The sequence below is a fragment of the Coregonus lavaretus genome (assembly GCF_964263955.1).
Source record: "Coregonus lavaretus genome assembly, chromosome: 4".
NCBI lineage: Eukaryota > Metazoa > Chordata > Actinopteri > Salmoniformes > Salmonidae > Coregonus > Coregonus lavaretus.
Window position 1 is genome coordinate 65438425 of NC_139991.1, and position 72089 is coordinate 65510513.

The following is a 72089-nucleotide window of genomic DNA, read 5'->3' on the forward strand; positions in this document are numbered from 1 at the left end:
GTTGCCTGAAAATAGGTTAGCAAAATCATTCTCCCAGTTATCTAATATACAATTTGTCTTATGTTCAAGTTCACAATTTTCCAGTGTGATTTCCATGCGAATTGTCATAACCCAAAGTCAATACTTTGTAGAGCCACCTTTTGCAGCAATTACAGCTGCAAGTCTCTTTGGGTATGTCTCTATAAGCTTGGCACATCTAGCCACTGGGATTTCAGCCCATTCTTCAAGGGAAAACTGCTCCAGCTCCTTCAAGTTGGATGGGTTCCGCTGGTGTACAGCAATCTTTAAGTCATACCACAGATTCTCAATTGGATTGAGGTCTGGGCTTTGACTAGGCCATTCCAAGATATTAAATGTTTCCCCTTAAACCACTCAAGTGTTGCTTTAGCAGTATGCTTAGGGTCATTGTCCTGCTGGAAGGTGAACCTCCGTCCCAGTCTCAAATCTCTGGAAGACTGAAACAGGTTTCCCTCAAGAATTTCCCTGTATTTAGCACCATCCATCATTCCTTCAATTCTGACCAGTTTCCCAGTCCCTGCCAATGAAAAACATCCCCTCAGCATGATGCTGCCACCACCATGCTTCACTGTGGGGATGGTGTTCTCGGGGTGATGAGAGGTGTTGGGTTTGCGCCAGACATAGCGTTTTCCTTGTTGGCCAAAAAGCTCAATTTTTCAATGAGTACCTTCATCCATATGTTTGAGGAGTCTCCCACATGCCTATGTGTTTGCTTATTTTTTTCTTTAAGCAATGGCTTTTTTCTGGCCACTCTTCCATAAAGCCCAGCTCTGTGGAGTGTACGGCTTAAAGTGGTCCTATGGACAGATACTCCAATCTCCGCTGTGGAGCTTTGCAGCTCCTTCAGGGTTATCTTTGGTCTCTTTGTTGCCTCTCTGATTAATGCCCTCCTTGCCTGGTCTGTGAGTTTTGGTGGGCGGCCCTCTCTTGGCAGGTTTGTTGTGGTGCCATATTCTTTCAATTTTTTAATAATGGATTTAATGGTGCTCCGTGGGATGTTCAAAGTTTCTGATATTATTTTATAACCCAACCCTGATCTGTACTTCTCCACAACTTTGTCCCTGACCTGTTTTGAGAGCTCCTTGGTCTTCATGGTGCAGCTTGCTTGGTGATGCCCCTTGCTTAGTGGTGTTGCAGACTCTGGGGCCTTTCAGAACAGGTGTATACATACTGAGATCATGTGACAGATCATGTGACACTTAGATTGCACACAGGTTGACTTTATTTAACTAATTATGTGACTTCTGAAGGTAATTGATTGCACCATATCTTATTTAGGGGCTTTATAGCAAAGGGGGTGAATACATATGCACGCAACACTTTTCCATTATTTATTGTTTTGAATGTTTTGAAACAAGTAATTTTTTTTCATTTCACATCACCAATTTGGACTATTTTGTGTATGTCCAAAATCAATTTAAATTACAGGTTGTAATGCAACAAAATAGGAAAAACGCCAAGGGTGATGAATACTTTTGCAAAGCACTGTACATGACAGAACTGGCCATACCACTGAGCAATATTACATTGTGTTTTCTGGCAAGCTTCCAGTTATCAATAAGGTCCATAAGAACAGTACAGCACGTCAGATGACAGAAAATAGTCAGGTAGGTTTCTAGGATTTTTGGTCTGATTTGCACTTGACTTAGAGAAGCCTACATCACCATCCTCCCCAGTGCAGTTTCCCACCATGAATTTCAGAAACAACAATGAATGAAGAGGTGGTCTACTAGGGTCTTCAATCAGGCCAATACACTCAGGAACATTACTTTCCACAAGCTCAGTTGAGGTAATCACATTCAACTCCACACGTATTCAGACAGTCACTGGATGTTACAATATAGTCGAAGACTAGTTTTCCCTTTGTTGATATTGATGTGAAATGTATAATTTTGTGATGATAATCTACCATTCAGAATGCAGCACTTGGAATCCTTTAAGAAGTCAATTAACTTTTCCCTATGCCTATTTACGTACTTATCAAAACACACTTGAATAAAACCCCATATACGGTACATCGTAACACAACTACATGTGCTAACAAAGCACCATACACACCATACACAAAAGGTACTATCTAGAATCTAAAAGGGTTCTTCGGCTGTCCCCATAGGAGAACCCTTTGAAGAACCCTTTTTGGTTCCAGGTAGAACCCTTTTGAGTTCCATGTAGAACCCTTTCTACAGAGGGCTCTACATGGAATCCAAAAGGGTTCTCCTATGAGGACAACAAAATAACCCTTTTGGAACAATTCTTTCTAAGAGTGTATCCAATCACATCATAAACAAACAATTTAGTTCTTACCTGCTTAAGGACACTTCTTCATCCATACCTTCTCACCTGCTGATCATCATAATCAATGTGACAACCTGCATCTACATACCTGCTTTTATTAATTGCTCACCTGTATCCCTACCCGATGTCTTCATCTCTCTCCTCTTTCTCTTTATAATCGTGCTGACTTCTCCTCCGTACCTGGTGGTGAGGTGACCTGAAGATCATGAGGTCAATCACTTGTCCTCTGCTCTCTTTATAGACCATGTCACCTCTTTAAATAAGCATGAGAACATCATTCAGTGGAAAGTGAACTTGGATTTAATTAGAACAGGTGAAAACAGAGAAAGCTTTGTGATTATACTGTAAGAGGAGAGACACAGTGATTGACGTTTACTTGGTTAGGATTCAGACAGGTTGGTTGTGTTGAAAAGTCTGAGTTTAAAGGGGAACATTGTGATTCTTGTGGGTTCTCGGTCGGTCTCATATGTTTTGGACTGAGATTGACTGTGTTTTATTCCTCTAAGGGCAACACTGAGCTTGATACATAGTGTATGTAGGATCTGGAAAACTTAATTACACACATTCTCAATTCAAATATGCTTTTTTCTGCACAGGATATGGTTTTGACTTATTTCGAAGGCCTACCGGGTACATCTGAATATCCATCAGTGGTTCTGACAGCTCAGCGGTTTCAGTATTATGCTAGGCCTGTGAAATACATTAGGCCTATACAGTACCAGTCAAAAGTTTGGACACACCTACTCATGCAATGCACAGGTGTGCCTTGTTAAATATTAATTTGTGGAATTTTGGAATTTCTTTCCTTCTTAATGCGTTTGAGCCAATCAGTTGTTTTGTGACAAGGTAGGGGTGGTATACAGAAGATAGCCCTATTTGGTAAAAGACCAAGTACATATTATGGCAAGAACAGCTCAAATAAGCAAATAGAAATGACAGTCCATCATTACTTTAAGACATGAAGGTCAGTCAATCCGGAAAATTTCAAGAACTATGAAAGTTTCTTAAAGTGCAGAAGCAAAAACCATCAAGCACTATGATTATTTGGATTTTTACGAATTATCTTTGAAAGACAGGGTCCTGAAAAAGGGACGTTTCTTTTTTTGCTGAGTTTATGTATATACACTACTGGTGAAAAGTTTTAGAACACCTAATAATTCAAGAGTTTTTCTTTATTTTTACTATTTTTTACATTATAGAATAATAGTGAAGACATGAAAACTCTGAAATAACAGATATGGAATCATGTAGTAATCAAGAAAGTGTTAAACAAATCTAAATCTATTTTATATTTGAGATTCTTCAAAGTAGCCACCCTTTGCCTTGATGACAGCTTTGTACACTCTTGGCATTCTCTCAACCAGCTTCATGAGGTAGTCACCTGGAATGCATTTCAATTAACAGGTGTGCCTTCTTAAAAGTTAATTTGTGGAATTTCTTTCCATGTTAATGCATTTGAGCCAATCAGTTGTGTTGTGACAAGGTAGGGGGGTATACAGAAGATAGCCCTATTTGGTAAAAGACCAAGTCCATATTATGGCAAGAACAGCCCAAATAAGCAAAGAGAAACGACAGTCCATCATTACTTTAAGGCATGAAGGTAGGTCAATCCGGAACATTTCAAGAACTTTGAACATTTCTTCAAGTGCAGTCGCAAACACCATCAAGCGCTATGATGAAACTGGCTCTTATGAGGACCGCCACAGGAATGGAAGACCCAGAATTACCTCTGCTGCAGAGGATAAGTTCATTAGAGTTAACTGCACCTCAGATTGCAGCCCAAATAAATGCTTCACAGAGTTCAAGTAACAGACATATCTCAACATCAACTGTTCAGAGGAGACTACGTGAATCAGGCGTTAATGGTCGAATTGCTGCAAAGAAACCACTACTAAAGGACATCAATAATAATAAGAGACTTGCTTGGGCCAAGGAACACGAGCAATGGACATTAGACCAGTGGAAATCTGTCCTTTGGTCTGGAGTCCAAATTTGAGATTTTTAGTTCCATCCGCCGTGTCTTTGTGAGACACAGAGTAGGTGAACGGATGATCTCTGCATGTGTGGTTCCCCCCGTGAAGCATGGAGGAGGAGGTGTGATGGTGTGGGGGTGCTTTGCTGGTGACACTGTCAGTGATTTATTTAGAATTCAAGTCACACGTAACCAGCATGGCTACCACAGCATTCTGCAGCGATACGCCATCTGGTTTTGGTTTAGTGGGACTATCATTTGTTTTTCAACAGGACAATGACCCAAAACACACCTCCAGGCTGTGTAAGCGCTATTTAACCAAGAAGAAGAGTGATGGAGTGCTGCATCAGATGACCTGGCCTCCACAATCACCCGACCTCAACCTCTCCCTCAACGTGACCAAGACAAAGGAGATGATTGTGGACTACAGGAAAAAAAAGAGGACTGAGCACGCCCCCATTCTCATCGACAGGGCTGTAGTGGAACAGGTTGAGAGCTTCAAATTCCTTGGTGTCCACATCACCAACAAACTATCATGGTCCAAACACACCAAGACAGTCGTGAAGAGGGCACGACAAAGCCTATTCCCCCTCAGAAGACTGAAAAGATTTGGCATGGGTCCTCAGATCCTCAAAAAGTTCTACAGCTGCACCATCAAGAGCATCCTGACTGGTTGCATCACCGCCTGGTATGGCAACTGCTCGGCCTCCGACCGCAAGGCACTACAGAGGGTTGTGCGTACGGCCCAGTACATCACTGGGGCCAAGCTTCCTGCCATCCAGGACCTCTATACCAGGCGGTGTCAGAGGAAGGCCCTCAAAATTGTCAAAGACTCCAGCCACCCTAGTCATAGACTGTTCTCTCTGCTACCGCACAGCAAGCGGTACCAAAGCGCCAACTCTAGGTCCAAAAGGCTTCTCAACAGCTTCTACCCCCAAGCCATGAGACTCCTGAACAGCTAATCATGGCTACCCGGACTATTTGCATCCCCACCCCATCTTTTTACGCTGCTGCTACTCTGTTAATTATTTATGCATAGTCAATTTAACTCTACCCACATGTACATATTACCTCAACTACCTCAACTAGCTGGTGCCCCCGCACATTGACTTTGCACCGGTACCCCCCTGTATATAACCTCCCCACTGTTATTTTATTTTACTTCTGCTCTTTTTTCTCAACACTTTTTTGTTGTTGTTGTTTTATTTAACTTTTTTATTAAGAAATAAATGCATTGTTGGTTAAGGGCTGTAAGTAAGCATTTCACGGTAATGTCTACACCTGTTGTATTCGGCGCATGTGGCAAATAAAAATTTATTTGATTTGATTTGAATTGAGATGGTTTGGGATTAGTTGGACCGCAGTGTGAAGGAATAGCAGGCAACAAGTGCTCAGCATATGTGGGAACTCCTTTAAGACTGTTGGAAAAGCATTCCTCATGAAGCTGGTTGAGGGAATGCCAATAGTGTGCAAAGCTGTCATCAAGGCAAAGGGTGGCTACTTTGAAGAATCTAAAATATAAAATAGATTTAGATTTGTTTAACACTTTTTTGGTTACTACATGATTCCAGATGTGTTATTTCAGAGTTTTGATGTCTTCACTATTATCCTACAATGTAGAAAAACCCTTGAATGAGTAGGTCTGTCCAAACTTTTGACTGGTACTGCAAATGGTGCACATGGTGGTGGATGCTATACTGTAGGACCGGTCTGCCTTGATATCTCATTCATGGTGTGTAGGTACAGTGGGGAGAACAAGTATTTGATACACTGCTGATTTTGCAGGTTTTCCTACTTACAAAGCATGTAGAGGTCTGTAATTTTTATCATAGGTACACTTCAACTGTGAGAGACGGAATCTAAAACAAAAATCACATTGTATGATTTTTAAGTAATTAATTTGCATTTTATTGCATGACATAAGTATTTGATACATCACAAAAGCAGAACTTAATATTTGGTACAGAAACCTTTGTTTGCAATTACAGAGATCATACGTTTCCTGTAGGTCTTGACCAGGTTTGCACACACTGCAGCAGGGATTTTGGGCCACTCCTCCATATAGACCTTCTCCAGATCCTTCAGGTTTCAGGGCTGTCGCTGGGCAATACGGACTTTCAGCTCCCTCCAAAGATTTTCTATTGGGTTCAGGTCTGGAGACTGGCTAGGCCACTCCAGGACCTTGAGATGCTTCTTACGGAGCCACTCCTTAGTTGCCCTGGCTGTGTGTTTCGGGTCGTTGTCATGCTGGAAGAACCAGCCACGACCCATCTTCAATGCTCTTACTGAGGGAAGGAGGTTGTTGGCCAAGATCTCGCGATACATGGCCCCATCCATCCTCCCCTCAATACGGTGCAGTTGTCCTGTCCCCTTTGCAGAAAAGCATCCCCAAAGAATGATGTTTCCACCTCCATGCTTCACGGTTGGGATGGTGTTCTTGGGGTGGTACTCATCCTTCTTCTTCCTCCAAACATGGCGAGTGGAGTTTAGACCAAAAAGCTCTATTTTTGTCTCATCAGACCACATGACCTTCTCCCATTCCTCCTCTGGATCATCCAGATGGTCATTGGAAAACTTCAGACGGGCCTGGACATGCGCTGGCTTGAGCAGGGGGACCTTGCGTGCGCTGCAGGATTTTAATCCATGACGACGTAGTGTGTTACTAATGGTTTTCTTTGAGACTGTGGTCCCAGCTCTCTTCAGGTCATTGACCAGGTCCTGCCGTGTAGTTCTGGGCTGATCCCTCACCTTCCTCATGATCATTGATGCCCCACGAGGTGAGATCTTGCATGGAGCACCAGACCGAGGGTGATTGACCGTCATCTTGAACTTCTTCCATTTTCTAATAATTGCGCCAACAGTTGTTGCCTTCTCACCAAGCTGCTTGCCTATTGTCCTGTAGCCCATCCCAGCCTTGTGCAGGTCTACAATTTTATCCCTGATGTCCTTACACAGCTCTCTGGTCTTGGCCATTGTGGAGAGGTTGGAGTCTGTTTGATTGAGTGTGTGGACAGGTGTCTTTTATACAGGTAACGAGTTCAAACAGGTGCAGTTAATACAGGAAATGAGTGGAGAACAGGAGGGCTTCTTAAAGAAAAACGAACAGGTCTGTGAGAGCCGGAATTCTTACTGGTTGGTAGGTGATCAAATACTTATGTCATGCAATAAAATGCAAATTAATTACTTAAAAATCATACAATGTGATTTTCTGGATTTTTGTTTTAGATTCCGTCTCTCACAGTTGAAGTGTACCTATGATAAAAATTACAGACCTCTACATGCTTTGTAAGTAGGAAAACCTGCAAAATCAGAAGTGTATCAAATACTTGTTCTCCCCACTGTATGGAGTCTATCACATCACCTATAGATTTAGGATCTTAATTTGATCACCTTGTTGCAGGATAACTTAAAAAAGGCTTCTGAATTTTGATTTGCCCTTGCAAAAACTGTATATTCATTATAATCCACATACAAATTCACATTTCCAGTTGCTGCAGGATTATTTTCCTGCTGTAGTGAACTGGTTCAAATTAAGATCCTACATCTGTAGGAGTTTCATTGATTTATCCATGTCATGTGTGTCCAACATTATTTGATAGATGATACGTGTGGGGTCCCAACATCTCATATATAATGGCATGGTCTTTCTCAGATTTCACTGCCATGACAGGTGAATATGGGTGTATTCCTATTGCACCTAATAGTTATGGTATCTGATGACTCAGTGGGATTTGACCATGATGCATAGATTCCGTATCTTAATTTGAGCCAGTTTCACACTGCAGGAAAATAATCCTGCAGCAACAGGAAATGTGAATTTTTATGTGCATTATAAATTATGGACATTTTTTGCAAGGGTTGATACTTTTTTTGTTAGGGCAAATCAAGTTTAAAATGTTAAAGTGGAAATTACAAAATGTAGAAGCCTTTTTAAACCTTGAATACACAAGTTTGCATTTCCTGCTGGGCAGGAAAATTCCTGCAAAAAACAGGATGATCAAATTAAGATCCTATATCAGTAAAAGCAACAGTAGCAGCCTTCCTTTAGTGATTCAGTGAGTGGACAGGACATAGACACCACGTCTGCTTAATTATTGAGGCACTGACAGTAGCTTTGCTTAAGGAGCTAATTGGTGCAGACAAACCAGAGGTCAACTGACCCGAAACGAGACGGTAAATTGGTAAATTCTACACCATGTGGTTGTGGACCATCCATCTGGAGCACATACAGGGTTGTGTTCATTAGGCACCAAATGGAAGAAAACTGACTGAAACACGGAAGAACTACTTGGACTTGTTGCGTGTCCTAATGATCATGGCCCGGATGTGCCCATCAACTGGAGACCAAAAATGTCACTTCAGATTACAAGATTGCATTTGCTGTCATTCATTGGGAGAAATGAAATTGTCCTGTCATGTTCAATTTCACTCACTTCAAACGGATTATAGTTTGAAAAATACTCCAAATACTACCCACTGGGCACACACTGGTTGAATTACGTTGAACCAACATGGAATAGAAGTTGAATTGATGTCTGTGCCCAGTGGGTATTCAATTGCCTATGATGCTGCGTTTCCCATTTGCAGTGTTAGTACATTCGATTTGGGCTGTATGGTGATTGGAGTAAACAGTTTGGGTTAAAATGATTGGTTGTTCTGATGAGAAAAATGCCTGACCCAAATCCATATTTCTTTGTAGATCAGATGTTTATATATAGAACAAAATGAGGAAGACAAGCAGAAAATCCAAACAAGTTTATTTACAGACAGAATATAAAGAATGATCCAGAATATAGGTTTTGTATCGCTGTTCAAGCTGTATTAATTCCATCCATTCATTTTCGGACCAATTCTTCTACCTAGTTCTTTTTTATTCTATAAAATTATGATATTTTGTGATTCTGAGTCGAACTGAAAATGTTTAATGTGCTCGTACAGATTGAATAAATGTATATTGTGCATTTTGTCTTTTACACACAATCTGTGTGACTGTGAGTTACAGGTGAAAGAAACAATCGTTCACATTTTTTAGGAGTTATGTCTTTTAAATATCATGGTCATTTGGGGCATTGCACACCATGTACAGAAGAATGGTCCTATGTTTTCAGTTCAGTCAGCAATGTTCCTCTACTCTGTCACAGTTAAACACAATACATATTAATAGAAACATACAGCATTCCAAGGCTGAGATCCACAATGCTTTCAAGGGTACAATTTTGTCACAAAGGGAAAATGACACGATGCAGTGATAATGATGATAACAAAAATCGTATTATTTCAAAACGGGGCAATAATCCTTTCCATTGTCTGTGAAAAAGTGCATCCATCACTCAATTCTCTTTTAAAATCTATTCAAGGTTTGGTGATATAAGGTTCCATCTCTCCCAGTGCACTGTGAGCTTTAGCAGAAGATGATCATTGTAAACATATTTCAGTGGTGGTTGCAGGCACACACAAAGCAATTAATAGAGTAGAATCATGCACAGCATCACATGAGTATGCAAATTGGATTATATTTTATTATAGAATATTCAGTCATTTCAACAGCAGAAGTGAACCTCTTCTTAATGAGATTACGCTGAGTCAGCAGCAGAGTTTGTTTGATACGAACGTCCGTTAGATAAGCGATGCAGGGGTGAATTGCATATCTGAGAGAGGATTTGTACAGTTATATCATAAGGCAGCGTGGTTTTAAGACATGAATGACAGCGACAAATCAGATCGCTCAACAGTGCCCAATAACTAGGGCCAGGGTGTTTTTCCCTGACTATGTGACCTGACCAGGAACACCTCCAAGCCCTAATTACAGGCTATAACATAATATAATATAATATAGGGTATAACTAGGACCCAGAGTGTTCCCAGACAGGTCCCAAGGTGAAGAAACACTCCTGGCCCTACCTATGCAGCGTGACTAGGACTGTCTGTTCTGGAGGTCAGAGATTTTACTATGGTGGTGGAGATTATAAAATATTAATCATCTCGCCTTTGACCAAAAACAGTGAGCAATTAAAACCCCACCATTTCACATCAATAATATCCAAGGATATCTTCCAGTGTTTGGCAAGTTAGTTATACAGAAGAAAGTGGACCTGTGAAAAAGGTAATCTCTGGTCAGGAGTGTTAACAGTGTTTTATATTAAATATTTACCCATGTAAAACAGGTTAATGTAGCTGGACAATGGAAAGTTGAACTGTTGGATCTTTGAAGATATATTTTGGATTCGCTACAACATCAATAGTGTTCAGGCTTTTTACACAGACATACATAAAAGCTGCCTCACCCACATAGTGTCTCAGAAAGAGAGCACATAGGTGGGTGGGAATCATAACACAGGAAGTGGCAAAGAGAAGGTACAGGAGGAGGTGAGGGACACACAGAGTGGCCCTATTTCAGTGTAAATACTTGTGCAACGTTGAGTTAAAACTTCAAATCAACACCTCTGTACAGCAGTAGTACCACCGAGCCACTAAGATTTCACAGAAATGACGTCACTAGGAAAGACCACTTTACATTAAAACAAGCAACCTACATTAACAGAATCAGAGATGCCGGCGGTCGTTGGAGTTGCTTATTCAGCAAGAGAGTAAGAAACACATTAATTAGAGAATTTATAGTGTTGGCATTAAAGCAAGCAACCTTCAATACATGGAGCTACTGTAGAGAGCCCAGATATACGGTGTGAGTTTAAAAGGTTATCTCTCGTCAACTGTAAGAAAAAACCATTGTACCTTTAAATTAAGATATGAAAAATTATGAAAAATGAGACAAAAACAGGGGTAAATGGTGACTTCCCACGATGCATTGCGGTGTGGGCGTGACTCCGGTTCACAATCACGTGCAACCTCCCGAGTGTACATGGAGGATGCCTCGCGTGTGCATGTGCAGGAAGTTAAAGATCTCGTGGGGCATGGCGTGGAACCCGGGGCGGGGCTTGACGTTGTCGTAGTAATGGTGAGTGATGAAGATGCCTGAGGGGTTCATGGGAAACGCCCAGAAGCCGTAGAGGTGGACCTCCTCGCAGAGTTCCATGGCGGCGGTGACCAGCATCAGGCCGCTGCTGAGGCGTTTGGCGCGGACACCCTGGACACCCCAGAAGCGCTGGACGTTGAGCAGGTACTGGGGATGGAAGAAGAACACGCCCCTCTGGGAGTCAAAGTCGTCTAGCATATACTTGACCCGGAAGGAGACATCAGTGTTACGCGTGTTGTAGAAGGCGGGTAGGACCACCGACGAGTTCTCATAGTTCTGAAGAACCTCGTAAAATGGCCGCCGCCACTTCTCTAGCTTCTGGAACCTGGTGGAGGAGGAGAGGAGAGGTAAGGGATTAGAGTGTTTAAAAGGAGGGACGGAAGGGGTGTGTGTGTTTGAGAGGAGCAGATGTGAGTGCTGCGGCTCTGTGCCCGAACATTATATTTTACTAAGTGCACACCCATTGTAACTGCCGCCGCTAATACATTTCAAGTCTAGATGTTCTGTCTGTGTGTGTGTGTGTGTGTCTGTGTGTCTGTGTGTGTGTGTGTGTGTGTGTGTTGCACAATGACAATGCAATGTTAATGGCAATACACTTTTTTGTTGACATAGCCTACAGTACCTCTCTGTTATAATACTTGGATTAATCGTCACCAGATCCGTTTTGGAGCCTACATCAGCTGAATACTTCTCGTTGATGGGTGGTATGTTGCATCTTTGAAGGAAGGATAATTATTCACATTATTCAATGCAGATTCTGAGAAGACCTGAGCAGACTGAAAGTAGTTCAATCCTATATCTTGCCATGTGATATCTGCAGACAAAAATAAATCAGCCCAAGTGATGCTGGGAAATAATTTTAGCACTACGGGATGAAGATGCTGTGTACCTAAACACGAAATCTGCTGAGTCAATTTCCTTCCCACATTTGCTGTTCTTGATGATTCCTCCGTTTCCAACAACAGCACATTTCTTGAACTGGGACTTGGAGTACGGCATGTCCTTTGAATGAAATGGAACCAGTGTCAGACAGAAATATAGGGTAGTTTATAACCCGGGGGGGGGGGGTTGAGTTCCGTCACTTTAGGGTGGGAGGTATTGCGTAGGATGCATGGATGACAGGTAGTCTTATAGGATGCATGGATGACAGGTAGTCTTATAGGATGCATGGATGACAGGTAGTCTTATAGGATGCATGGATGACATGTAGTCTTATAGGATGCATGGATGACAGGTAGTCTTACAGGATGCATGGATGACAGGTAGTCTTATAGGATGCATGGATGACAGGTAGTCTTATAGGATGCATGGATGACATGTAGTCTTATAGGATGCATGGATGACATGTAGTCTTATAGGATGCATGGATGACAGGTAGTTTTATAGGATGCATGGATGACAGGTAGTCTTATAGGATGCATGGATGACATGTAGTCTTATAGGATGCATGGATGACAGGTAGTCTTATAGGATGCATGGATGACAGGTAGTCTTACAGGATGCATGGATGACAGGTAGTCTTATAGGATGCATGGATGACAGGTAGTCTTACAGGATGCATGGATGACAGGTAGTCTTACAGGATGCATGGATGACAGGTAGTCTTACAGGATGCATGGATGACAGGTAGTCTTATAGGATGCATGGATGACAGGTAGTCTTATAGGATGCATGGATGACAGGTAGTCTTATAGGATGCATGGATGACAGGTAGTCTTACAGGATGCATGGATGACAGGTAGTCTTATAGGATGCATGGATGACAGGTAGTCTTATAGGATGCATGGATGACAGGTAGTCTTACAGGATGCATGGATGACAGGTAGTCTTACAGGATGCATGGATGACAGGTAGTCTTACAGGATGCATGGATGACAGGTAGTCTTACAGGATGCATGGATGACAGGTAGTCTTATAGGATGCATGGATGACAGGTAGTCTTATAGGATGCATGGATGACAGGTAGTCTTATAGGATGCATGGATGACAGGTAGTCTTACAGGATGCATGGATGACAGGTAGTCTTATAGGATGCATGGATGACAGGTAGTCTTACAGGATGCATGGATGACAGGTAGTCTTACAGGATGCATGGATGACAGGTAGTCTTACAGGATGCATGGATGACAGGTAGTCTTATAGGATGCATGGATGACATGTAGTCTTATAGGATGCATGGATGACAGGTAGTCTTATAGGATGCATGGATGACAGGTAGTCTTATAGGATGCATGGATGACATGTAGTCTTATAGGATGCATGGATGACAGGTAGTCTTATAGGATGCATGGATGACAGGTAGTCTTACAGGATGCATGGATGACAGGTAGTCTTATAGGATGCATGGATGACAGGTAGTCTTACAGGATGCATGGATGACAGGTAGTCTTACAGGATGCATGGATGACAGGTAGTCTTACAGGATGCATGGATGACAGGTAGTCTTATAGGATGCATGGATGACAGGTAGTCTTATAGGATGCATGGATGACAGGTAGTCTTATAGGATGCATGGATGACAGGTAGTCTTACAGGATGCATGGATGACAGGTAGTCTTATAGGATGCATGGATGACAGGTAGTCTTATAGGATGCATGGATGACAGGTAGTCTTATAGGATGCATGGATGACAGGTAGTCTTACAGGATGCATGGATGACAGGTAGTCTTACAGGATGCATGGATGACAGGTAGTCTTACAGGATGCATGGATGACAGGTAGTCTTATAGGATGCATGGATGACAGGTAGTCTTATAGGATGCATGGATGACAGGTAGTCTTATAGGATGCATGGATGACAGGTAGTCTTACAGGATGCATGGATGACAGGTAGTCTTATAGGATGCATGGATGACAGGTAGTCTTATAGGATGCATGGATGACAGGTAGTCTTACAGGATGCATGGATGACAGGTAGTCTTATAGGATGCATGGATGACAGGTAGTCTTATAGGATGCATGGATGACAGGTAGTCTTACAGGATGCATGGATGACAGGTAGTTTTATAGGATGCATGGATGACATGTAGTCTTATAGGATGCATGGATGACAGGTAGTCTTATAGGATGCATGGATGACAGGTAGTCTTATAGGATGCATGGATGACAGGTAGTCTTATAGGATGCATGGATGACAGGTAGTCTTACAGGATGCATGGATGACAGGTAGTCTTATAGGATGCATGGATGACAGGTAGTCTTACAGGATGCATGGATGACAGGTAGTCTTACAGGATGCATGGATGACAGGTAGTCTTACAGGATGCATGGATGACAGGTAGTCTTACAGGATGCATGGATGACAGGTAGTCTTATAGGATGCATGGATGACAGGTAGTCTTATAGGATGCATGGATGACAGGTAGTCTTATAGGATGCATGGATGACAGGTAGTCTTACAGGATGCATGGATGACAGGTAGTCTTACAGGATGCATGGATGACAGGTAGTCTTACAGGATGCATGGATGACAGGTAGTCTTATAGGATGCATGGATGACAGGTAGTCTTATAGGATGCATGGATGACAGGTAGTTTTATAGGATGCATGGATGACAGGTAGTCTTACAGGATGCATGGATGACAGGTAGTCTTATAGGATGCATGGATGACAGGTAGTCTTACAGGATGCATGGATGACAGGTAGTTTTATAGGATGCATGGATGACAGGTAGTCTTATAGGATGCATGGATGACTTGTAGTCTTATAGGATGCATGGATGACAGGTAGTTTTATAGGATGCATGGATGACAGGTAGTCTTATAGGATGCATGGATGACAGGTAGTTTTATAGGATGCATGGATGACATGTAGTTTTATAGGACGCATAGATGACATGTAGTCTTATAGGATGCATGGATGACAGGTAGTCTTACAGGATGCATGGATGACAGGTAGTCTTATAGGATGCATGGATGACATGTAGTCTTATAGGATGCATGGATGACAGGTAGTCTTACAGGATGCATGGATGACAGGTAGTCTTACAGGATGCTATACTGTATATTGTTATAGTTGGAACACTCACGTCGGGGAACATCTTGAAGACCTCAGTACTGATGGGCAGGATGCCACTGGTGTCCACCTCATACCTCAGCTTGGTGCCTGCTGGGGTGTTCCTCTTGGTGGTGAACAGGAAGGAGGGTGCATTACAGCACCGCGACAGAGACATCCTATTGGAGAGGACAAAAGAAGGCAGGAGTTACTGTCAGATCCAAACAAACTGTAGTATAACAAGGGTGCTGGAAAAACTAGCAACACTGCAGTCCTGGTCCTTGAGGAACAGAACTGTGCACCCCTGCAATAGAAAGTCTCTCTATAAGTTGGGTTAGAGTCACACAATAAAGATAACCTGATATATAGAGAGACATCTAAGCAATGTGATTGGTACTATAGGTCGTTATCAATAAAACTTCACAATAAGGTGCAGAGCGTTCGATTTGCCTGCTAGAGGGCAAGCTGACCCCCAGCTCCACTAAAATCATTGACAAATGTGTGTGCCGTTTTCAAATTAAATAAATGTTAATTATTTGGTTGTAATATTTATATTTTAATATACTTGAATTACCATGCAAAACAATTGCGCACATTTAGCTCTATCATCAGAGTTATACAGCAAGTAACTGCATGCTTTTCAGTGAACATGAATTGATCATGTAATTTCAGATATGTGAGGGACGGTAGCCTCACGATATCTCTCAATATTGGCTACCATTAATTGGATATTTGAGTGATATAAAATAAAAGTAAACTACAGTTGAAGTCGGAAGTTTACATACACCTTAGCCAAATACATTTAAACTCAGTTTTTCACAATTCTTGACATTTAATCCTAGTAAATATTCCCTGTCTTAAATCAGTTAGAATCACCACTTTATTTTAAGAATGTGAAATGTCAGAATAATAGTAGAGAGAATTATTCATTTCAGCTTTTATTTCTTTCATCACATTCCCAGTGGGTCAGAAGTTTACATACACTCAATTCGTATTTGGTAGCATTGCCTTTAAATTGTTTAACATGGGTCTAACGTTTCGGGTAGCCTTCCACAAGCTTCCCACAATAAATTGGGTGAATTTTGGCCCATTCCTCCTGACAGCTGGTGTAACTGAGTCAGGTTTGTAGGCCTCCTTGCTCGCACACGTTTTTTCAGTTCTGCCCACAACTTTTCTATAGGATTGAGGTCAGGGCTTTGTGATGACCACTCCATTACCTTGACTTTGTTGTCCTTAAGCCATTTTGCCACAACTTTGGAAGTATGCTTGGGGTTGTTGTCTATTTGGAAGACCCATTTGCGACCAAGCTTTAACTTCCTGACTGATGTCTTGAGATGTTGCTTCAATATATCCACATAATTTTCCTTCCTCATGATGCCATCTATTTTGTGAAGTGCACCAGTCCCTCCTGCAGCAAAGCACCCCCACAGCATGATGCTGCCACCCCCGTGCTTCACGGTTGGGATGGTGTTCTTCGGCTTGCAAGTCCCCCCTTTTTCCTCCAAACATAATGATGGTCATTATGGCCAAACAGTTCTATTTATGTTTCATCAGACCAGAGGACATTTCTCCAAAAAGTATGATATTGGTCCCCATGTGCAGTTACAAACCGTATTCTGGCTTTTTTATGGCGGTTTTGGAGCAGTGGTTTCATCCTTGCTGAGCGGCCTTTCAGGTTATGTCGATATAGGACTCGTTTTACTGTGGATATAGATACTTTTTTACCTGTTTCTTCCAGCATCTTCACAAGGTCCTTTGCTGTTGTTCTGGGATTGATTTGCACTTTTCACACCAAAGTACGTTCATCTCTAGTAGACAGAACGCGTCTCTTTCCTGAGCGGTATGACGGCTGCGTGGTCCCATGGTGTTTATACTTGCGTACTATTGTTTGTACAGATGAACGTGGTACCTTCAGGCGTTTGGAAATTGCTCCCAAGGATGAACCAGACTTGTGGAGGTCTACAATTTTATTTCTGAGGTCTTGGCTGATTTCTTTTGATTTTCCCATGATGTCAAGCAAAGAGGCACTGAGTTTGAAGGTAGGCCTTGAAATACAGCCACAGGTACACCTCCAATTGACTCAAATGATGTCAATTAGCCTATCAGAAGCTTCTAAAGCCATGACATAATTTTCTGGAATTTTCCAAGCTGTTTAAAGGCACAGTCAACTTAGTGTATGTAAACTTCTGACCCACTGGAATTGTGATACAGTGAATTATAAGTGAAATAATCTGTCTGTAATCAATTGTTGGAACAATTACTTGTGTCATGCACAAAGTAGATGTCCTAACCGACTTGCCAAGACTATAGTTTGTTAACAAGAAATTTGCGGAGTGGTTGAAAAACTAGTTTTAATGACTCCAACCTAAGTGTTTGTAAAATTCCGACTCCAACTGTATACCTGACAAATATGAGTGGTTTAGGTTTTTCCCATCCTTTGTGGGCTCTGAAACTTTGTACAGTTGGCTAAACATAGTGGTAATTAGACCTAATCAATGTTCCCCCCCTAAGAAATTATGCCTGTGCAGAGAAGCACGAGATTCAACTTTACTAATCTTTCTAGAGTTTTCCCCTTTAATTAACACTATCAACGTTTCACTTTACTGTGGGAATTGTGATCAAATCAACGTAATATTAGCCACTTTCAATGCAACATACTGAAACAAAATGAACTATACAAGACTTAGGATGCAAAACTAACTATGCAAAATATTTTGTTGTAGGCAGAACGCATCGGAGTAGGATTCTATTGCATTGACACGCATGACTCAGCCCGTACTCTACACAGACCGGCGTAGCATAACCAATCAGAGCTGCAGTATCCCTATATGCAAATAGACCATTGCCATATATGGATCTGTGCCATTCACTTTGAACTGGACTGTGTTTACAGCATGAGCTGTCTTGAGTAGATGCGCTTGTTTTGAGATCAGAGCGAGAGCTGCATGTAGCCATGTGTGCACATTTGTTCATATCCTTTGCTAGTTAGTGAGTTATTAGCCCAGTTATAGTTAATTTGTAGTCAGCAATGGGGGAGTGATTGCTTCCTACAAGAGCACAAAACATTACATTTCTAGACATCTTTGAAAAGCAAGTCAGGTAAAGGCCTTTTTTTTCTTCTTAAAGGGGCAATGTTGTATAAGCTAAGTAGCCAATAGTCAGAGGGTAGCATAATTTGTCTGATTTTCTGTAATAATGGTATGGGAATAATAATGCATTCTATTTTGTTAAGTGGTTTCTTGCATCAAACAACACAACAACATTTTCAATCACCTCCTTGTCTGAAGGACAAGTGGATAAACAGGTTAATGTCAAGCCCTGCAAGTTTTATTCAAAAGTCTCATGGAATGTAGGCCTACATTGAACACCATACATTGGCTTCTACTGTAGGCTGAATGATAGAACAGCTATTTACATGTTAAACTGTTATGGGATGCATTTTCTCCATTGTTTTTGATGGTAGGCCACTCTGGTAGGCATACATTATGATCAAATAGCCACAGTAGCCTACTTGATCACAGTCTGAAACTGTAACTTAAAGCGCTAAGTGTTCACAGTAAATACGCGCTGGAAGTTGCACAGAATTTTCACAACGTTCAGGTTTGCGCTCAGCAGACCTAAAATTTGCTCAGTGCCGATAAAAATGAGAGGGAACATTGGACATAATGTATTTTTTTCTCCAACCAACGTAGGTTTACTGATCATGAAAAGCATGCAGTTACTTGCTGTGTAACTCTGATGATAGAGCTAAACGTGGAATAATGGGAACTGTGTAGTTCTGACTATGCTCTTCTAGAGGTGATGATATAAAAAAACAAATAATACACTTTTTTTAACAATCCCTTGAAAACGGCACGTAGTTGTCAATGGTTTTAGCGGCGCTGGGGGTCTCCCTGCCCCAGGAACTTTAAATAAATTCCCTGGTTTTTCAGAAATCCTGATTGGAGGATTCCGGATTTCCTGTATATTACCTCCTGATTCCGGGAGACTCCAACCTTTTTATTGAAAGCTAGTTCCTAGAATTTTGCAACCCTAGTCACACTAGATAGAAATGGATGGGGTTGATACTGAGTAGGAGTAATAGATTCTGGTGGCGTTCCAAGTCTTCTGTTTTGCAGTCACGTAATGCAGATGATCAGATATCACAATGCCTAAATAAGTGTTTTGTGAACCCCAATAATATGATATAGCAATCTTCTGAGATGCGTAGCGTGACTGCAAGAAAGACGACATGAAAAACCATCTCTGTGATGCCATGAGGGTCAATTGTGCTTACTTGAAGTTGTTGGTCTCCACCATGTTCTGCTGCCACTTGCACACCTGCAGGTTCCTCCATCTCTCAAACAGCTCCGACGTCTTCACCCTGTCAGACGGCCAGGGAAACCCCACATAAAAACGAGACAAACAAGAGAAGAGTCAAGTTATCCATGTATGTTTAAGAATAAGCTAAGAATAAGCCCTATAGGAAATGGTCCTATACCAGACACTGACTGTACAAAACATTAAGAACACCTTCCTAATATTGAGTTGCACCCCCTTTTGCTCTCAGAACAGCCTCAATTCATTGGGGAATGGACTCTACAAGGTGTCGATAGCATTCCACAGGGATACTGGCCCATGTTGACTCCAATGCTTCCCACAGTTCTGTCAAGTTGGCTGGATGTCTTTTCGGTGGTGGACCATTCTTGATACACACAGGAAACTGTTGAGCGTGAAAAACCCAGCAGCATGGCAGTTCTTGACACAAACCGGTGCAACTGGAACCTACTACTACCATGCCCATTCACCCTCTGAATGGCACACATACACAATCCATGTCTCAATTGTCTCAAGGCTTAAACATCCATCTTTAACCTGTCTCCTCCCCTTCATCTACACTGATTGAAGTGGATTTAACAAGTGACATCAATAAGGGATCATAGCTTTCACCTGGAATCACCTAGTCAGTCTATGTCATGGAAAGAGCAGGTGTTCTTAATGTTTTGTGCACTCAGTGTATGTTCAGTATATGGTCACAATGAGGGGGTGGAAACTGCACAGGTAGATAAAAGAGGGGGATGTGGCTACATGGAGCTACAGAAACCACAGAGATGACACTGCAGCATGCTACGTGGCTCTGCTCTGTAATATGAATATTAAACACGCACTGAGGTGTAACATGAGAATGACACTGGAGTCTGTGGCTCTGGGTTTAGCATTGCGCCCAGGCACTCCCTCTGACTGACGCCTTGCGTCCGCCGTCTTGAGGAGAAGATGGTGATGGCCAGAGATAGGTTTCTGAATAGCTCCCCTTGAACTGACATTCCCCCTCGATGATTGTGGCATTTGATTTGCTCAGGGAGGTAAAGCACCAGCAGGGCTTGATGTAGTGTAATGAAAGCCAGTCACTGCACTGTGACTGCTAGCAGAGCCATGGGCTGTTGTCTGTCTGTCTGTCTGTCTCACTGTCTACTTCATGGTCTGGCACACTGCCCCTCAGCAAGCTCCTCTTACAGGTGTGATAACTAGCTGGAACAGCCTTAAGAACATGTAGACCTGTGTAGAACAGCCTTAAGAACATGTAGGCCTGTGTGGAACAGCCTTAAGAACATGTAGACCTGTGTGGAACAGCCTTAAGAACATGTAGGCCTGTGTGGAACAGCCTTAAGAACATGTAGGCCTGTGTGGAACAGCCTTAAGAACATGTAGACCTGTGTGGAACAGCCTTAAGAACATGTAGGCCTGTGTGGAACAGCCTTAAGAACACGTAGACCTGTGTGGAACAGCCTCAAGAACATGTAGGCCTGTGTGGAACAGCCTCAAGAACATGTAGGCCTGTGTGGAACAGCCTCAAGAACATGTAGGCCTGTGTGGTACAGCCTCAGGAACATGTAGGCCTGTGTGGAACAGCCTTCAGAACATGTAGACCTGTGTGGAACAGCCTTAAGAACATGTAGGCCTGTGTGGAACAGCCTTAAGAGCATGTAGGCCTGTGTGGAACAGCCTCAAGAACATGTAGGCCTGTGTGGAACAGCCTCAAGAACATGTAGGCCTGTGTGGAACAGCCTCAAGAACATGTAGACCTGTGTGGAACAGCCTTAAGAACATGTAGACCTGTGTAGAACAGCCTTAAGAACATGTAGGCCTGTGTGGAACAGCCTTAAGAACATGTAGACCTGTGTGGAACAGCCTTAAGAACATGTAGGCCTGTGTGGAACAGCCTTAAGAACATGTAGACCTGTGTGGAACAGCCTCAAGAACATGTAGGCCTGTGTGGAACAGCCTCAAGAACATGTAGGCCTGTGTGGAACAGCCTCAAGAACATGTAGGCCTGTGTGGTACAGCCTCAGGAACATGTAGGCCTGTGTGGAACAGCCTTAAGAACATGTAGACCTGTGTGGAACAGCCTTAAGAACATGTAGGCCTGTGTGGAACAGCCTTAAGAGCATGTAGGCCTGTGTGGAACAGCCTCAAGAACATGTAGGCCTGTGTGGAACAGCCTCAAGAACATGTAGGCCTGTGTGGAACAGCCTCAAGAACATGTAGGCCTGTGTGGTACAGCCTCAGGAACATGTAGGCCTGTGTGGAACAGCCTTAAGAACATGTAGACCTGTGTGGAACAGCCTTAAGAACATGTAGGCCTGTGTGGAACAGCCTTAAGAGCATGTAGGCCTGTGTGGAGCAGCCTCAAGAACATGTAGGCCTGTGTGGAACAGCCTCAAGAACATGTAGGCCTGTGTGGAACAGCCTCAAGAACATGTAGACATGTGTGGAACAGCCTCAAGAACATGTAGGCCTGTGTGGAACAGCCTCAAGAACATGTAGGCCTGTGTGGAACAGCCTCAAGAACATGTAGGCCTGTGTGGAACAGCCTTAAGAACATGTAGGCCTGTGTGGAACAGCCTTAAGAACATGTAGACATGTGTGGAACAGCCTTAAGAACATGTAGGCCTGTGCCAGAGTCTGTTCTAGTGGTAGCGCTGCTGCTGGTTGTACATCTCCTTGGCGACAGGGATTCAAGGCCAGTCTGGACCACTTTCCCATCTATCTTACTTGTCTGTATCTACCACTCTATCTCACCACTGCTGAATCAATAAATCATTATTTACACAAAAAAATCAAAGGACAAGGGATGGTCCTGAATGTTGGAACTGAGTGCACAGGCTTTGTTTTATCCAAGATCTAGATTAGAAACTAATTTCAAAGAGAGGACACAAACCAGCAAGACACACAGGCCCTCAAGGACCATAGCTGCGCATCACTGCATTCGTAACACAGGCGATACACTCACATGGTCAGGACTTTGACATCCATAATCTCCTGTCTGAGCTCTTTGCATGCAGTGGAGTTGTAGTCATAGGATCCATCGTATGAATCCAGATACCTGGAGGGATAGTCACAGTCAACATAACGATTACACAATAATCAACAATAATAAGGAACAGGCTGGGACACAAAACACATAGCACAGTGGGGTGAGACACTTTTAACTTTATTCCATTACAATTGGCTATACTTTAAAATACATGATTAATATTCATCTTTAATGTAAAGACATTGTTGTGAGATGAGTGGCAGGTGTGATATCATTCCTATGGGTAGGGGACCCACAATATGTATCCAGGACACTTTTTTGTCACCAACTACCAAAGTTTAACATAAAGTGATACAATTTCTCTGTTTTTTTTTCAGATTTTAAACATTCATTATTGTATTTTGACTTGACATGGGAACTTTGACTTGACATGGGGAACAACAATTAACACTGACATTCTCTTAAGAAAAAAAGAGTCATTGTAAACAACAAAAGGAGTGTGAAATACATAGTGAGAAAGGGGAAGGGGGGAGGTAGAAAATCCTAGTAAATTGTGAGAAAATATGACCAAATCCTGATGGCAGGAGCACCTAGAATGCACAACCTTTATCATGGATAAGGTGTGTCTGTGTCGTATGGCATGTACAGTATGTTGGTTAGAGTGAACTGCACAACTGTACAGTATGATAAATGACTATTGTATGATGCCAATGGAGAATATGGGGAGGCTGTCTCCCTGTATAGGGCAGACACAGAAAACTTACCCAGATGGCAAAACTGGTTGCAATGACGTCATTATGACGTCTCTTATGCCGTTATAGTCAAGTTGTTCACCGTTTTTTTCCATGTCTTTTGAACAACCAAGAAGGCCTCATTATCTGGTTGTATTAAATCTGATTATCTGACCAGATAACAACCAAAATATGACATCTTTCCCATGATGGCTTGGTCTTGTCACGAAAAGGACGTGTTTACCCGGTTGTGACAAAAACCAATTTGTTGAATAAGACGTCTCCTCCACCAGTTTACAACCAGAAAATTACATCTTTAAGACTTCATGTGCCAAATTTTGCTCGCTGGGTAGCCTGAGTTCATCAGTTCATCAGTCCCTGTGTGGACTAACCATAACATAGTCTCCTTTTTCTACAGATCTCTTTGCATGTAGAAATAAAACTGAGGAAGATCACATGAAAATCTGCTGGTCCTACATTTATACTTATTACCTAGCTGGTATGAAATGCACACCCACATTCATACACACATACATGCACATGCATAAACATAATTATCATGTACATACTGTACACAGTCATCATTCTCACTCAGATTCAAATCATTTGATAAGATTTTATACCTCATTGAACTATTAAAATATTTATCATAGATATCATATTATGAAAACCTTATTGGACAGATACAACGTTTTACATGCTCGAGAGGCTTGAAAACCTCTTAACAAGAGGTTTCATACAAGGAAATAAATAAACAAAGAAAGAAAGAAAGAAACATTATACAGAAAAATGGTATAAACAAAACAAAAAAATAAAAACATCTGTTTAATATGGTGGTAGTGATTGTGTGACATTTGAGACAAACACAATGACATCTGAAGAGAAGGAAACTAAAGGAAAGTGAAAACATGGTCGACATTTTAGCATGACAGAAAGGATTTCTGACTAACATTTTGCACCTTCTCCTCCCTTTTGAGAGCATCATCAGCCACAGAATCAAACCCAAATCTGTGCATCCCTCTCAGGCCAGGTGGAGAGCCACACGGGGGAGTCAAATCTCCCTCTGGGTGTATTTAAATAGGCTTGTAATGGAAAATGCTATTGATCAAGGGCTGCCCTCTCTGGCGCCTGAGCTGGTGGAGTCTTGCCTGCCGACTGCTCAACCTCAGGGGCACCAGGAAAGGAGGAACGCTTAGGGCTCCCAATACCTGATACTTATTGAGAAGCTGCTTTCTATTCAGAGCATCTTTAAAAGTAGATACCAAATAGGTGATGTTGAGTATCCCACTACGGTCACTCCCGACCAATGGGATTCTGTCTACTGGAGGGACAGAGAGAGTGGCTGCCCAGCGGGCAAAACTGGTTGCAATGACGTTTTGTAATCGTATTTTTTAGCAACCAGCAAAATATGTCTTTATCTGGTTGTAATTTGGCTATACGACCAGATAACAAACAAAAAATGCATTTCCAATCACCAATCAGTCTTTACCTGGTTGTAATCTGGTTATATGAAGTCCTCTCTACTATACCAGAAAACAGTTTACAACCAAAAAACACAATTATGACGTCACGTATCAAACTTTGTCCGCTAGGTGAGGGGTAGCTCAGTTGAATCCAAGATGGCAGCCATCACAATGTGCAACACCAGTGGATGAATTTGTAGAGCAAATGCTATCTCAGTGAGATAGAATGAGGTGGAGAATGTTTGTTAAAAATATGACTGACATGGTAAGCATGATTGATGTGGCTGTTGAAATAAAATGAAGTGAGGTAAAACACAAAAGGACAACATGGGTGACATGACAGAAAAATGCATTTGAACAAGTTGCTGGGACAAAATCAAAATGAGGAAGGAACAATGAAGCTGGTTGTCTGCATCCAGCCGATGATGCAGTGTATTTTGGATTGGCTTGTTATCGAGTAGATACTGACGTTACCTAGAGCAGCATGTCTCCATTAAAAATAACACTTATGTAAAACATCCTAATCATATTTCCTATTTAGACTGAGATCGGTAGCATCTTAGCTTCATTTGGTTTAGCTCTAATGATGAAACCCTAATAAGTATTGTAGCCTTGAAGAGAAGACTCTGATTGTCATTTTAGATCATCCATGCCACACTGGCTTTCTGCCATCCATGAGGGAAGGCCAGATGGAAAAGGCCCTATTAATAACCAGCGTGTTATCATGCCTAGTGACGTTAGGTCCTCAAAGCAATGAAGCCAGACACCTGCTGGGAAAAGTGTCATATTTTTGTCTTCTCTTAAGAGGAAAACAAAAGGAAAGGTAATCCAGGTAGGTAGCAGAGAGAGACGATGCAGATGTGAGAAGAGGAGATAGGGGAACAGAGAGACGTGTCCACTATGTATATGACATACACACAGAGCTGTGCAGAACGCATGAACACACAGGTTGAGGAGGAAAGGCGTTTGAGAGATGGGTGCTGAATGGGACACAGAGGTACAAGGAGGAGCTGTGGTCCAACCAGCTTCTCAGGGGGGATGGGCGTCAGGGTTCAAGGGTCACGGGGGGTGGGGGGTGGGGGGGGGGGGGGGGGGTTGGGTGGAAGGGATCAGACAACATGCAAGAGCAAATCTGCAGTGCAACCACCACTGAAAATATATGAGAGTTTAATCCTTTCAGACCAATGAAAAAGAAAGAGGCATTCTTGGGTTTTTGTAAAAGTACTTAAAATGCCTTCAGACTGGCCTACCTTTGCGAGCGTTTTTTTTTCTTCTTAATATCGGCTAGGCAGGGTGTGACTATTACGGAGCTCTGTGAATCGGGCTGAAAATTCTGACGGAAACATCTGTCAACATGCAGACAGGTAAGTTAGAGTTAAATGTCAGTGTGAATGGGTCCTGTTTCATCATCACCCCTGCAAACATCTCAACCAGGATTCCTCAGAAATGCAAAACAAGCAGAAGCAAAAGAGTTAAGTATGTGTTTGTTGCTGACTTCGTCTCTCTACTGGTTAGTTAGTACAGCAGTTTGGTTGGTTATACTGGTTATGCATTGCGAGTGGAGGCTTCTAAGGCCCTTCTAAGGCCCTGGCCACACATGCAGGGGGCTGGGACATCAGCAGGAAATGTTATGTTCTCTCTCTCTATCTCTCTTTCTTTCTTTTTCTCACAGGGGTGTTGTACAGTCAGTCAATCACGTTGGAAATGTACCTTTTCTTCCCATTTCTGGCAGGCTTCAGAGATCCATCATCCGAGAAATTAACAGGGCCGGTCCAATTTCCTGTCTCGTCTCCTTTGAGTCGGCTAAACTGTTGCGCACTAGTAAGAAAATTAGTCAGTTTATTTGGGGTTTATTGTGCGTTAAGTACCTGAGAACTAACAGTCAGCCAAACATACATACACACACACACACACACACACACAGACAGACACACACACACACACACACACACACACACACACAAACACTTCTATACACAATGCCCATGTGTGCAAGCACGCATACACACACACACACACACACTGAGAGACACACCACACCATACAGAGGGATCAGCATTTGGCTTTAGTATACCAAATCAAACCAAAAATGGTTCGAATGGTTAGAATGGTTAGAATGAACCTAGATAATGGCACCATGGTTGAAGTGTATCCCAAGTGATGACAAATCTAAAGTGTAAAAGGGACGGTGGCAGTCAGTAATACATTTGTAATAAATGAACAAAACACCCACCACATATTGATTACACAATATAAAAATGAGTTAAGGATAAAAAGAAGAGGGGTAAATAAATAAATGTACAAATGTGCCTTATAAGTGTATGTCAAATCTTACCAAAGATTAATGATAGGCTACATAGCGATTTCTTTTGTTACACAACCAAAGAGTAGTAAAAAATCTGAAAGGGACAAATAAATCCAAACTCAGATTCAGCTGAATAACAATGTGCATATGGGTCTGGCCATCTGGTGTGGTTCTTGGCGCCGATTCCTCACATCTGAGAATGGCATGCAATGCAGACGCACTAGTGTCTCAGCTATCTCTGCTGCAGAGCAGGGGGACAGAAAACACACTTGGGTTTAAAACAGTGTGTATCATTTGTTATGTTTCTTTATGACATTAAATAAAAATGCTTGACTTGGTCCATTCATTGTGGTCAAACAGGTCAAACTTAGGTTAGTTGACAAAACTCAGTTGTTGTCTCACACAGGTCAAAACCCCTAATCATTCACCATTTCAGGTCTAAAACCCCTAATCATTCACCATTTCAGGTCTAAAACCCCTAATCATTCACCATTTCAGGTCTAAAACCCCTAATCATTCACCATTTCAGGTCTAAAACCCCTAATCATTCACCATTTCAGGTCTAAAACCCCTAATCATTCACCATTTCAGATCTAAAACCCCTAATCATTCACCATTTCAGGTCTAAAACCCCTAATCATTCACCATTTCAGGGGGTTTTGCCCAATCTGCAGCACTAGTGTCCAGCATATCTTAGTTCTGTAGGTTAGCCTGTAGGGTAATTTAGCACATTATGCTCATGCACAATCTGAAAAACCACAACGCATTCTATAAATCAGAACCAAATTATTATGGTTAAGGGGTTACATAGTGAACAGACAAACTGAGAGGATACTTAGCGGTTTACAGACAACAGCGGCATATAGGCCACCGTTGAAAGGTGCATAGCTCCTGTACCCTCCCAGGCCACGACGCTGACCCCTACTGGACCGGGCAGATTCCATCTCCTCCCGGAGTAACATTGGTGGATTGAACAGATTTTGTCAAAATTGCATGAGGCAAATCCAAATATCCCACCCAAATGTCCCAACCCGTAAGATATACAAATGATTTCATTCAAAGACTAATTTTGTGTAAAAGGGACATGTTTGATTGAATTCATCATATGTGTAGTGTAATGGTATGACCCAACTCACTAAGAAAAAAACGACATATGAATCTAAATAAATCCATTTGAGCATTCATGCCATTGTGCATATAATCCTCTGTTTCTGGTCCATTAAGGCCTTGTGGACAGCACAGTGTAGCAATAATCGTACACATAAAGCCTCTCTGTAAGCACATTATGTGATAAAATGAACACTGCTTTGGGCCTAATGTCAATACTGCAGGCCCATTTGGCTTCTCAGAGAGCCAATTAACAGCCTCAATGACACTGCTCCCATGGCTGTTGCAGTCAGGTTGGAGTACACTAAAACAGGACATGGATTTTGGCTTCTGGATCTTCTATGTGATGCTCCTAAACTAAAGAAACCATGCAGCGGGTGCAGCCACTGCACACCTGCAGACCATCAATCATCTACAGAGCAGTAGAGGCTGGTGGGAGGAGCTATAGGAGGACGGGCTCATTGTAATGGCTGGAATGGAATATATGGAACGGTATCAAATTCCATTAATTCCATTCTGTTCCATTAATTCCATTCCAGCCATTACAATGAGCCCATCCTCCTATAGCTCCTCCCATCAGCCTCCACTGCTACAGAGGGATGTACTGTCTCTAAAAAGGCCAAACAGTTTCTTTCCCAACAAAAGAACTGCTGACTTGGTTTCTAAAAAATACTGAACCATTTTATCCTACTTAAAATCACAGATGTCACACGGCACAGTGTTGATATTGGTGAAGTCATTCTGCAGACTATTTATAGACATTACAGAGCTATTGTTCCCATCCTGTTGAGTTGATCAACATATAAATTTTGCGTCCTGTCCGTTGTGTTTAGCGTCTTATTATCAGCCTGTCAATTGTAATATTATTATATTTTGCGTACCCAAATCATTGAGGATAAAACAAAGTCTGCAAAATGAATAAGATCAAAATGGCAGCCCACGACTTAATTATGTCTACAGCTGCAAAAATATAAAATAGTCTTGGAGTAATGGAGGACTTTCCTGCTGGTTATTCTCACATAGTTCTCTCTGCAACTGCCATTTTTGCATTGAAGCTTAAGTGTCTCTAGTATTATATTTTCCAGCCCCACAGAATTTGTTCAATTGCAGAGATGGTTTACTGAGATCCTTTGGGGCATGAAAGAATCTCATGAGATTGAGACCCATGTACTCTGGGTGGGCTACGTGTCAGGAGGGGTTGGACCCGTTGCAACGACTTTAGCTTGTTGTCATGGTTTCAGCATGGGGGCGAGGGGGGGGGGAGAGAATATCTCACAGTGACATCATTTTCAAGACACACAGTCTCACTCTGTCCATCTCTCTCGCAAATTCTCTCCATCTTTCTCACACGTTCCTTCGCTCACACTCTCTTTCTCTTGCTCTCCCACTCTCTCTTTCTCTCTCTCCCTCAAAAACACTCTCACTCACTCTCTCACTCTCTCTCTCTTTCTCCTGAGGTGTGCAGATAATGTGTAGCAAAATGGCTGCCGTTGTTGCCCACTGGCTGGGTCCGTTGTGACTGTAGCCCATTCCCCTCTGTCCCAGTCAGCGTGCTAGGAGTGGGGGGCAGGAAGGTAGATAGATAGGTAGATAGATAGAGATATTGCTGGGGCTGGATTCATGCCATCTCAGCCATAGTGTCAGCATGCCATGAATCCATAGGATGTCATCAGAGTAGTCCGCGCAGGGGACACACACAGGTTAGGGGGCTTTGGGCAGGGGTGGGGGTGGGGGAGCACAGTTAGAATGCAGTTCATGTATGTTTGTTGTAAGGCAAAGTCATAATGCACTGTCTGAGAGGGGGGGCGGATTTAGTGTGACAATCGTTCTTCTTTTCTTTAAAAAAAAAAATTGGGGGGGGGGGGGGGGGGGGGGGGTCAATTATCTAAAGATGAAAATATCTCAGCTTCTCAGTATCTGCTCGTCTCACAATGAAAAACATCCCAGAAGATGATAATGCAGAAGTCAATGCCTTCCAGTGATTAATAATAACATATTTCACTATGGGTGCTATTAGCAAAAATACATTGCATAAGAAAAGGTTGAGTCCCTATTAGAAAACATATTGCTGTTGCAGAGGTGTTACAAAACATTGTAGGAATGCATTGCTGCAACAGTGCATGGCTATGTGTGCATTGAAGCCTACAGGGTAGTAGCTAAATTACTATTGAATATGACAATAACCCCTGTGACAAAACATGTAGAAATTATGAACATTTAGTGAAAAATACTGATCAATAAACTGCATCAATAGATTGTAGTTTTTTAGTTTACTGTGATATCAGCAGATAGGCTATCAGCAGATATCCAAGCCTTATGTAAGAAGATGCATGACCAGTAAGGCTGAAACTGAAAATCAAATAAAGATTAAAAAAGGAAAGAAAGGGAGTACACGACCATACAGCTGGAGCACTGTGTATGGCATGAATGTGATGCTTCATTTTCAGAAAAATATCAAACATAAATCTCATGAGAATAGTTTCAATATGCCACTGGAAAAATGGAAGGCTGATTGCTATTGTTCTTTTCAGCCATTTAGCTTATTTCCCCCTCCATGCAGCAAATACTATAACCACTAGGATACACCCACATTTACACTGAATTACAATAATGACAGTATTACATGCCTACAATTATAACAATAACAGAGCCATTTGCTTCACAAAATTGAAAAAAATATCAGGCTGTCCCTTACATTTCAACATTATGCAATTGTTAACAATTGAGTCTTGCAACCTCATCTTCAGATGAATGGCAAATTATTTGATTTGGGCCTATAGGCTACTTGTGGAATATATTTCAGAGCGCTTACCTTTTAATGTAGTTTTTGCCATAAAGAATCTGTTGTAAAAGTGTAACCAGTCCAAATGCGCAAATGAATATAAAACAAAGCGACCTATTGCCGAGTAAATCTCTACCCGACGTAGGGTCGGAGTATCCCATTCTTCTGTGCAGCATCCGCTGGTGCCAAAAACTCCAGAATTAGCCTTCTCTCGCCGCAGCATTCAGAATCAATCACACAGGTTTATCGTGAAAGCATTCGTGAGGACATTGTCCAAATGTCTTTATGGTATTTTTACAACTAGCCTATCCTTCGCTGCGGTCACAGCATAGATGTCATTGGTATTGGTCGAGAAGCATTGCCTCCTTATAAATAGCCTCTAGAAATCATGGAAAGGCTACGATTCCGGACGGACAGTGATTTGGTTAGAAATTGTAGAATAAAAATATTCTACCTTCTTGTATTTTGCAAGGCTGATGGTACACAAAACATGAAATGTTTCGTCAAAAATGCCTGACATCTCTTTGAGATCATGCGTTACCCTCTCGACTGGGAGGTGCGCTCGATCGAGGGGCTGGACAGACAATGGCAGGCAATGCAGATATTCCAGTCTCATTTACCAGTGTTCCTTCCATACGCGGAGAGGATGGGCTAGCTCAGTTAAAAAACAAAACAAGACTGTAATTCGTAAATACGTAACACAACATGATCGAAAATAATGTAGTAGCCTAGCCTATATACGAAAGCGCTCTCTTCAAAATCAGGACAAACCAAATGGCATGAAGTGACGCACAGTTTGGTGATGCTGATAATTGCAGCTTATTTCTATTACAGCAGACTGGTCCAGAGATGCTGATGCTGATACTCTCTCTCTCTCTCTCTCTCTCTCTCTCTCTCTCTCTCTCTCTCTCTCTCTCTTTCTTTCTTTCTATATCTCTCCCTGTTGGTCAGCCAAAACCAAGGTCAAAGTGTCTTCTTCCAAGTACAAGGGAGAGGCCCCCCAGGCTGATTTAATTGTCTGCCAATAGTGCACAGTAAATACCTGTCTTCAACCATATGTCTAAAAGGCCCTATTGGCCTTACAAAGGGAAAATCTGTCTTTTGCCAAGGAATGACATTCTAATTTCCATAAGTCTATATTTTATCAAACAAAACAAAATCCATTTCAAAAGCTTATAGAATGACCCAAGGATGAGTGGAGTATAGCCTCTTTAATGACAAAAAAAGCATCCTGTAAAAAAAAAAACATCCACACATGCATTTTTTGCTTAGACTAGGTTATGTGTTTGGTTGTAGGTTGAAGTGTTGGTGTTTGGGGCCCAAATCATTTTCACTCAACACTTCTCTCCCATGTTTTATTACTGTGTGTGAAGGCCCACTCCATACAAATGTTATACCACTAGGCCTACATGTATTTCCTCTTTCCCAATAAGATGCTTAAAGTGAATTGGCATATTCCTATATATCAATGATGAATATTCTCAGTAGGCTATTCAAGGTCTATATGGGAGCATAGGCCTACTTACAAAGGCTATAGGGAGGGAAATAAATTGAGCTAGGGTTGACCGGGGCTAAATGTAACATAGTTACAGTGAGTAATGGTAGCTAAGACACATATGTTGTTTGTATAAAATGTTATTCATCAAACTCTAACGATATTGTTTACAAACATCATGCATGTCTCAGCTACCATTACTGACTGTAACTACGTTTCTGGGACATACCAGTTGTTTACAATTCAAACCAAAAGTGGTAGAGGTGAGATGTTACAATTGACCCAGTAGGTGGGGTTCAATGTAAGAGGCTGCAGGGTTAAATGTAACAGTCTTCAATCCTAAAAAGTATGGGTAATAAAACCATTTTTTTTTTTTGAAACACATTTTTGGATGAAAAAAACCCAGGCTGTAGTGACACCACAACACTGCGATCCAGTGCCTTAGACCACTGCACCACTCGGGAGGCCCCAAACAAGTATTTTCATTTGATATTTTGATATTTTGACCAAAAATGGAGTAGTCCAAATATTTATTTATTTATATTATCATTCAAAAGTATTAACTTTACTTTTTAATTTTTCTAAGTTATTATCTTGGTTGTACTGGGATCCTTTATGGGAAGAAATTACATTTTATATCACTATGTGAATGTGTCTAAAAACAATATAAAATACCATAGAATTGTAGGTGCACTGCATTACAACTAACCCCGATACAACTAACCCCAATTACTAATCTGAGTCTAATCTGAGTCTTGTGAGAAAATACAACAATAAATACTGTCATTAACTATACCAATCAAAATACCTTTTCTTACTGATAAAAATTATTTTGGTGATAATGCCCGAGAAGCCGGTGTTTGGATTATATATTGGCACGGGTGTTGTTAGGCCCGAGACGAAGTCCCGGGCTGGCAAACCGTGCCAATACATCCTCTAAACACCGGCTTCGAGGGAATTATCACTTTTATACAACGGGTTACCAACATATAATGATTGACATATTTTCATTAAAAAACATAATTTTTATGAATTTATTCATACTATTTCATCCTTCCACAAGATATAGTCCTGACACAAATCTAGGGTTGCTACCCAAGCCGGCTGGTCGTTCGTTCTATCGGTTCGGTTGCTAGAGACGTTCAGTCTTTTTGTTCTGTATCTATGGACGCAACCATAGCTGCAACATGTGATGTGTGTTTTGTCCTATATTTTATGTATTTATTTTTAATCCCAGCCCCTGTCACCACAGGAGGCCTTTTGCCTTTTGGTAGGCCATCATTGTAAATAAGAATTTGTTCTTAACTGACTTAAGGTGAAATAAAAATAAAAATAAATCCCAGTTCTTCATTCTAAATGTTCCATTGCCATACTGGCTGGCAACGTTCTTATCCCTTGCTTACTAGCTAGCCAACTACGGCTAACTTACAGTCACGTCAAAAAGTGCAGCCAGAATAACAGCAAAGTAGCTTCTTTTGCATTTGTTTAAGCTGTTTTCTAGTGACATTTATTTGGATACATCCATAACAATGAGCTAATGAGGGATGATTTCGCCTGGCATAGAAAATGTGCTCATCAGGACACTGTTGTTCAACACAGCTAACACAATCATTTCAAACTGATGCTGGAAATACTGCAAATTAGCTGCACTTAGTTTCGTTATACCTTTTTTCAATTTACATTTCTTTGTATATATCCATAAAAATGATGCCAGCTGATTCATGTTTTTGACTGGCTGAGAAACACTGTCTGCCTGTCTGTCTCGTCCCGACTCCCAACACGTTCATTACTATGGGACCGCTGGAGATCGAATTTGAATATTGAAACAATGTTGGAAATGTCGGAGAGACAGACAGCAAGGTTTATACAGATTACAAGCATGGCGCTTGTAACGCCAGGGTAGTGGGTTCGATCCCCGGAACCACCCATACGTAAAAATGTATGCACACATGACTGTAAGTCGCTTTGGATAAAAGCGTCTGCTAAATGGCATATTATTATTTATTATTATCTCAGCTGTTGAAAACTAAATGTTAGTCTAAAAGAAATGTGAGATAATGTCTAGTTGCTTTTTATAGTGGAGATCAAGTTTATAAATTGCTTGGCTGGGCTGATGAGACAGTGGATTGCGCAGTCAGATGGAACAGAGTAAATAGTCATAGATTTAGCCAGTGGTCATTTGTGGAATAGACACAGGCTGGAATGCGGTTTTAACCAATCAGCATTCAGGATTAGACTCACCCGTTGTAAAAATATGATTAGATACATGGAGAATGTTCCACAGATCAATAATCAAAGAGAGGCAGCAAGAGTATTAACTTTAGGCCTCCCCCCAAAAATGTTTTCAATAAAACTAAAAATAATTGATGGATTTAAATAAAAATGTGTGTATGCATGTAGAGACCCTCACCAATCATTAGCACATTGAATAACAAAACTCTAAATTTGAGTAATTGATCTGCAATATTTATCCCCTCCCCTTTATTCTCGGGAGCATAACGTCACAATATACAAGTTAGAAATATACATAATTCTGTTTTTGCCATTGAAAAACTTGAATGCACAACATAAACTCAACTGGTAGTCACTCCACGTGTCATGACTTCCTCCGAAGCTGCCTCCTCTCCTGGTTCGGGAAGGCTTCGGTGTTCGTCGTCACCGGCCTTCTAGCCACTGCCGCTCCTCATCTCATCATTCCATTTGTTTTGTCTTGTTTATTACACACACCTGGTTCATATCCCCTCATCAGTACTTGTATAAGTGTTCCCTCTGCCCCCTTGTCTTTGTGTGTGATTGTTTATTGTGAGGATAGTGAAGCTCGGTTGAGCTCCTTGTATTTGTATTGCCGGGTTATTTTCCCTGTGTACCTTGTTGGTTCCAGTGCGCCTGTTTTGTGCACTGGACTGTTTTGACACATTACTGCGTAACTCTGTATTCTGGAATAAATCCAGTTATTCTGTGATTTACCCTCCTGTGCCTGACTCCTTTAAATCACCCATCACAGAATCACACACCCGCCATGGAGTCAGCAAGAGAGGAGCACATGCCTGGAGTCGTGGCACGGGTCCGGGAGCATTCGACGATGCTACCCAGCAATCTGTCGGGACCAGCTGGGCGACCGGATCCAGCCACCCGCATCTAGAGGGATCCATATATCCCGACCTAGGGATTTCGACGGGACAGCTGCTCTCTGTCAGGGATTCCTCCTCCAACTGGAGCTATACTCTGGGCTCCCGAGTGGCGCCGCGGTCTAAGGCACTGCATCTCAGTGCTTGAGGCGTCACTACAGACCCCCTGGTTCGATTCCAGGATGTATCACAACCGGCCGTGATTGGGAGTCCCATAGGGCGCCGCACAATTGGCCCAGTGTCGTCCGGGTTTGGCCGGTGTAGGCCGTCATTGTAAATAAGAATGTGTTCTTAACTGACTTGCCTAGTTAAATAAAGGTAAAAAAAAAAAGAAATACTATTCAAGCATCAGCCCGGTGTCCACCCTAGTCTCCTGCCTCTCTGGGAAAGACCTGGCGTGGGCCAACGTGGTCTGGAATGAAGGAGGAGCCGCGTTGGACAACTACGGGGGAGTTCGCTCACCTCTTTCGGGCTGTCTTCGATCACCCGCCCGAGGATAGAGAGGCAGGCGAGCGGCTGGTCCACCTGAGGCAGGGGACGAGGACCGCGCAGGACTTCGCCCTGGAGTTCCGGATTCTAGCAGCTGGGTCCGGGTGGAACGAGCGGGCCCTCATCGACCACTTCCGGTGCCATCTACGGGAGGACGTCCGAAGGGAGCTAGCCTGCCGGGACACCATGTTGTCCTTCACTCAACTGGTGGACATGGCCATCCGGTTGGACAACCTGCTGGTGGCCAGAGGACGTCCTGGAGGGGGCCTGCCTGTTCCACCCCCCCCAACCCGGATCACGAGCTGATGGAGCTGGATGGAGCGGCGATCCGGGAGAGCGGAAGACGACAGCGCCAGTGTCACTCTGGTGGCACGAGAGGACATTTCACTGCACAATGTCGTCAGCGTTCTTTTGGGTCTGGAGGCGGCAGGCAGGGTACTCTCACGTCACCCCAGGTATCGAACACCCACACTCGTTCAGAGCCCTCTGCTGAGCACTGTACCCTACCCATCCACTTTCCTGATTACATTGTAGTTCCCCAGTGTAAGGCGCTGGTCGATTCAGGCTCAGCTGGGAACATTATGGACAGGTCATTTTCACATAGTCAAGGCATTACATTGGTTCCCCTATCCATTCCACTCCCCATCAGAGCACTTGATAGTCGACCATTAGGGTCCGGGTTCGTTAGGGAGGTTACAGCACCAGTCACTATGGTTACACACAAGACTGATCGAGAGCAAGTCACTTTTTTTATTATTGAGTCCTGATTTCCCTGTTGTGTTAGGTCTTCCCTGGTTAGCACTCCACAACCCCACCTTTTCATGGCCGCAGAGGGTTCTCACGGGGTGATCGCGAGAGTGTCAGGGTAGGTGTCTAGGGGTTTCCGTTGGTGCAACCACGGTGGAAAGTCCAGACAGTACCTCCACCGTGCGCATTCCCCCCGAATACCTCGACTTGGCGCACGCGTTTTCCAAAACGCAGGCGACCAAATTACCACCTCATCGGGCGGGGGATTGCGCGATAAACCTCCGGGTAGACGCTGTGCCTCCCAGGAGTAATGTGTATCCCCTGTCACAGGCTGAAACGGAGGCTATGGAGACATACGTCTCCGAGTCCCTGCGGCAGGGGTTTATACATCCCTCCACTTTGCCCTCCGCCTCGAGTTTCTTTTTTGTGAAGAAGAAAGACGGAGGTCTGCGCCCTTGCATTGATTACCGATCACTGAACAAGGGGACGATACGATTTAGTTATCATCTACCCCTCATTCCATCTGTGATCGAATCAATGCATGGGGCACGCTTCTTCACAAAATTAGCTCTCCGGAGTGCGTATAACCTGGTGCGTGTCCGAGAGGCGGACGAGTGGAAGACAGCATTCAGCACAACCTCGGGGCATTACGAATACCTGGTGATGCCTTACGGTTTGATGAATGCTCCATCCGTCTTCCAGTCCTTTGTGAACAAGGTGTTTCGGGACATGCTTGGTCGCGGTGTAGTGGTCTACATCGATGACATTCTGGTGTATTCCGCTACACGCGCCGAGCATGTGTCCCTGGTTCGCAAAGTGCTGGCCTGACTGTTGGAACATGACCTTTATGTCAAGGCAGAAAAGTGTCTGTTTTTCCAGCAGTCTGTCTCCTTCCTCGGATACCGCATTACCACCTCAGGTGTGGAGATGGAGGGAGATCGCTTTTCAGCCGTGCGTAATTGGCCGACTCCAACCACGGTAAAGGAGGTGCAGCGCTTTATTGGCTTTGCCAACTACTATCGGAGGTTTATCTGGGGCTTTGGCAAGGTCGCAGCTCCCATCACATCTCTGTTGAAGGGTGGGCCGTCCCGGCTCCGCTGGTCTGCTGAGGCTGACAGGGCCTTCAGTAACCTGAGGGGTCTGTTCACCTTAGCCCCGGTACTGGCCCACCCCGATCCATCACTACCGTTCGTAGTGGAGGGTGATGCGTCCGAGGTAGGGATAGGCGCGGTCCTATCTCAACACTCGGGCACGCCACCCAAGCTCCGCCCCTGTGCCTTCTTCTCCAAGAAGCTCAGCCCGGCGGAGCAGAACTACGACGTTGGTGATCGGGAGCTGTTGGCTCTTGTCCGAGTCCTGACCGTGTGGAGGCACTAGCTCGAGGGGGCGAAACACCCTTTCCTCGTCTGGACGGACCACCATAACCTGGAGTACATCCGGGCAGCGAGGAGGCTGAACCCTCACCAGGCCAGGTGGGCCCTATTCTTCACCCGGTTTGATTTTACACTATCATACATCCTGGGTACGAAGAACGTGAAGGCAGACGCACTGTCACGGCTGTACGACACAGAGGAGAGGCCCACAGACAACACCCCCATACTCCCGGCCTCCTGCATTGAGGCGCCGGTAGTATGGGCGATGGACGTGGATATAGAGCAGGCGTTAGGCACAGAGCCATCTCCAGCTGGGCTGCAGTACGTGCCTGCTCTTGTCCGTGACCGTCTGATCTATTGGGCACACACGTCCCCTTCCTCTGGTCACCCAGGTATCGGTCGTACAGTGCGCTGCCTGACCGGAAAGTACTGGTGTTCTACCTTGGCTAAGGACGTGAGGGTGTATGTTTCCTCCTGCTCGGTGTGCGCCCAGAGTAAGGCACCTAGGCACCTCCCAGCGGGTAAGTTACAGCCTTTACCAGTTCCACAACGGCCATGTTCCCACTTGAGTATTGATTTCCTTACTGATCTTCCCCTCTCTCAAGGTAACACCACCATCCTGGTTGTTGTGGACCGCTTTTCCAAAGCCTGCCGCCTCCTTCCTCTGTCCGGTCTCCCCACGGCCCTGCAGACTGCGGAGGCCCTGTTTACACACGTCTTCCGGCACTATGGGGTACCAGAGGACATGGTGTCTGACCGGGGTCCCCAGTTCACATCCAAGGTCTGGAAGGCGTTCATGGAACGTCTGGGGGTCTTGGTCAGCCTGACCTCTGGTTTTCACCCCGAGTCTAATGGGCAGGTGGAACAGGTGAATCAGGATGTGTGTAGGTTACTGCATTCCTACTGCCAGGACAGGCCGGGGGAGTGGTCGGTGTTCTTGCCATGGGCCGAATATGCCCAGAACTCTCTCCGTCACTCCTCCACTAACCTAACGCCATTCCAATGTGTTTTAGGTTATCAACCGGTTCTGACACCATGGCTCCAGAGCCAGACCGAGGCTCCTGCGGTGGATGACTGGTTTCGGCGCTCGGAGGAGACGTGGAACGCTGCTCATGTCCACCTCCAACGCGCCGTGTGTCGTCAGAAGGCCAACGCTGACCGCCACCGCAGTGAGGCCCCGGTCTTTGTACCGGGTGATCGAGTCTTACTCTCGACCCGGAATCTGCCCCTCCGCCTGCCCTGCCAGAAGCTGAGCCTGCGGTTTGTGGGGCCGTTCAAAGTCCTGAGGAGAATAAACGAGGTTACCTATAGGTTATTACTCCCGCCAGATTATCGTATTAATCCCTCGTTCCATGTGTCTCTCCTCAGGCCGGTGGTGGCTGGTCTGCTCCAGGAGTCTGAGGTGTGGGAGGTCCCTCCACCTCCTCTGGACATCGAGGATAGTGAAGCTCGGTTGAGCTCCTTGTATTTGTATTGCCGGGTTATTTCCCCCGTGTACCTTGTTGGTTCCAGTGTGCCGGTTTTCCGCACTGGACTGTTTTGACGCATTACTGCGTAACTCTGTATTCCGGAATAAATCCTGTTATTCTGTGATTTACCCTCCTGCATCTGACTCCTTCAAATCACCCATCACACCACGTCACATGCTCATTCAGTGTGTCCATCTCAATTTGTCCAGAGTGGATTCCTGTCATTTTCCTCTCTCCTTCCGCTTTACAAATCTGGGAATAGCAATATGGCGGATACCCAGCAGGAACGCACTTAAACTGTACAGTTAAATTGGTTTCAGATGAGGGAAAGCATACAGGAGATGAAGCTGCTTTAGATCATTGTCCCTCCTAGCCACAAGCAGCTGAATGGCAACATCTTGTGGCAAAACATTATATTACACTCAAAAGCAATTGATGTTGCAAACGCATCAGTTATTATATAGCCTATGATGATCACAATTTGACATTGATTGACAGATTGAAATGAATTATTTGTCTTGTATGCTACTCCACGTGTGTAAAGTCTTTCAAAGCATATTTGTATGGTGTTCATGTATTAGGACTTCTGTATTGACGAACGTTGTGGACTCTTTATCTTGATAGGCTAAGGAAGAAATCTGTGCATTCATATCCATTTCAGAAGCAAGCTATAGAAGTGGCCCAGATAGAATACTTTACAAATTATATCCGTCCCTCTTCCTCTTCCCTTCCTTGGAGTAATCACTTATCCAACATGATTGGATGTGTGGGTAACAGCAAAGAAGGAAGTATGCATTTTAAAGTATTCAAACAGGGCCCGTGCCTGACATGAATAACAAAACAAATTGATCGGTTTTGCATTGAGTAGTGTATTGAAATCAATCTTTACATCCTTAGTACTCTGTCGGCTATTCGTTGAATGAAAACGCATGTCATAATTAAGGGGGCTTAGTTTACTGTTACACCGGAACAACCTCGGTTGTGATTGAATGCAACACTAAGGCCTTTTCCGGTCTCTTTTCACCCACACACAGGAAGAAAATGGTGAGTGGAAAAATAGTCAGAGATGTATCTTACAACATCTATTTATGTATCTGTTTATTTTACCATAGATCGTTGTGATTTACGACTTGTAATCACCGATAATGGTTTCTCATCGATATTGTTTTTGATGTAACGTTAGATGGTGTAAAAAAAACTTGAACGTTTGCTTGCCTATATGCTTGCTGGCTAACTTGCCTATTCAACTAGCTAGCTTGTTACCGGCAAAAGTAAAGTGCACTTTCAACTAAAGCACCCTTTTTCTTCTTTTTTTTCGGGTGGGAAGTGTTTTATGTAATGCTTTATTCACATGACTTAAATAAATGTGAACATGTATAACTAGCTAGCTCAATGCCTAACTACCACTAGGCAACATGGCTAACGTCAGCTTTCTAGCAAAGGAAGCATTGCTAACTGGTTGCCTTGCTTAAAGCAAACATTGAACTAACTACCTAAGTTGCCTAGAAACGTTCCTAGTCCATCTTAATTACCTAAGCATACAGTCGGCTGTACAGCAAATGATTAATTCTCTGCAAAGAATTACCAATCTTGTCAATGATGTTTTCAATACAAATGTCTGAACATATGAATTTCAGTGATTCTCACTTGTTGACTGAGACATGATCCCGACCTCTCCATGCATGCACACTGGATGACAAACATCTCTTTGGCTAACTTATGGACCTTGTGTGTTTCAGACGAAGGGGACATCGTCCTTCGGAAAGCGGCGTAATAAGACGCACGCTCTGTGCCGTCGCTGTGGCTCCAAAGCTTACCACCTGCAGAAGTCGTCCTGCGGAAAGTGTGGGTATCCTGAGAAACGCAAGAGAAGATGTAAGTGCCATTCCTTGAACGATCATTTATGGTTTAGTTATTGTCTCAACATGTTGAATGCTGAGGGTTGTTGCGGCATCTTTTACCGCTTGCCTTATTGACTTGTTAGAATATTTGACACAGTGCAGCATGACACAATTCATGTTTACTACCCAGTGTCTTGTCAATGATGTTCTCAATACAAATGTCTGAACATATGAATTTCAGTGATTCTTACTTTGTGACTGAGACGAGACCCCAACCTCTCCATGCATGCACATTGGATGACAGATCTTTCCCTAACTTGTGTGCCCCCACGTCTGTTGACTAGGAGTGAGAAATCACAAATCAGGATCTCAAAGTTGACCAGCTAACAGATTAACAATAACTTTTTAGTCTATTCTGGAAATGAAGTTGAGGATATTTGGGAACGTTTGCTGGCAAAACCTTTGATCCTGCTTTGTGACAATTCCCTTTGCTATGCCCCTTTTGTGTGTTGACCTGTTTCTTTCTGTAGACAACTGGAGCGCTAAGGCCAAGAGGAGGAACACCACTGGGTCCGGCCGCCTGAGACACCTGCGGGTCGTCTACCGCAGATTCAGGTGAGCACATCAACAGAGTACTCATGTAAAGCCAGGGGTACACAGTCCTGCTGATTTTTGCCCCATTGCCTGGAAAACCAAGGTCGTTCAGTAGGGCACATGGCAAAATGTTTTGCATCTGAAAATGGCATTCTCATTGGACAAGTTCAATTAGGACGCTCTTCCCCTTTCAAAGCGTTTTCTCCTGATTCCTGCCTACTGAATGCGACCCTGGTGTGTGGACTCCAGCCAATCGTTAACATTAGTGCAGGGGTGTCAAACTCATTCCACGGAGGGCAGTGTGTCTGCAGGTTTTTACTTTCAATTATGACCTAGACAACCAGGTGAGGGGAGTTCCTTTACTAATTGGTGACCTTGATTGATGAATTAGTTACAAGGGTGGAGCGAAAACCTGCAGACCCTCGGCCCTAGGTGGAGAAATGAAAACCTGCAGGACTGGATCTCAAGGGCCTGAGTTAATCAAATGCTAAGGACATTCAGGTCATTCTACAATGTGAGAGTTTATTTGTGGTGGTTGACACTGTTATATGTGAATCGATCTCTGCTCCTGAGTCTGGTTGTGGCCCAATAAGCCACTGCTATCTGCCTGTTTGCTCTGTTAAAACTGTTGCTTTGAAAATGCTAGCTGAAATGAGCTTGCCAATGATGTCACAAAATGTCTGAACAAATGAGATCACAGTGATATTAAGATTTTTACTGAGGCAAGCTTCACTACCCCATCAGTTGTGACCTAGGGGTCCCGGAGAAGACTTTTGAAAACCACTGACCTAGGGTCCAGATAGAACTCCATTTATTCTGCCGCATCTGTTAATAGCAATCTGTTACATAGTTGGTTCAGCACTAGCATATGCATCCAACGGACTTTCACAAATAACACCACAACCTGTAAAGACCTATTGTGACTGAATGAAAAGTTGCTAATTACCTTAGGTGAGCCGTAAGGTTACAATTCTAGTCTTCTACATAATGTTCAGATCTTATTTTCTTTCCCTATCCTTTTCAGGAATGGATTCCGGGAAGGGACCACCCCAAAGCCCAAGCGTGCTGCAGTGGCTGCCTCCAGCTCATCCTAGACACACTTTGGATTTACTTGTTTAAATAAATGTGTTGTTGATAGTTTTGAGTCTTGTCTGGGGTTTTTTCAGTATAACATGAATCATCCATGAACTCTTTCCACAGATCAGTGTGAACTGTGCAGTGCACTGGGGTTCACCAATCCCAATTGAATAAATATTTGCACTTATCCTACCTGGCTGTTCTTTTTAAAGAGTGTTTGTCAACTTGCACATTTGGTCCAATTGAAAAAGCATTATTTCCCAAGCCACTGCTTTAATCATCAGTTGACATAGCTTCTAACGGCCATAGAAATGGTATGGGTAAGACAACCTTTTTACAGTATTGTGTGGTGGGATTATAAAATATGCCATTTAGCAGACTTTTATCCAAAGTGAGTTAGGCATGCATACATTGGCAGTCCTTTGTGGGCAAATTATGTCATCAGACTTTGTCATCAAAATAACATACCAGAAGGGGGCATCGTTTACCAGGCTACCTAAATTATTGGGATCATCTGATTACCCCGAGTGTTTGGAGGACGTTAAGTTCATTGACAAAACAGACCATGGGAGGCCTTTTCACACAGATTTATTTGTCAAACGTTCGCGGTGGGGTCTGTGTAAACTATGTGATTATATTGGAGACAGGACATTTCATCTATTAATTTACTGGTATAGTATTTCAAAGTAGCAGCCATATCAGCCAGGCAAACTAATTGTTCTCACTTTATGATAGAACGTTCAGATTTTTCTGCTGTGGCTGTGGCGCTCTTTACCGGAATTGTTAGGATTTTCTTGTGATCAAAACAAAACGACTTATTTTGCTCAAATAGAGATACTGTATAATAAAATTGTGTTCTCTTTGAAAAGATGTGTATGTATTTATTTATCCATGATATAGCCTAGTAGATATAGCTTAAATTGACTAATTTGCCATAATGCTTGATTAGCCAACTTACTTGAATACTGACACATTTCCCAATAACACTATGTATTCTTGTAGGCTGACTATTAGCCTAGTTTACATTAGGTTTGCTATGTATTGCTAATTGTTCTTGTGGTAGTGTGATACATTCATCCTGTTGGTTTCAGATGTCTAAAAAGACCCATAATCCCCATAAGGTAGTGTATGTCCCGCTTGCAGACATTTGCCATCACGGGGTTTTGGCCTACCGATGGGGGCAACAGACCAGCTACGAGGCAGAATAGATGGTATGACCTCTTTCAGAAAGTATTCACACCCTTTGACCTTTTCCACATTTTGTAGAGTTACAGCCTGACTTTAAAATGGATTAAATTGAGATGTGTTGTAACTGGCCTACACACAATACCCCATAATGTCAAAGTGGAATTATGTTTTTCAAAATGTTTATAAAATTAATAAAAAATGAAAAGCTGAAATGTCTTGAGTCAATAAGATGTCAACCCCTTTGTAATGGCAAGCCTTAATAAGTTCAGGATTACAAATGGGCTTAACAAGTCGCATAATAAACTGAATGGACTCACTCTGTGTGCAATTATAGTGTTTAACATGATTTTTGAATGACTACCTCATCTCTGTACCCCAGTCGAGCAGTGAATTTCAAACACAGATTCAATCACAAAGACCAGGAAGGTTTTCAATGCCTCTCAAAGAAGGGCACCTATTGGTAGATGGGTAAAAAATAATCATGTTAAATGCATATCCCCTTGAGCATGGTGAAGTTATTAATTACACTTTGGGTGGTGTGTCAATTCAACCAGTCACTACAGAAATACAGGCGTCCTTCTTAACTCAGTTGCCGGAGAGGAAGGAAACCGCTCAGGGATTGGTGACTTTAAAACAGTTACATAGTTTAATGGCTGTGATAGAAGAAAACTGAGGATGGATCAACAACATTGTAGTTACTCCATAATACTAACCTAATTGACAGACTGAAAAGAAGGAAGCCTGTACAGAATAAAAATATCCTGTTTGCAACAAGGCACTAAAGTAATTCTGCAAAAATATTTGTTATGTTTCGGTCAAATCCAATACAACACATTACTGAGTACCACTCTCCATATTTTCAAGCATAATGGTGGCTGCATCATGTTATGGGTATGCTTGTAATCGTTAAGGACTGGGGAGTTTTTCAGGATAAAAACGAAACGGAATGGAGCTAAGCACAGGTAAAATCCTAGAGGAAAACCTGGTTCAATCTGCTTTCCACCAGACACTGGGAGATGAATTCACCTTTCAGCAGGACAATAACATAAAACACAAGGCCACATCTACACTGAAGTTGCTTACCAAGAACACAGTGAATGTTCCTGAGTGGCCGAGTTACAGTTTTGACTGAAATCTACTTGAAAATCTATGGCAAGAACTGAAAATAGTTGTCTAGCAATGATCAACAACCAATTTGACAGAGCTTGAAGAATTTTGGAAAGAATATTGGGCAAATGTTGCACAATCCAGGTGTAGAAACCTCTTAGAGGCTTACCCAGAAAGACTCACAACTGTAATCACTGCCAAAGGTGATTCTTACATGTGTTGACTCAGGGGTATGAATACTTATGTAAATGAGATATTTCTATATTTCATTTCCCAAAGTTTCTAAAAACATGTTTTCACTTTGTCATTATTGGGTATTGTGTGTAGATGGGTGAGAGAAACACATCTATTTAATATATTTTGAATTCAGGCTGTAACACAACAAAACAATTGGTTAAGGGTTATGAATACTTTCTGAAGGCACTGTATTATGACAAGAGACAATGGCAAAACCTGTGTAACAGTTTTTTCAACTCGCCCCTACCTGGGCTTGAACCAGGGACCCTCTGCACACATCGACGACAGTCACCCTCGAAGCACCATTACCCGTCGCTCCACAAAAGCCACGGGGGAAACAACTACTTCGAGGTCTCAGAGCGAGTGACGTCACCGATTGAAACGCTACTAGTGTGCCATTTCACACTGGTTACACCTGCATAGGCCTATGACATTTGAACTTTGTGTTCATGTAGAAAACATTATTACTAGAAATACCTGTCATTAAATATCGGTCTTTACTACTAATGAACAACAACTTTATTATCATATTTGGCCATCAAATTGTCATTGCATCTTGTAACAAAGAGATTATACACAGTGTCAAAGCCCCAAGCTGTGATCTTGTCAACCAATCACATGATCAAGCAAGAAAACAGCAGAACATCTATGAATCAGTACCTATAGTACAACAGAATGCATGATATACAAAATATACAAAAGGGAGAGCCAAACTCTGGCGTGCTCCGACTCCTACCAATTCACCCGGGAGCTATGCAAGGTGTTCGACACTTCTCGGGTGGTGTCGGGGCACGAGGCCGGGAGGCGGACTACTCCGTGGAGTTCCGGACCCGGGCTCGAGAGGCAGGATGGGAGGAGGCCGCCCTGGTCGTCCTTTACGCGCAGGGGCTATCGGAGGGGATGAATGACAAACTCTCCTTCAGGGAGCTGCCTGAGCGACTGGACGGCCTCGTCGACCTCTTGGTGAGGGTAGACAATCGGTGTCGTGAGAGGGCGCACGAGAGAGGGATGACGCAAGGATGGAGAAGCAGAGACGTCTGTGCCAGGGATGTTGCCTATACTGCGGCCAGGCAGGTTACTGCTGTGACTGGAAGTAGGAGGGCTCGCTAATATCGAGAGGGGTGCTAGCGAGTCAGAACCAAAACCCCAACCCCAGAGACTCCCGGACTTTTCTCCCCGTCAGGGTGCAGTGGGCCCGCACTGCGCATCGGGCGCATGCACTGGTGGATTCGGGGGCCGCGGGAAACCTGAAATACGCGGGGCTGGCCCAAGTGTGGAGCGTTCCGTTACTCTCCCTCTCCGAGCCGGTTCCGGTCATGGGCCTGGACGGCCGGCTGTTGAGGTCGGGCTTCATCACCCAGTGCACTGTCCCCGTGCATGTCCGGGTGGCAGGGGGGGGCTATGGGAGGATATCCAGTTTTTCATTGTAGACTCTCCGGAGTGTCCCCTCATCCTCGGGCACCCCTGGCTGGTCGCCCACAAACCCCGGATAGACTGGTCTATGGGGCGGATCATCCCAGAGGGAGGCTCCGCCTCCGTCCTGTTCCGGTCTCCACCGACCACTCATTAGCCCAAACCACCGTCCCAGACCACCTACCAGTCCTCACCTCTTCCCCAGGTCCCGCACTCCGAACCGCCTACCGCCCTAGCGGCGGCTACAGACTCCGTCACCGGCCCAGACCTGGCAGGCGTTCCCTGGGAGTATTGGGATCTGGGGGAGGTGTTTAGTAAGAGGCATGCCAAGGGCCTACCTCCTCACAGGCCATACGACTGCGCTATCGATCTCCTGCCGGGCGCCATGCCCACACGAGGGCGATTGTTTTCCTTGTCCCTGCCAGAGACTCTGGCCATGAGGGAGTATATCGACGAGGCACTCGTCGAGGGTCACATCTGTCCCTCTACATCACCCGCGGGCGCGGGCTTCTTCTTCATGGGGAAAAAGGACGGTGGGCAGCGGCCGTGCATTGATTACCGGGCGCTCAACGACATCACGGTTAAGAACCACTACCCACTACCCATGATGACGACAGCATTCGAGTCGTTGCAGGGAGCCCGGGTCTTCACCAAGCTGGACTTACGAAATGCCTACAACCTGGTGAGGATTCGGGAGGGTGACGAGTGGAAGACGGCTTTTAACACACCCAGTGGGCATTACAAGTACCAAGTCATGCCATTCGGTCTAACCAACGCGCCTGCGGTGTTCCAGGCGTTGGTCAATGACGTGCTCCGGGACCTCCTCGACTACAGCGTCTTCATTTATTTGGATGACATCCTAATATTTTCAAAGGACATGAGTGAACACCAGCAGCACGTTCGGCAGGTCCTCCAACGCCTTCTCCGTCACCAGCTCTACGTCAAGGCGGAGAAGTGCGTGTTCCACACAGAGACAGTCTCCTTCCTGGGGTATATCGTCACCCAGGGGGACCCACGGATGGACCCAGCCAAGGTCAGCGCGGTACTGGATTGGCCCCAGCCCTCATCCCTCAAGCAACTACAACGGTTTTTAGGGTTCGCTAATTTTTATAGGCGATTTATTCGCAATTTTAGCTCCCTAGCTGCTCCCCTGACAGCCCTCACCCAAATGAGCGTGCGCTCCTTCGCCTGGACCCCGGAAGCTGGGAACGCATTTGATGCGCTTAAGCTGCGTTTTACATCGTACCCGTTCCTATGGCATCCTGATCTGTCCCTGCCGTTCATTGTGGAGGTGGATGCTTGAGATGTTGCGGTGGGAGCAATCCTGTCCCAGCGGTTCCTCACAGATGGTAAGACTCACCCCTGCGCGTTTTCTCCCGTCGGCTGTCCCCGGCGGAGCGGTGTGGGGAACCGTGAGCTGCTAGCGGTCAAGCTCGCCCTCGGGGAGTGGAGGCATTGGCTAGAGGGGGCCGCCCATCCATTCGTCATATGGACTGACCATAAGAACTTAGCCTACATTCAGGGGGCCAAGAGGCTCAACTCGCGCCAGGCCAGGTGGGCGTTGTTGAACACCAAGCCTGACGCGCTCTCCTGGCAGTTCGAACCCGTGGACCTGGTGGAGAGGGATGACCCCATTGTCCCCAACGCCCTGACTGCTGCACAGTTTCGTGGGGAATTGATAGGCTGGTCAGAGCAGCTCTTCGGCGGGAGCCCGATCCGGGCAGAGGTCCATCCATGTATGTTCCCAAGGCTGCGCGGTCATGACTGCTTCAGTGGGCGCACGGGTCCGACCTCACCAGCCATCCAGGGGGCACCAGGATGTTGGAGTTCCTGTGTAGGAGGTTCTGGTGACCATCAGCTGAGGGGGATATGCGCGCCTTTGTGGCTGCTTGCCCAGTGTGCGCACGCAGGAAGAGCTCATGTCAGGCCGCGGCAGGGCTGCTCCGACCCCTGCCCATCCCCAAGCGCCGCTGGTCCCACATCTCGCTGGATTTAATTTCCGCCCTACCCCTCTCTGATGGATACACAATCATCCTGGTCATTGTGGACCAGTTTTCGAAGGCTGCCCACTTCATTTCCCTTCTCAAACTCCTGTCAGCCTGGGAGATGGCTAAGTTGGTGGTGCAGCACATTTTCCGGGTCCATGGCCTTCCCCAAGATGTGGTGTTGTATCAGGGTCCTCAGTTCGCCTCCAGGTTCTGGAAGGCGTTCGCCACCTGCCTCAGCACCTCCGTCAGCTTGTCTTCCGGCTTCCATCCCCAGTCGAACGGGCAGACTGAGCGCATCAATCAGGATCTGGAGGGGGTGCTGAGGTGCTATGCCTCCAGCAACCCAGCTACGTGGAGTCAGCGACTGGCGTGGGCGGAGTACGCCCACAACACCCTTCTCTGCTCGTCCACCGGCCTGTCTCCCTTCCAGTGCCAATACGGGTACCAACCCGAGCAAGAGGAGGAGGCGGCGGTCCCGTCGGTCCAGGCCCACATCAGTCACTGTCGCCGCACCTGGAGGCAGGTACGGGAGGCACTTAAGCAGGCCTCGGTAAGGTCTCAAAATCAGGCCAACCGCAGGCATCGCCGGCCCTGGTTTTTCGCCCGGACAGAGGATGTGGCTCTCCACGCGTTATCTTCCCCTCCGCATGGAGTCCAGAAAGCTGTCCCCCGGTTCGTCGGGCCTTTCAGAGTGGTCCGGCGAGTCAACCCAGTGGCCTACCGCCTGCAACTTCCCCCCACCATGCGGGTGCATCCCACATTCCATGTGTCCCTCCTCAAGCCCGTCGCCACCTGTCTCCTGGCTCCCCCTCCTCGTCCTGTTACCCCGCTGCGCATCGTCGGAGGGCAGCCGGCTTTTACTGTGGACCGGATCCTGGACTGCCGACGGGTGGGGAGGGGTCTCAAATTTCTGGTGGACTGGGAGGGTTATGGGCTGGAGGAGCGGTCCTGGGTGCCCAGGAGTGACATTCTGGACCCAGGACTGATAACAACATTCCGTCTTCTCCACCTGGAGGCGCCGAGGTGAAAGGCTGGGGCCGTTCGTCGGGGGGGCACTGTTACAGGAGGGGGTCGCATTTCCGGAGCGACCCACTAGGTGTCATCCTCCGACAACCTTAGGCACCTCCTCACTCACAGTCTGGACTAATCATTATCTTATTGGTGTCACCTGTGTCTACCTGTTCACCTGTGTATTTATGCCCTCACTTCCCTGTGTTCCCTTGCGCTGTTTTCTCTGCTAGTTCTCGATGCCAAACAGCACTAATCAGTGTCTGATCGCGAGACGTATGTACAGGTACTTGAGAAGTGTTCTCCCTGTTTCATTGTGGTTTTCAGTCATAGTTAGTATTTCGTATGTTTGCTGTCAGCCTGTTTTTGGAGACCAATTTGCTCCTCCTTTATTTTTTCCTGACAGGTCCGTTGTTTTGTATCCTGGTTTTGGGACCACCAGTAAAGATCCTTGTTTCACCATCTTTGCCTACTGCCTACTGTCTATCCTGCACCGCACCTGGGTCACACCTCACACCAACCCTTATACATTCTGTCTGGAGAATAAGTTCAAGATGACCACCACTAGGTGATTGTTTTATCTGCTGTATAGCACAGAAGGACATGGAGGAGACGGGGTGATCGGCTTCTGAGAAATGATGTGCAGTAGGGGATTTAAGGTCATTTCAATTTCAATTCAGTTGAAGTGCTTTATTGGCATGGGAAACATATGTTTACATTGCCAAAGCAAGTGAAATAGATAATAAACAATAACAAATTAACAGTAAATATTACACTCACAAAAGTTCCAATAGAATAAAGACATTTCAAATGTCATATTATTTCTATATACAGTGTCGTAATGATGTGTAAATAGTTAAAGTACAAAAGGGAAAATAAATAAACATAAATATAGGTTGTATTTACAATGGTGATTGTTCTTCACTGGTTGCCCTTTTCTTGTGGCAACAGGTCACAAATCTTGCTGCTGTGATTGCACACTGTGGTATTTCACCCAATAGATATGGGAGTTTATCTAAATTGGATTTGTTTTCAAATTCTTTGTGGGTCTGTGTAATCTGAGGGAAATTTGTGTCTCTAATATGGTCATACATTTGGCAGGAGGTTAGGAAGTGCAGCTCAGTTTCCACCTCATTTTGTGGGCTGTGTGCACATAGCCTGTCTTCTCTTGAGAGCCAGGACTGCCTTCAGCTGCCTTTCTCAATAGCAAGGCTATGTTCACTGAGTCTGTACATAATCAAAGATTTCTTTAATTTTGGGTCAGTCACAGTGGTCAGGTATTCTGCCACTGTGTTTAGGGCCAAATAGCATTCTAGTTTGCTTAGTTTTTTTGTAAATTCTTTCCAATGTGTTAAGTAATTGTATTTTTGTTTTCTCATGATTTGGCTGTCCTGGGGCTCTGTGGGGTCTGTTTGTGTTTGTGAACAGAGCCCCAGGACCAGCTTGCTTAGGGAGCTCTTCTCCAGGTTAATTTCTCTGTAGGTGATGGCTTTGTTATAGAAGGTTTGGGAATCGCTTCCTTTTAGGTGGTTGTAGAATTTAACGGCTCTTTTCTGGATTTTGATCATTAGCAGGTATCGGCCTAATTCTGCTCTGCATGCATTATTTGTTGTTTTACGTTGTACACAGGATATTTTTGCAGAATTCTTCATGCAGAGTCTCAATTAGGTGTTTGTCCCATTTAGTGAATTCTGATGTGTATCTTTAATGGATTATCAGATAAAATTGAGTTAATCATGAACATATAGTTAACATTCTTTGTGGCTAACTGAATTGGGTGTCAGAGTGGTGTGTGTAGATGAGTGGAAGGAATCAAGCGCAGGAACCAGGATGACTTCAACCGTCTTTTTAGTAACGTTCAAACACGTGAACAAAATAGTCGCCAACCCAACCGGGTGGCGCAAAACAATTACGCACAAACACAGTGCGAAAATACACAAGAAAAGCGCACGCAGTGCGAACTCTCGGGACAAGCAACAACGAGAGAAACGTAACCATACAGAGGCAGTCTGACAATAACCAATCACGCATAACACCTGACCCAAACAAACGAAACTAAATAGGGAACATCATCAAACACAAACAAGGGACAGGTGTTACAAAGAGACAAAACCAAACGAACAAGAAACATAGAACGGTGGCAGCTAGTACTCCGGAGACGACGACCGCCGAAGCCTGCCCGAACAAGGAAGAGGAGCAGCCTCGGCCGAAACCGTGACAGTACCCCCCCCTTGACGCGCGGCTCCAGCCGTGCGCCGACCCGGGGCTCGGGGACGACCCGGACGACGCGGAGCAGGGCGCGCAGGATGACCCCGATGGAACTCGGTCAGCAGGGACTGGTCCAATATGTCCCTCCTTGGCACCCAGCACCGCTCCTCCGGACCGTACCCCTCCCACTCCACGAGATATTGAAGACCCCCCATCCGGCGTCTCGAATCAAGGATGGACCTCACGGTGTACGCCGGAGCCCCCTCGATGTCCAACGGGGGTGGAGGAGTCTCCTCAATCTCAAAGTCCTGGAGTGGACCAGCTACCACCGGCCTGAGGAGAGACACATGGAACGAGGGGTTAATATTCTTGTAATCAATAGGTAGTTCTAACCTGTAACTCACCTCGTTCAATCTCCTCAGGACTTTAAAGGGCCCCACAAACCGCCGACCCAGCTTCCGGCAGGGCAGGCGGAGGGGCAGGTTTCTGGTTGAGAGCCAGACTCGATCTCCAGGTGCGTACACTGGCCCCTCACTGCGGTGTAGGTCGGCGCTCGTCTTCTGTCGACGTATGGCACGCTGCAGATGGACGTGTGCAGCGTCCCATGTCTCCTCCGAGCGCCGCACCCACTCATCCACAGCGGGGGCCTCGATCTGGCTCTCATGCCATGGTGCCAGAACCGGCTGGTACCCTAATACACACTGAAAAGGGGTTAGTTGGGTGGAGGAGTGGCGAAGAGAGTTCTGTGCCATCTCGGCCCAGGGCACATATCTCGCCCACTCCTCCGGCCGGCCCTGACAGTATGACCTCAGAAACCTACCCACATCCTGGTTCACACGTTCAACCTGCCCATTACTCTCCGGGTGGTAACCCGAGGTAAGGCTTACCGAAACCCCCAACCGTTCCATAAATGCTCTCCACACTCTGGAGGTGAACTGGGGACCTCGGTCAGACACCATATCCTCGGGTACCCCGTAATGCCGGAAGACATGGGTGAACAGAGCCTCTGCGGTCTGTAGGGCAGTGGGTAGACCCGGCATGGGAAGGAGACGACAGGCCTTCGAGAACCGATCCACAACGACCAGGATGGTAGTATTCCCCTGTGAGGGGGGAAGATCGGTAACAAAATCCACCGAGAGGTGGGACCAGGGTCGTTGTGGAATAGGCAGGGGTTGTAACTTACCCCTGGGCAAATGTCTGGGCGCCTTACACTGGGCACACACCGAACAGGAGGAAACATAAATCCTCACATCCCTAGCTAACGTTGGCCACCAGTACTTCGTGCTAAGGCAGTGCACTGTCCGGCCGATACCCGGATGGCCAGAGGAGGGGGACGTATGAGCCCAACAAATGAGGCGATTGCGTACCTCGAGCGGAACGTACGTCCGACCCACTGGACACTGTGGAGGACTCGGGTCGGTGCGTAACGCCCGCTCGATCTCGCCATCAACCTCCCACACCACCGGTGCAACCAGACAAGACTCTGGTAGTATGGGCGTGGGCTCAACGGACCTCTCCTCCGCGTCATACCGCCGAGACAGAGCATCTGCCTTCCCGTTCTGGGACCCAGGGATGTATGTGATCTTAAACACAAACCGGGCTAGAAACATAGTCCAGCGGGCCTGGCGAGGATTCAGTCTCCTAGCTGCCCGGATGTACTCCAGGTTACGATGGTCAGTTAGAATGAGGAAAGGGTGTTGAGCCCCCTCGAGCCAATGCCGCCACACCTTTAGGGCCTGTACCACGGCTAACAGCTCCCTGTCTCCTACGTCATAATTCCGCTCCGCCGGACTGAGCTTCTTTGAATAAAACGCACAGGGACGGAGTTTAGGTGGAGTGCCAGAACGCTGGGAAAGAACGGCCCCTATCCCGGCCTCTGACGCGTCCACCTCTACCTGGAACGGTAAAGAGGGATCCGGATGCGCCAACACCGGCGCCGAGGTAAACAGGTCCTTCAGTCTCCCAAATGCCCTGTCCGCCTCAGCTGACCACCGCAAGCGCACCGGACCCCCCTTTAACAGAGACGTTATGGGAGCTGCCACCTGTCCAAAACCCCGGATAAACCTCCGGTAATAATTCGCAAAACCCAAGAACTGTTGCACCTCCCTCACAGTGGTTGGGGTCTGCCAATTACGCACAGCTGACACCCGGTCTACCTCCATCTTCACCCCTGACGCAGACAACTGGTAACCCAGAAAGGAGACCGACTTCTGAAAAAACAGACATTTCTCTGCCTTGACATATAGGTCATGCTCCAACAGCCTCCTCAATACTCGGCGCACCAGGGCTACATGTTCTGCACGGGTAGGACTGTACACCAGAATGTCGTCGATGTACACAACTACTCCCTGTCCCTGCATGTCCCGGAAAATCTCATCGACGAAGGATTGGAAGACTGAGGGAGCATTCATTAACCCATATGGCATGACTAGATACTCGTAGTGTCCGGAAGTCGTGCTAAACGCTGTCTTCCATTCATCGCCCTCTCTAATGCGCACCAAGTTATATGCGCTCCTGAGATCCAATTTTGTAAAGAACTGCGCACCGTGCAGTGACTCCGTCATAGTCGCAATCAGAGGAAGTGGATAGCTGTACTTCACTGTGATCTGATTGAGACCGCGGTAATCAATACACGGGCGCAGACCTCCATCCTTTTTCTTCACAAAAAAGAAACTCGAGGAAGCGGGTGAAGTGGAGGCCCGTATGTATCCCTGTCTAAGAGACTCAGCGATGTACGTCTCCATTGCCTTCCTCTCCTCTTGAGACAAGGGATACACATGGCTCCGCGGGAGAGCTGCTCCTGACTGGAGATCTATCGCACAATCCCCCCGTCTATGAGGCGGCAGCTGCGCCGCCCTAGTCTTACTAAACACCAGTTTCAAATCCTCATACTCGGGGGGAATATGCAGTGCTGTCATTAGATTCGGACTTTCCACCGAGGTCGCCCCTATGGAAACACCCAGACACCGCCCCTCACACTGGGCAGACCACCCTTTAAGAGCTTTCTCTCGCCACATAATAGTAGGGTCATGGGTCATCAACCAGGGAAGACCCAGCACTACCGGATACGCAGGAGAGTCAATCAGATAGAGCTGAATTATCTCCTCATGACTCTCCTGCGCCATCATCTGAAGGGGTGCTGTGACCTCCCTAATCAACCCAGACCCTAACGGACGGCTATCTAGGGCATGAACGGGAAAAGGCTTATCAACTGGAAGGAGGGGAATCCCTAACTCTATACAGAACTGGCGATCTACAAAATTCCCAGCTGCGCCTGAATCTACCAGCGCCTTATGCTGGGAACGAGGTGCAACCTGTGGAAAACAAACAGGCAAGGTTAGGTGCACGACAGAAAGCTCTGGGTAAGTAGGACGCCTACTCACCTGGGGGGACCCCCCAATGCGTGACCTGCCTTCTCCTTCACCGGGGGACCCTCCCCAACACCTAGCCGCGGTGTGCCCTCCACGGCCACAGTTAGTGCAGGGACCGGGCCCCCTCGGGTTCCTACTCCTCCGTTCCCTAGCGCCAGCACCCCCGAGCTCCATAGGGCTCGGCTCGGAGGTGCTGGAGAGTGGAATGGGCGAACCCCCCCCGGGACGTCCACGGGTGGCGAGCAGGGTATCCAGCCGAATGGCCATGTCGACAAGCTGGTCAAAGGTCAACGAGGTGTCCCTGCACGCCAACTCTCGCTGGACGTCCTCCCGGAGGCTGCAGCGGAAGTGGTCGATATGGGCCCGCTCATTCCACCCTGCATCGGCCGCTAGGGTCCGGAACTCCAAGGCAAAGTCCTGGGCGCTCCTCATCCCCTGTCGGAGGTAGAACAGACGCTCCCCCGCCGCCTTCCCCTCTGGTGGATGGTCAAACACAGCACGGAAGCGGCGGGAGAACTCCGCATAGTTAGTGGTAGCGGCGTCCATTCTCCTCCATTCAGCGTTGGCCCACTCCAACGCCTTGCCGGTGAGACAGGAGATGAGGGCTGAGACGCTCTCGTGTCCCGAGGGCGCCGGGTGTACGGTGGCGAGGTAGAGCTCCACTTGCAGCAGGAACCCTTGACACCCGGCAGTGGAGCCGTCGTACGCCCTCGGGAGCGAGAGCCGAATCCCACTGGGTTCCGGAGATGAGGCAGGAGGACTGACCGATGGGGATGGTTCGGTTCGTGGGGGCGTGGGTACCCCGCTGGTTTCCCATCGGTGAAGAGTGTTCATCACCCCCTCCAGGGCATGACAGACCTGGTTAATACGATCCTCCTGCCCACGAAGACGTTCCTCCATCCCGGCTGTTGGCGCGGTCGCTCCTGCTGATTCCATGGATTGATGCGTGATTCTGTCAGAGTGGTGTGTGTAGATGAGTGGAAGGAATCAAGCGCAGGAACCAGGATGACTTCAACCGTCTTTTTAGTAACGTTCAAACACGTGAACAAAATAGTCGCCAACCCAACCGGGTGGCGCAAAACAATTACGCACAAACACAGTGCGAAAATACACAAGAAAAGCGCACGCAGTGCGAACTCTCGGGACAAGCAACAACGAGAGAAACGTAACCATACAGAGGCAGTCTGACAATAACCAATCACGCATAACACCTGACCCAAACAAACGAAACTAAATAGGGAACATCATCAAACACAAACAAGGGACAGGTGTTACAAAGAGACAAAACCAAACGAACAAGAAACATAGAACGGTGGCAGCTAGTACTCCGGAGACGACGACCGCCGAAGCCTGCCCGAACAAGGAAGAGGAGCAGCCTCGGCCGAAACCGTGACATTGGGTCATTTCTCTGTGTGTGTGGGTAAAAGAGGGAATCTGACCTAGGGTCAGATTGCTCCCTTTTGTCTCTCTCCTCACACAAAGTGATAAAGAGCGGTGCCAGGGTTGAACAGAGTTTAAACTAAACATGAGTGTTTTTGCAAGATAAGGGATTGATTGAGTGTATTACTATTGATTCTGAACTGAATGAAAGTCGAATGTAGCCACCACCATAGACAAAGGGAGTGGGCGGAGCAATAAAACAGCGGGAAACTGAAGCGGAGACTTTATAAGATGGAGGGAGAGAGTAAGAGGGGGTGCCGTTCTGCAGACTGGTATCGGCTTTGTTGAAACTCTAATAAAGTCATCTTGATGCAACAACAACTCTGTAAGACCTTATTTGTAATAAAGTATAGTGGTTATTTTCCACAACAATTCTTGGTTGGTGAGCGGACGCCAGACCTCACAACCATAAAGGGCAATGGGTTCTATGACTGATTCAAGTATTTTTAGCCAGATCCTAATTGGTATGTTGAATTTTATGTTCCTTTTGATGGCATAGAATGCCCTTGTCACGCCCTGGCTCTGGGGACACTTGTATGTTGAGCCAGGGTGTGATTTTCATTTGTATTCTATGTATTCTATTTCTATGTTGGCCAGTGTGGTTCTCAATCAGAGGCAACGAGTGTCAGCTGTGGCTGGTTGTCTCTGATTGGGAACCACATTTAAACAGGCTGTTTTCCCACAGTAGTTGTGGGATCTTGTTCCTTTTGGTTTGTGCCGTAGGACTGCACGTATCGTTTGTTGTTTTGTTCGGGTATCACAAATAAAAGAGTATGTTTGCTTTCAACGCTGCGCCTTGGTCCTCCTCTGTTCCCGACGATCGTGACAGAAGATCCCACCAAAACTGGACCAAGCAGCGTGTCCAGGAGCCATCGCCAGGGGAATCTCTAGCGGATCGCCTTTGCAACCTCGACTGGGCCAAGCCAAGTGAAGAGCAGAGAGGTTGGACTTTGGAGCAGTGGGGTGAGAGTCTGGCGAAAAGTATGGAGACCTGGTCCACGGGTAGGAGAGAAGCCCAGAATTTTTTTAGGGGGGGGCTAACACTGTGGACGACGGGGCAGCAGGAGACCGCGATAAAGCGGCCCAGCGGGTTGGCAGAGGAGGCCGCCAGGTTACGGGGGCCACTGGTCAAAGAGGGGAAGGAAGGTGAAGAGGCACGGCGAGAGGTACTGGGGTGTGTTACCAGTCCGGTCCGGCCCGTTCCAGATCCCTGCGTAGGGCCAGTGGTGTGTGTCCCCAGTACGGTCCGGTCTGTTCCTGCTCCCCGCACCAAGCCAATGGTGCGCGTCGCCAGCCCGGCCCGTCCTGTTCCTACTCCCCGCACCAAGCCAATGGTGCGCGTCGCCAGCCCGGCCCGTCCTGTTCCTGCTCCCCGCACCAAGCCAATGGTGTGCGTCGCCAGCCCGACCCGTCCTGTGCCTGCTCCCCGCACCAAGCCAATGGTGCGCGTCGCCAGCCCGGCCCGTCCTGTTCCTGCTCCCCGCACCAAGCCTATGGTGCGCGTCGCCAGCCCGGCCCGGCCCGTTCCTGCTCCCCGCACCAGGCCAATGGTGCGCGTCGCCAGCCCGGTCCGGCCCGCTCCTGCTTCCCGCACCAAGCCTATGGTGCGCGTCGCCAGCCCGGGCCGGCCTGTTCCTGCTTCCCGCACCAGGCCAATGGTGCGCGTCGCCAGCCCGGTCCGGCCCGCTCCTGCTCCCCACACCAAGCCAATGGTGTGTGTCGCCAGCCCGGTCCGGCCCGCTCCTGCTCCCCGCACCAAGCCAATGGTGCGCGTCGCCAGCCCGGCACGGCCCGTGCCTGTTCCCCGCACCAGGCCAATGGTGCGCGTCGCCAGCCCGGCACGGCCCGTGCCTGTTCCCCGCACCAGGCCAATGGTGCGCGTCGCCAGCCCGGCACGGCCCGTGCCTGTTCCCCACACCAAGCCAGTGGTGTGCGTCGTCAGTCCGGCACGGCCCGTGCCTGTTCCACCGGTGCCTGGTCCGGCACCGGTCAGATGCTTCACGCCGGAGCTAGAGCAATCCGCTCCACCAGTGTGCAGTCCAGCTCCGGCCAGCGGGGCCAGACCGGACCAGGGGTACTTTGGGGGGTTGGAGAGGGAGTGGGGATCAGGCCTGGAGCCGGATCCGCCGCCAAGGCGGAGTGCCCACCCGGTCCCTCCCCTGTGGTATTTAGTTGGCGCGGTCGGAGTCCGCGCCTTTAGGGGGGGGGTACTGTCACGCCCTGGCTCTGGGGACACTTGTATGTTGAGCCAGGGTGTGATTTTCATTTGTATTCTATGTGTTCTATTTCTATGTTGGCCAGTGTGGTTCTCAATCAGAGGCAACGAGTGTCAGCTGTGGCTGGTTGTCTCTGATTGGGAACCACATTTAAACAGGCTGTTTTCCCACAGTAGTTGTGGGATCTTGTTCCTTTTGGTTTGTGCCGTAGGACTGCACGTATCGTTTGTTGTTTTGTTCGGGTATCACAAATAAAAGAGTATGTTTGCTTTCAACGCTGCGCCTTGGTCCTCCTCTGTTCCCGACGATCGTGACAGCCCTTCTTGCCTTGTATCTCAGATCGTTCACACCTTTGTGGAAGTTATCTGTGGCGCTGATGTTTAGGCCGAGGTATGTATAGATTTTTGTGTGTTCTTCTCCTTACAGCATTCTTGTGTTCAATAATACGTGTTCTTATCTGTCCATTGGTTTTGCCCACTTATTGCTTATTGCATGGACAAGAGATAAGGTATATGACGTTAGAAGAGCTGCATGTGAGGAACTATTTGATAGTGTATTGTTTGTCAGTGGCAGAGCTACTGAATACGCTCACTTTTTTAAAGGAATCCCTACATGCCACACAACTACGGCAGGGGTAGAAGCCAGTCACCTCGTCCAGTCTTCCGTCATTTATTTTACGGGGAGGTGGGGGAGGACATGAGTATCAGCCCGAACAATGAAGTTGCTGACATTCCTGGCCTTATAGTGGGAAAAGAGAGGAGGGTTAGAGAAAATATTTTGCCAAGCAGGATCAGCCATGAGCAGATTCTAATGTTTCTTAATCTTTCCCTTGATGTGACGTCATCACTCAGAGGACGATATGTTGTGGTACAGACACATTTATGTTTTTTAAAAATGTTTTTTATAGACAGTGTCTCTCATGTATGAAGGTAAGTGTACCACAATATGACATAGCATCCAGTCAACACAATGGGAAATAGGTTCAGTTAAACTGTCGTTACATGCTACAATAGGCGGTCCAGGGGGCTTCTCTAGCGATTTGTGAACCATAGAAAGGCAATACATAAGAGGGACTGAAGGGAAGTCTTTTGTAAGATACTTAAATTCAGCTTGGGAGATATGGCCCTATGCCAATGCATTTTGGAGAAAATAGTCCATTTGATCCTTGTAAATGGTGGTAGGGTTTCTTTCCAACATGGTGTAACAAGTCTCATTAGAGAGTTGGGACATGATCTCAGAGGCATTGTTGTCTTTATTTAACAATACTAAGCCGCCTCCTTTGTTAGCGGGTTCCAAGCCACATTCCTGTTGCTGCTCAGGGAAGATAATGTATCTGGCCGTGTGGTGCCAGGACAACAACCTCTCCCTCAACGTGACCAAGACAAAGGAGATGATTGTGGACTACAGGAAAAAAAATAGGACTGAGCACGCCCCCATTCTCATCGACGGGGCTGTAGTGGAACAGGTTGAGAGCTTCAAGTTCCTTGGTGTCCACATCACCAACGAACTATCATGGTCCAAACACACCAAGACAGTCGTGAAGAGGGCACGACAAAGCCTATTCCCCCTCAGGAGACTGAAAAGATTTGGCATGGGTCCCCAGATCCTCAAAAAATTCTACAGCTGCACCATCGAGAGCATCCTGACTGGTTGCATCACCGCCTGGTATGGCAACTGCTTGGCCTCCGACCGCAAGGCACTACAGAGGGTAGTGCGTACGGCCCAGTACATCACTGGGGCAAAGCTTCCTGCCATCCAGGACCTCTATACCAGGCGGTGTCAGAGGAAGGCCCTCAAAATTGTCAAAGACTCCAGCCACCCTAGTCATAGACTGTTCTCTCTGCTACCGCACGGCAAGCGGTACCGGAGTGCCAAGTCTAGGTCCAAAAGACTTCTCAACAGCTTCTACCCCCAAGCCATAAGACTCCTGAACAGCTAATCATGGCTACCCGGACTATTTGCACTGCCCCCCCACCCCATCCTTTTTACGCTGCTGCTACTCTGTTAAGTATTTATGCATAGTCACTTTAACTCTATCCACATGTACATATTACCTCAACTACCTCAACTAGCCGGTGCCCCCGCACATTGACTCTGCAACGGTACCCCCCTGTATATATAGCCTCCCTACTGTCACTTTATTTTACTTCTGCTCTTTTTTTTCTCAACACTTTTTTTGTTTGTTGTTGTTTTATTCTTACTTTTTTTGTTTAAAATAAATGCACTGTTGGTTAAGGGCTGTAAGTAAGCATTTCACTGTAATGTCTGCACCTGTTGTATTCGGCGCATGTGACCAATAAAATGTGATTTGATTTGATTTGATTTTCCCAATGTCTGTTTTTTAGACGACTGCAGGATTAAATATCTCTCTCCACCAGATTACAAAAAGTATCAATAGCGGCATTGTTGACTGGTGGACAAAAATGTATTTTGACTCTTACAGTGGTTTGTTGTGAGGATTCAGTAGGGGATTAGCTGTCTAGATGTGAAAGGAATTGACCCCGCACATTGTATTTGTTGGCTTCTCCTTGAAATGGACTTGCTTCTTAGGTTTTCCATAGCCCTGCGATGGTGCGTTCAACCTCCATGGGTACACCCTGTCATTGCGGAAGTCCATGGTATCTCTCCTCAGTTTGCTTATCTTCGTTATTGTGGAATTGGGTGGTAGATATTTTGAGATCTTCTTCCAGAGCTTTAAAAGGTTCTGGTTCCATTGTGGTTCTCACACTCTCTATGACCTCATTGATCTCTGTCTTAGTTGTGGTCAGTTCCTGATGCGTGTTGTTGGATTCTAGCTTGAAATATATTTATTAATGTTACCATACTAGAACTTATTGATTACTTTACATGTATAATAAATGTATATGTTGGGGTCAATGAAGGATGAATAAGGAATGTCTATGGAAAGTTACTGAGGGAGGCAAAGAGCAACAGTTAGTCTCTGATAAGGCATGCCAGCTGCGGAACTAGGGAGGAGCGAGGAATTCGGCACAAGGTCAAGTCAACAGATGAAGTGAGAAGGAAATTCTACTCCTACTACAGTCCTATCTCACACACATACACTTTCACGCCCACGAAGGTTCTAGCATCAGGCAGGGCCATGACTACACCAGTGAGAGGAACCAATTAAGTTCCTGCCTAGCAACAGAGATGTATTGGCTGTCTAGATGTGTAAGGAGTTGACCCCGCCTAGCAGGAGGGTACAGTGGTGGGAAAAGTACCCAATTGTCATACTTGAGTAAAAGTAAAGATACCTTAATAGAAAATGACTCAAGTAAAAGTGAAAGTCACCCAGTAAAATACTACTTGAGTAAAAGTCCAAAAGTATTTGGTTTTAAATATACTTAAGTATCAAAAGTGAATGTAATTGCTAAAATATACTTAAGTATCAAAAGTAAAAATATGAATAATTTCAAATTCCTTATATTTAGCAAACCAGGCAGCACGATTTTCTTGTTTTTTAAATTTATGGATAGCCAGGGGCACACTCCAACACTCAGACATCATTTACAAACAAAGCACTTGTGTTTAGTCAGTCTGCCAGATCAGATGCAGTAGGGATGACCAGGGATTTTCTCTTTAAGTGCGTGAATTAGACCATTTTCCTGTCCTGCTAAGCATTCTCTGACACTTTTGGGTGTCAGAGAAAATGTATGTAGTAGAAAGTACATTATTTTCTTTAGGAATGTAGGGGAGTAAAAGTAAAAGTTGTCAAAATTAAAATACAGATACCAAAAAATCTACTTAAGTATTTTTACTTAAGTACTTTACACCACTGGTAGGTTATAAATATATGTGCTTGTGTAATCACACCTTGTCTTTGCAGCTGTATGACCCAGTGGGTAAATAAACTTGATTTGAGCTTTTTCTAGTCGTATGTTTGAGTTTTTACTCTTTGTTCAGTGACAAGAACCATAAGGTCCAAGGAGGCTTTATTGAGGACCTCACACCACTTGGTGCAGAAATCCTCCTCTTTGCGACAGAAAGTAGGTACTTTCTGAATACGGAGGCCTCTTGAGATACATAACAGACTGTCATTTCTTAACTAATATCATTACAGCCATTAAATCAGAAACAAAACTATGTGTCAGTGTTCTGATGAGGACATTGTAATTATATTAATCTATTTTTGTCTTGTTTTGTATTCTGTTGTCTTTCATTTTCAGGAGAGCTGATTGGTGTGTGGACTTCCTGCTCAGGTAGACTGGGAAGGCCATGGAGGACATAAACCCTGACTCGGAGGAGACTGATTTTGAGGACTATGCAATGGACCCCACAGTTGGTAGTCTTCTGGAAGACTTCACCACCACCACTGCTGACTTCTCTGCTGCCAGCCCCACCCAGGCTGCTCCCACTACAGTCCAACCTGCTTCCTCCAGTGCCAAGTCTGCTGCCACCAGTAGCTGGCCTGCTTCACCCACAGCCCAGTCGCTGCCAGCCAATTCCACCCATGCAAAAAACTTGATTGGTTTGATAAGTGGCAACGCGTCACTAGTTTCCATACAGACTCTGCTGTACTCCAGACCTTTTAATCTTATTTCTAAAATGAGGGGCTCGATTCAATCAGATCAAACGTTAAGCCGTGGATGCTCTTGTGTGTTACAAACCACTGCCTTCCTTCCCACTGGGCACACACTGGTTGAATTAACGTTGTTTCCATGTCAATTCAATGAAATTACATTGAACCAACGTGGAATAGATGTTGAATTGACATCTGTGCCCAGTGGATCATCCCTACTTCTAACGTGGCTGCAGAAACTTCTAACGTGGCTGCAGGAACTTCTAATGTGGCTGCAGGAACTTGTAACGTGACTGCAGAAACTTCTAACGTGGCTGCAGGAACTTCTAACGTGGCTGCATGAATTCTAACGTGGCTACATGGGATTTGTCAGATATAAAGTCGGGTGGTTTCGTTGCATCCAATAGCAGTGTAGGTGATAAGGTAACACAAGGAGCCACTTGAAGATTTGACACCTCCGACACAGCCAAAACAACCGCTATGCAGGTGTCAACCAACGCTAATCTGATTGAATCGAGCCCTAGAACGTTCAGTTGGAGGTTTTTCCTCTGTTTGTAGGGATGTTGTCATATGTTTGGATCCTGTTGTGTCATTCACTCAGAATCAGTCAGTTGCCATACCCACTCATTACCTTGGGTCCCTAGAGGCTATGTGTGTGTCTGTGTGTGTGTGTGTGTGTGTGTGTGTGTGTGTACGTGTACGTGTAACGTTTCACATTTGTCATTAATAAACATATTTCTATATTTCAACCAATTCTTTCAATGACTTTTGATTGTAGGTCAATCATTCTTCACTTTTAATGACTAAAATATGTGTCTCTCAGAGTAAATTGTCATACATTCCACTGGGCACACACTGGGCAATCAACATTGTTTCCGCATCATTTCAATTAAATTATGTTGAATCAACGTGGAATAGATGTTGAATTGATGTCTGTGCCCAGTGGGATGTGATATATTTATAATTATATCAGGTAATATGCAGTCCACAAGAAACCGCAACAGATAACAGATAATTTAAGATACTAATCGCATAAACAAAGTAACAGAGTATAGTACAGTAATAAATCAACCTCATTATAACAACACTTCTACATGGTATGATTATGCAACCATAATCGTACCATTAACTCAGGTGATCTTAAAATCACCAATGTGAAAAATAACACTTTTGGAGACTATAGTGGTTGTATAGAAATGTTATTTCTGGCCGAGGAGGGATTCGAACTGGAGAAGAACCATACATTTTCCCTTTTACTTATTTTTTCAAAAATTTTCCTCCCTTTTCACCTCTCCCCTTCTTTCTCAATCAAGATTGAGATGGTAATAATATTAAAATATTTATTACAGAGCAGGTGCTCTATGTAGCCATGTTTTTCAGCATTGCGTCGAACGTTTCGTTTTGTTGCTGTCTTAAGCTGTTCTACCCCTTCTTTCTGACTGCCTTAATCAGTGGAAATTAACTGGACAGCCACAGATGTGGGGGATATCATTTTTGAACGGAAACCTGTTGGTATTGCTGGGAATTGTCCTGCAGGATTTGAGCTTGAAATGGAAAGTGAAACCATGACCCACACATATAAAAGCAACTGACCCGCTCTTATCAGTAGCACACACTGCAAATTAACATGAGGACAGCAACTTTGATCCTGTTTTGTGTCACAGTCTTCGGAGCTGGACTTGCTCATTCCCCTGGTAAGTAGGCTATTTCACTTGTAAATGGACATTTGTATATTTCCCATTGCATCTTTATTTCATGTGTTCGATAAAGAAATGATATTCCTATTCTGTACAAAAGGCACATTTTGCATTATTCATGTGGATAATGTAAAACCTGATAAATTAATAGCAGATTCAGATGTTGAAAAGCTGGTAATAACAATAACCTTCAGTTAATTAATGATAGCGCTGTATCTCTTATCCTCTGTTTAATAGGAGGAGGATCTGAGAAATGTAAATGCAGGGGGAAACTAATGCAGTCTGTGAGGATAAAACACATCCAGAAGTTAGAGGGGTACCCAAAGACTGTCTTTTGTGGAAAGATAGAACTTATGTGAGTATTACACATTTATAAAACATGTATAATTATATTTAACACATTGTGTGTGGAAAGAAAATACTCAGAAGTGAGACAAAATATCTTGTTTTTCTTTGTAGTGCCACAATGAGGAATGGTAAGAAAAAATGTCTGAACCCAGATGGCAAGCAAGGAAAAAGATTACTGTTGAAAAAAAGGTACAATATTTTCCCATCAACCAAATGAAACTTGCAATAAGCAATTTTATTCCTAAAGTAAAAATGTCCTTACTGTAACAACCGTTGAGCATCTGATTTTATGGTTGATTGTGGAGGAGGGGGGTTGAGTGTGTTGGAGTATGTGAGTATGTGAGTACGTGCGTGTGTGTTTATCCCGCATCTGTTGTGGGGGGGTGAGGATGTTGGGGGGTGGTATGGGATGGACCGCGGTAATTATTTGCTAGGATAATAATTGCTTGTCAATAAATTAAATGTAATATAATGGCAATCCGGGTTGTATGTTGAGATCCTGCGCATGAACTGCTGACATTGTTACTCATATTAATTGATAATGATGGAAAATAAGATATGCAGGATATTTGAATAGATATATATTTTTGAAAGCTATATATATATAGAGAGAGGTGACAGCATTGGAAATGCTTTTGGCGGTTAACCTGTTTCTGTTTTGTGGGTGGCACTGTGTTCTGTTGTCGATGGATGGGTCCTGGCCTCTCAGGGCCCTAGGGATCCGGAGGGACGTGGGTGGGATGCCGATCACTGGGATGACGGCTCAACTTGGGAGGGGGAAGGGCTTTAGCGGGGGAATAAGTGGAGAACAATTGAAGGGTTACTTAGTGGCAATGCAAATATCACGGTACAGCTATATGGACACTCAATCATTACGGTATTTTTATTTGTAAATTTACAAACATATATAATGATAAATAGACTTGAAACTTGTATCTCATTATGGTGTATGGTGAAATAAGTATAGCCAGTTATAATTGTAATGGCTTAGCTGATAATAACAAAAGAAGAACAATATTTACATGGCTCAAAGAGAAGGAATATAATATCTATTTAGTCATTTTTTTTAGCAGACGCTCTTATCCAGAGCGACTTACAGTTAGTGAATACATATATTTTTTTTATACTGGCCCCCCGTGGGAATCGAACCCACAAACACCATGCTCTATCAACTGAGCTACATCCCTGCCGGCCATTCCCTCCCCTACCCTGGACAACGCTGGGCCAATTGTGCGCCGCCCATGAGTCTCCCGGTCGCGGCCGGCTGCGACAGAGCCTGGATTCGAACCAGGATCTCTAGTGGCACAGTTGGCACTGCGATGCAGTGCCTTAGACCACTGCGCCACTCAGGAGACTAATTGTTTACAGAAAACTCATTCAACAATTCTAGATGAAGTTGCGTGGGAAAAGAAATGGGGGGGCGAAATATACTTCTCCCATGGGAAAAGAAATTCAAAAGGGGTGATGATATTAATTAATAGTAATTTCGATCCGAATGTGCAAATTGTCCAAAAAGATACGCAAGGTAGATGGATTATTTTAAATATGTTATTGGACTATAAACAGATATGGCTCATTAACCTTTACGGACCAAATAATGATGATCCACACTTCTTTGACAATATATATAATAAATTATCAACCCTGCAAGCAATTCAAGACAATATTATTATGGTGGGGGATTATAATACTGTTTTAAATAGCTCAATGGACCGTAAAGGAAATCACACCACGAACAATCACCCACATGCTCTTAAGGAAATCGTGAATGTCATGGATACATTAGAACTAGTAGATATATGGAGGCTTAAATATCCTGATCTAGTGAGATATACATGGCGGAGACTCAATCAAGCTAGTCGTCTTGACTTCTTTCTTATCTCATTCTCGTTGGCACCAAAAGTTTAAAAAGTGTTGATAGGAGACAGAATGCGGTCGGACCGTCATATAATTGGCATATACATTACTCTTACTGAATTTCCACGTGGGCGAGGATATTGGAAATTTAATCAAAGCCTATTGGATGATAATTTATTTTTAACTAGGACAAATAAATTTATAACTGACTTTTTCCGACATAACATAGGTACAGCAAATCCCCTTATTGTATGGGACACCTTTAAATGTGCCTTCAGAGGCCATGCAATTCAGTACTCATCTCAAAAACAAAAGCAATTTAGGTCAAAAGAGTTTATACTAACAAAGGAAATAGAAAGTCTAACAGAACAGATAGATGGCAATAAAAACTGTAACATAGAGGCTCAGAATAAATTAGAGGAAAAACAAAAATAAATGGAAAAACTTGTAATATATTATAAAAATAAAGCAAACTGGATGGAATATGGGGGAAAATGCACCTAATTCTTTTTTAATCTTCAACATAGGAATGCTACCAAAAATAATTTAATGAAACTGGTTACAATTGACGGAGTAACCCATGATTCACCAAATTATATTTTGAAGGAGGAAACAAAGTACTTTAAGCATATGTTTTCGTTTCAGTCACCTCCATCTCCTCTAACTGAAGCTAATTGTAGAGATTTGTATTTCTATTGATAATGTAAAATTAACAGCCATACAGAAAGACTCATGTGAAGGTGAAATTACAGAGGAGGAACTTCTGGATGCAATTAAAGACTTTAAGTCCGGGAAAACTCCAGGGTTGGATGACAATGCAGTCGAGGTATACCAAACCTTTTTTGATATATTAAGAGGACCGTTATTAGCATGTTTTAACCACTATGTAAATGGTAGATTATCTGACACTCAAGAAGAAGTTCTGATCTCATTATTACTTAAACAGGATACAAGTGGAAAATATAAAGATCCAGTCCATTTAAAAAATTGGAGGCCCCTAACACTTCAGTGTTGTGATGCAAAAATTCTAGCAAAATGTATAGCGCATAGAATTAAAAAGGTATTGTCGGATATTATTCATTCTAATCAGACAGGTTTTTTACATGGAAGATACATTGGAGATAATAATAATAATATGCCATTTAGCAGACGCTTTTATCCAAAGCGACTTACAATCATGCGTGCATACATTTTTGTGTATGGGTGGTCGCGGGCATCGAACCCACTACCTTGGCATTACAAGCGCCATGCTCTACCAGCTGAGCTACAGAGGACCACATAATATAAGGCAAGTATTGGAAACAATAGAACACTATGGAAAATCTGGGAAACCAGGCCTGCTATTCATAGCAGACTTCGAAAAGGCATTTGATAAAGTACGACTGGGGTTTATATATAAATGCCTGGAGCATTTCAATTTTGGAGAATCTCTTATAAAATGGGTCAAAATCATGTAACCCTAGGTGTAAAATAGTAAATAATGGCTATTTCTCAGAAAGTTTTAAACTGTCAAGAGGAGTGAAACAAGGTTGTCCACCATCGGCATATCTATTTATTGTGGCCATTGAGATGTTAGCTATTAAAATCAGATCCAACAATAATATCAGGGGATTATAAATCCAGGGCTTAAAAACAAAGGTGTCATTGCACACTGATGATTCATGTTTTCTTTTAAATCCACAACTAGAATCCCTCCACAGCCTCATAGAGGATCTAGATACATTTTCTAACCTCTCTGGATTACAATCAAATTATGACAAATGTACTATATTACGCATTGGATCACTAAAAAATAAAAATTTTACATTACCATGTAGTTTACCAATAAAATGGTCTGATGGTGATGTGGATATACTCTGAATACATATCCCAAAGGAAATAAATGATTTCACTTCAATACATTTTAATAAAGAGGTTAGCAAAAATAGATAAGATCTTGCTACCATGGAAAGGTAAATACCTGTCAATTTGTGGAAAAATCACCCTGATTAACTCTTTAGTATTATCCTAGTTTACCTATTTGCTCATGGTCTTCCCTACACCTAGCGAACAGTTTTTTAAATTATATGAGAAAAAAAATCTATTTTATTTGGAACGGCAAACCAGACAAAATTAAACGGGCCTATTTATATAATGAATATGAATTCAGAGGACAGAAATTATTAAATATTAAAGCATTAGACCTATCACTAAAAGCTTCAGTCATACAAAAGTTATACTTAAATCCGAACTGGTTCTCTAGCAAATTAGTAAGATTGTCTCACCCAATGTTCAAGAATGGCCTTTTTCCCTTTATTCAGATTACAACCACTCACTTTCAGTTATTTGAAAAGGAGATCATCTCCCAAATATCACTATTTCTAAAACAAGCCATAGAAAGTTGGTTGCAATTTCAATTTAATCCTCCAGAAACGACAGAACAAATAATGCAACAAATATTGTGGTTAAACTCAAATATACTAATTGACAAAAAAAGGTACTTTACAAAATGTTTAAAAAATGTATAATCTTCGTAAATGATATCATCGGTAGAACTGGTGGAGTTATGTTGCACATGCAGCTGACAAAAACATATGGAAATGTCTGCTCTACCCAAAATTACAACCAAATAATTGCAGCCTTACCGCAAAAATGGAAGAGGAAAGTGGAAGGGGGAGAAAGTAAGGTACTTGTCTGTTGGCCCTGCATTAAAGAACATAATTGGTTAAGGAAAACTGTGATAAATAAAAAAGTATATCAGTTTCATTTAAGGAGCAAAGGATTGACAGCCGTCCCATATAGATTGCAAAATAGTTGGGAAGAGTTTTTTGACGTACCGATCCCATGGCATAGTGTTTATGAACTGATACGCAAAATTTAAATTATTATATAAAATTCTTGCTACCAATAGAATGTTATTTATATGGGGGATACAATCTTCCCAGCTCTGCAGATTTTGCTGCAAAGAGACAGAATCATTAGATCATTTGTTTTGGTACTGTCCGTTTGTAGCTTGTTTTTGGACACAGGTCCAGGAATGGATAAAGGATTGCAATATTTCATAGTCAATCGATCAATAACATAATAAAACTTTTAGCAAAAATGTTTATTTTCAATTCACAACCTGTAGAAAAAATTAGAATAGAAAGGTTCAGAACTTTTGTAAGACATCACAGTACAGTTGAAATATATATGACAAATAGAACTCCTATATGGATGGTGTTAAAAGATAGATGGGAGGTGTTGAATGGAATTGAAGGATGGGACTAATAACAACTAACAACAAATAATAACAAGATAACTAATAATGTAAGCATACTGTGTCCATAATAAGTATATAGGTAGTAGGTTGGGAGCTTTTGTTTATTATGGCATATAGAAGCAAACCGGATGGACATCATGAAAATGATCGGAGAGGTTGAGAGTAGAGGAAGAAAAAACAAACAAAATATAATTATTGTAAAATTGACTGTGTCCATAAAATGTAGATAGTAGGTATAAGCTGGAAGTAGAGGCCTAAGCATTGTTGTTCACTAGTTTACTCCAAGTAGGGAAAGGGTGGTGGATTGGAAAGTAATAAAGGGGAATATATATATATATATTTTAAAGGATATGTATGTGTATGCATGTATGTGTGTATGTATGTGTTGTGTATGTGTGTATATGTGTATATGTATGTGTATATGTATAATATATATATATATATGTATGTGTATGTGTATGTATGTATATGTATATGTATATATGTATGTGTGTGTGTGTGTGTGTGTGTATGTATGTATGTATATACAGTGGGGAGAACAAGTATTTGATACACTGCCGATTTTGCTGGTTTTCCTACTTACAAAGCATGTAGATGTCTGTAATTTTTTATCATAGGTACACTTCAACTGTGAGAGACGGAAAATCACATTGTATGATTTTTAAGTAATTAATTTGCATTTTATTGCATGACATAAGTATTTGATACATCAGAAAAGCATAACTTAATATTTGGTACAGAAACCTTTGTTTGCAATTACAGAGATCATACGTTTCCTGTAGGTCTTGACCAGGTTTGCACACACTGCAGCAGGGATTATGGCCCACTCCTCCATACAGACCTTCTCCAGATCCTTCAGGTTTCGGGGCTGTCGCTGGGCAATACGGACTTTCAGCTCCCTCCAAAGAGACTGGCTAGGCCACTCCAGGACCTTGAGATGCTTCTTACGGAGCCACTCCTTAGTTGCCCTGGCTGTGTGTTTTGGGTCGTTGTCATGCTGTAAGACCCAGCCACGACCTATCTTCAATGCTCTTACTGAGGGAAGGAGGTTGTGGGCCAAGATCTCGCGATACATGGCCCCATCCATCCTCCCCTCAATACAGT

The 72089-nt window shown here is 44.5% G+C and overlaps 2 protein-coding genes across 4 annotated transcripts; one reads left to right on the plus strand and one right to left on the minus strand.

Annotated features, from left to right (window-relative positions):
* Positions 1 to 11120: 11120 nt before the first annotated feature.
* On the minus strand, positions 11121 to 31110 carry LOC311127723 (alpha-2,8-sialyltransferase 8E-like; the record flags this gene model as incomplete). 3 transcript variants are annotated; one of them, XM_084159589.1, is made up of 8 exons in its annotated part: positions 11121 to 11583; positions 11881 to 11973; positions 12148 to 12260; positions 15287 to 15431; positions 19529 to 19615; positions 22523 to 22615; positions 26451 to 26558; positions 30965 to 31110. In XM_084159589.1, 8 exons carry the CDS (start codon positions 31108 to 31110, stop codon positions 11121 to 11123), a joined length of 1248 nt encoding a protein of 415 aa, XP_084015715.1. The 3 variants fall into 3 exon arrangements, with proteins under 3 accessions (XP_084015715.1, XP_084015716.1, XP_084015717.1); XM_084159590.1 differs by lacking the exon at positions 26451 to 26558; XM_084159591.1 differs by lacking the exons at positions 22523 to 22615; positions 26451 to 26558.
* Positions 31111 to 40590: 9480 nt separating this feature from the next.
* LOC311127190 (large ribosomal subunit protein eL37-like) lies at positions 40591 to 43207 on the plus strand. The gene is made up of 4 exons (XM_084158977.1): positions 40591 to 40679; positions 41375 to 41510; positions 42007 to 42091; positions 43095 to 43207. Exons 1-4 carry the CDS (start codon positions 40677 to 40679, stop codon positions 43162 to 43164), a joined length of 294 nt encoding a protein of 97 aa, XP_084015103.1. The 5' UTR covers positions 40591 to 40676; the 3' UTR covers positions 43165 to 43207.
* Positions 43208 to 72089: the final 28882 nt, after the last annotated feature.

Coding starts and splice junctions, on each gene's coding strand:
- LOC311127190 (XM_084158977.1), top strand. Junction 41,511..42,006: donor TGAGAAACGCAAGAGAAGAT/GTAAGTGCCATT, acceptor TTCTTTCTGTAG/ACAACTGGAGCGCTAAGGCC. Junction 42,092..43,094: donor GTCGTCTACCGCAGATTCAG/GTGAGCACATCA, acceptor TATCCTTTTCAG/GAATGGATTCCGGGAAGGGA.